Here is a 70,269-nt window from a genome sequence, read left to right on the forward strand (position 1 = left end):
TCCTCCTCTAATGTGCTTTCAGGTCTGGGTTCCCTGGACAGAATGAGATGACATTTGGTGATTTTAAGAAATGCTCACCTTTCTTACACTTTATATTGTCCATCTGCTCCACCACTGGGTATGAAGAGAAACACCATAGAAGTTAAATGAAACAAGAAAAAACGTGTTTCTTTTTAACCTGCGTAACCATCCCAATGGTGACATCTAGGACAGCGAAGTACTAGCTATAAAAGGTTTGCAGTTGTGTAAAACTATGTTCAGACAGCAGCACACACATCTGTGACCTGAGCCAACCAGTCTGAAATAACATGATGCTTCCAAGTGAAAAAGGGAGAATATTGGTCAAATGAAGGGTAAAAAGTACTAATGGTGTGAAATGGACAATGGAATGTCATTAATAAACTCCAGCATTTTGGTGTAATTGTTGTAGTCATAATCTGATAACAACGCCGCATAGTTGGCTTGCCGTAGCTATAACGTGGAAGATAAGTGTACTTTTCTGTCACATAAAGCTAGGCATTTCCATTCCTTGTTGTGGGGCATAGACTTAAAAGAGAGTTGGGAGGGGATGTGTCAAAAGAAATTCCATCCCTTTGGTGGGAACGTAGTATTTCTTTCTGCCCTCTTGCAGGTTGGTGGGATGGTGGCTGGGTGTTTGCCAGTTGTTGTTAGCCAGCTCCATTAATGCTTCAAAGATTGGCAGGGCAATTTTTGACAAGACTGAAGTGTGTAGGATGCGTAGCAATTTGTGATGGGTCGCCATGACTCCCTCCAGTGGAACTTCTAATTATCAGCCTCTCTCTTGAACAGTTCCAAAAACTGGCTGAAGTTATCGGCGGTAGTAGGAGGAGGAGGTATTATCACCTCATTGGGTGAGGAAGATGAAGCGTGTGCTGGAGGTGATGTATCTTGTTCGATGCTCTCCTCCCTTTCTTCAAGGGTTTCTGGTGTTGGTTCAGAAACTGTTGGAACAAATCCTATGGAGGCTTTGTGTTTGTCCTTGTAGGGGCTGGGATGTCTTCAGTGACTCCTAGTAACAGATGACCATGTATCCCAGCTGGGCCATTGCATGAGATAAGGCATGGTTAGTCAAAACCATCAAGGTCCATACCATGCCTGTGTGTGGCATCTGGTGTATGATCTATGTCTCGACGCCCCGGGATTGGTCTAGTAGAAGAGGAATGTTGTGAGGAGAATACACCTTCCTCTTCCTCTCCCTCATTATCATTTGAAAATGCAATTGGGGAGAAGTCCTTATCATGTGCGAAGTGCACTCGAGAGATATCTGTGCCAAACTGTGGGGACTGAGGTGAGGATGTTATAGTTATGGCTCCCTGTTGGCAGTGGTGGTGTTTTTCAGTGTGTTTAAGAAGCAGTGCCAATGTCGGTGTCTTAATTAGTGTAAGCACCGTAAGAGGAATCAGTGCTGGAGTGGAGGTGAGCTCCACCGTGAGTGTTGGTGCCACAGCCACCTTCAGTGCTGCAACTGCCGTCGGTGCCACAACCGAGGTCAGTGCCACTGTCAGTGTCACAATCACTGTCAGTGCCGTAACAGCCGTCGGGGCCGTAGTTGGTGCCGTAACCAAGGTCAGTATCATAGTTGGTGCTGTGACTGCCGCCAGTGCCGTAGTTGGTGCCGTGACCGCCATCAGTGCCGTAGTTGCAGAGATTGTTTTATCTCTGGACTCTGCACTGGGACGATGGGAGTCCTTTTGTGCCTTGATACAAATGGTATCAGAAGAACCAGGCACCTCATAAGTACTTAACCTTGGCACTGAAGATATCATTAGAAGAGCTGTTGTCAATGGGCTCTTCTTTGCCGGCTCTGGTAGGCAATGTTGAAGCTCTTTTACGGGAGGCCTTTTCAGTGGTTTTATCTGAATTGTCTAGGCCAGTGTCAGAGGAGGGTCTCAACGACTTTTCCCTCAGGATGAGTTTTAGTCAGAGATCCTTGTCTCTCCCAGCTCTGGCTTTGGAGATTTTCCAATGGGCACATTTTTGGGGTAGGTACCGCCCATCCAGACATCAAACAAATTGGGTGTGCCCATCTGATGGTGGGATGGAGTCTTTATAAGACGTGCATCTTTTGACTCCTGGTGAGCCAGATATAATGCAACAGTCCCTAAAGAGGACAAAAACATATTCTACTCTATGCGGGAAAGAAGAAAAAAAGATTTTTTTTTTAATAATAGGAAAGATAAGTAATATTAGCTACTGACTAAAATAATTATTATATGTACAGACTGTCTAACTATTAGGACAAAGTAAAGTGAGCACTGCTGAGGGCTCCGTCTCGGACCATGGATGGTTGAGAAAGAATAGAAGGGGGTCGGGTCACGCGCATGCCAAAAGAGGTGCCAATGGTACCAAGAGACGTCAGCTGCACATGCATGACCTGGATAAGCACTGCTGTCAAAATCTCCGCTCAAGGAAGCAAGGCTGCACCAGCACTTAGAATGGAGCAACCACAGGGACACCACTCGAAGAAGAATCCTTGTTTTGCTTAGAAATCATCTCCCTGATCCAAGTTCTCACTTCAGCACCCATGTGGGCTTTAACTGGGCAGGTGCTAGAGCAAGGCCCCTGCACCAATTCTGTTCACTCAGTCCACCAAAGAAGAGCTTAAGGAACGTATTTATTTTGTCTTGTCCTCTGCACTGGCTGATTTTCTCCCTTAGTGCTAATTCTGACCTGCTGCAAGAAAAACCATTCTCTCAAATCGCCCTTATTCCTCCACTGATGAAGTACTAACAATAATTCCACAGCTTCATGAATATGGCAACAAAAAAAATATTATGTAGTATGGATCTGGTGTTCAGAAGTAGATGGTTAAATCTTTGTTTGTTTGTACAGTGGCTAGCATGAGGGGAGCCTGTTCCATAACTGGGACCTGTTGAGACTACAGGGACACAAATTGATGATAAATAAAGAAATAAGATTATGTCTTTATTTATCTAATAATAATAAAGTAAGTAAGTGCAATGAGTGAAGCTGTATGAGCCACACGTGCTGTGATTCCTGCAGTTATTTCCTTTGACTAACTCAGCACTTGTGAAACAGACATGAGAGGGCAGGGCCAGGCCACGCCATGTTTAGTACTCAGGCACAGCCATAGTTCAACAGGCTTGTGTTGTGGAACAGCAAGGAAAATGCAGCTTCTAGTCCCTCTATCACGGTAATCAGCAATATAAAGTGCCCTGCTCTGCAGTGAGAAGAAACATCTGAGGGATCTCACTTTTCAATTCAGGAGGACCAGCTGCTTGACTTTCTCCTTGAGTAGAAAATAAGATAGTAAAGACTGATTAGAGACGCAGTGATTCCAGAGGGGTAGCTGTGTTAGTCTGTTTTCAACAAAACAACGAGAGTTCTGTGGCACCTTAATGACTAACAAATTCATTTCGGCATAAGCTTTCGTGGGCATAAACCCACTTCGTCAGTTGCAATGATCTGCATAGTAGATCAGAATGGAAGTTCAGATGTGATAGTAAACAACAGGGTTCACTGGTGAAACTGAGGTGAATTTGGCCCCTCTGTTGAAAAATATACAGCGAAGGGAAGCTATGGTGATTTGTGTACCTAGCTACTATAGAGATAGGTGTTTTAGAAATAGCTCTAATTAATGTGTTTAAAAATGAAGACCCTGTTATTTATGGGAGAACAAAGCTCTCTGCCAGTTGTTACTTTAACTTTTGAACTGGCTGGCCCCACCTTCCCTGGATTCCCTGAGCTCCCCGTTCTCCTACAAACACAGAAAACTCAGACTGAATATTTTTCAAGGTATCGTAAATACTGAGAATGAAACCCCACAACCTGGAAATAAAATAATCCACCTCTTCCTAAACCAAATAATGTATCTGCATCAACCTCCCTGACTCCATGATTTTATATCATGATCCACTAGCATGGACTCTTGCATGGAGGCCCTGTAGCTGGGAGGGGTGGTCCCCCTCTGAGAAAGACCCAGAGGGGGAGCCCGACCCCACCTGGCTGGTAAAGCCCTAAAGAAAAAGCTCTGACCAGAAGCAGGTGGGCGGGTCCAGGCCTTAAGAAGCCCCAGGGACACCACCTGACCGGAAGCAGGGGGTGGAGCCAGGCCTTTAAAATCCAGGCCTGTGAGCCCAGTCAAGAGAGGATGGCTGAGGGAGAAGGATGTGTCTCCTCCTGATCTCTCAGCTAAGGCTAGGCCAGTGACCCATGCTGACAGGGAGCAGCTGGTCTTATCTCTAGTCTGGGAACCAGCGGAGGGCTCACCAGAGGCAACTGCCACCTGGGAACCGGCAGAGGGCTGGCCGGAGCAGTACAGAGCCTGGGACCCGGAGAACCTACCGGTCCTGCCTGTAGCCTGGGGGCTGGAGGACCTGGATGAGCTGCTCTCTGTGGAGGAACCCATGGAGTTGCCAGAGCTGCCACCTGTGGATGAGGAGGGCCTTGTAGGATTACCGGGGGTTTCGGGGAGGAAGAAGCCCAGGGGCAGCCATTAGTTCGTGGCTGAGTCTGGGGTAACCCAGGTGGTGTATTGCGGCAGGAGCCCTGCCGACCCCATGGCAAACACCTTTTGCCACTGCAAGGGCCCTGGGCTGGGACGCAGTGGAGACGGGTGGGCCTGTATCCCCCTCCCCCCTTCCCTAACAGCCCCAAGAGAGCCTCACCCTCCATACCACTCCAGAGAGTGGGCCTGTTCCTTTGCCGGCCCTGCCTGAGGGCCTGGCCCTAGACTGCTCCTTGGCCGGCCCTGCCTGAGGGACAGATGAAAGATTGCTTGCCTGGGAAAGGGGCTTGAGAGCCTCACCCTCCATACCACTCCAGAGAGTGGGCCTGCTCCTTGGCCGGCGACGAAAGATTGCTTGCCTGGGAAAGGGGCTTGAGTCTGCTCCCAGCAGGAAATAGCTGGGAGGGGTGGTCCCCCTCTGAGAAGGACCCAGAGGGAGAACCCCGGATGCAGCCCTCTCTCACAGGGGCTTGTCCACAGGCCCATTGAAGTCAACAGGACTAGCAGAACTTGAAGCAGATTTTGGCCCTAAGGTGGGAAACAATCAGTTGATATGTGCTACCGTTAAAAATTGCATGACTCAGAATGATAATCATGGTTCAGGACTGGTTGAAAAATCCTATTCAAAACATTATCAATGATTCACTGTCAAATGGGAGGCCATAGATAGCAGGATCCTGCTGTGGGTTCTATCCTGGGTCTGGCATTGGTCAACATTTTCATGAATGACTTGGTTAATGGACAGCAAGCGTATAACATGTGTGGGTGACACCAACCTGTGAGGGATGCAAGAACGCTAGAGGACAGGATTAGAATTCAAAGGACTTTGTTGAATTGGAGAATTGCTCTGAAATAAACAAAATGGAATTCAAGAGTCAAGTGCAAAGTACTACACTTAGGAAGGAAAAATCAAACGCACAACTACCCAATGGGGGTTAAGGCTCGCTGGCTATGTGGTAGTTTTTATTGAAAAGGGCAGGTCTTCCTAGGGCTTCCAGCAGGCTGCTGCTATTGTTTGTGGCCTGCTGGACCCCCGAGGAAGAGACGTGCTCATTCCACTGCCCACATTTGAATTTGCCCAGGGAAGGGGGCCTCCAAAAGGCTGGCTCTGCCGGGACATGTGATGAGTTGGATGAGCAATGGCAGAGCTTCCATTTTGGTCGGACGCCCCCCTCCACACCTCCTGCTGCCTGGGCAAATTCAAATGTGGGCAGCAGGACCCGGCACCTGTTCTTGCTAGAGATTCTGACTCCTGCTCTGCTGGCAGCAGCAGCTGTGGTTTGTGGCTCTGACTCCTGCCGCAGCAGGTCAGGCTCTGGCGGGAGCAGTGGTGATGGCTTTAGCAGCAGCAGCAGCGGTGGTGCAGGGCCCAGACCGGAGGGAGCAGAAGGCCGGGTATGTGGAACTGAGTATGGGTGTTGGGAGACACGGAGGAGCAGAGCCGCGGGTGCAGAGGCAGGGATGCGTGGGGAGGGGGTGAGGGAAGTGAGCATGTGGGACATGTGATGGCATATCCTCTGTTTCTGGCTCGTGGGAAGGTGGGTCCTGGGGTTCAGTCAGCATTTGCTGACCTTGCTAGTAAATCTCCCACTAGGGATAATACCAGCATAAACCGGAGGTAACATGACCTGTTCTTCCCACCAGGCACGAGGAGGCAGAAGCTGGGCAGTGGGACTTTCTAGGGTAGGTGTAGCCTGAGATCGTCTCAGTGCTCCTCTATCTGCACCAACATATCCAGACATGATTTCTGGCACCACCACACTGCTGGTAGAGGTAGCTACCCTCTCACGTACTCCCAGGGTGGCCAGACAAATGCTGTCCCTTTCTGCCCTGGTGCACTCTACCCACCCACCCCTTTAATGTACACAATGCAGGGGCCAGGCACATTTGGGCTTTAATGCTATTGGGTTGTCGTGTGTGTAAAGACAAATCTGAGACATGGAAATCATTGAGCAGCCTTTGCTTTATTGACAGAGGTGAAGGTTCTCCAGAGGCAGATGCAGCAGCTGAGGGTAATGATTCACTAACAGCACGGGAAGAAGTGCATGACAATGCTAGGAGCTGCAGTGGTGCGTCTAGTCATAGAATCAAGCGACAGCAGAGCCATATGGGAGAGGAGACATGAGCTAGACAGAGCTGGTTGAAATTTTAAAAACTGTTTTTCTGTGGACAAACAGCCTTTTAAAAAAAGGAGAAATGTCATTAAATATCACTGAGATCCTTGTAATGTTTTGTTTGGAAGGGGAAAAAAAAATCACATGTTTAATTGAATTTTTTCAGCAATTATTCTGAAAATGTTCTCATGTTAACGACCAAATTTTTTTCTATATAGAAAACCAGGCTTTTGGTAAATGAAAAAAGAAAATAACATTTCTGATAATGGGAGAATAATTAAAAAAAAAAAAATAGCAAAAGTTTAAAAACACAAAAGCAAAAAGGGTTCATCTACAACTGTTTGAAATGAGAACTTAGAAATTCCATTTTTTTACCCCACAAAACTGTTTGTCTTTTTCTACCAGCTCTAATCCTAGCGCATTGCGCTGGGTAAGTGTTTGTGATGGTGTCTGACCACTACTGAATGGCACATAAAGGAAAGATCCTTAGTGACATCTCCAGATAAATATGTTCATTATGACAGGTCTATAATTGCTATGTAAGAGCTAAGTATTATTCTCATAACTGCCTCCATGATTGTCTACACGGGTCTGATTTTCATCTCCGCCGTCTTGTAGGAGTACTTGTGCCCTTTGCCTGTAGACCAGATAATTCCATCAGCATAGGTTTCGTGGTTTCCTGTCAAGTATAATCCATTCAGGTTGGACCAATGACAATCCTTGTACCACCAGGCCCCTTTAAAGTTTGTAGCACAGTTACTCAAAGACAGGTCATTGTCACGGTCTATGGTTGTAAACATCATGCCATTGTGTTCAGTTAAGGAATCCCCTGTGGAAACAATTCTGTTAATTTATTACATGATTTGACAGAGACAAGGTGGGAAAAATCTCTTATTGTTTTATGTTTATTTGTTATGGGTTTACAGTTCAGTTCCCACATCCCTCCCTGGAGGTTCTGCAGTGGGAGCTAAATTTCTCCTTTCATCATGCAGCAGAAATCTCCCTGGAGTCCAGGAGAGAGATTGCACTTCTACTTCTATTGAGGAATACTTTTCACCAGGCCATATTCTGATCTCAGTTACACCACTATAAATCCAGAATAAATCATTGCAGTCAATGTGCTCAATCCTTGGGTGTCCTGAAGTCAGTTTCCACCATTGTGATGGTATAATGTGAGCCCAACATGCTCCTGACACTTTAGGATCATAGAATCACAGCATCAGAAATGTAGGGCTGGAAAGGACCTAGAGAAGTCATCAGGTCCAACCCTCTGCTCTGAGACATCGCCAAGTGAATATAGACCATCCTACAGGTGTGTGCTCAACCTGTTCTTAAAAACTTCCAATGACGGGGATTTCACAACCTCTGCTGGAAGCGTATTTCGGAGCTTAGCTATCCTTATACTTAGACATTTTCTCTAATATCTAACCTAAATCTCCGTACTGCAGATTAAGCCCAACACTTCTTCTCCTACCTTCAGTGGACATGGAGGTCAAGTGATCACAGTCCTCTTTATAACAGCCCTGAACATATTTGAGGACTGGTACCAGGGTTTCCCCCTCCGTCTGCGTTTCTCAAGATTAGATCACACCAGTTTTTTTCAACTTTTCCTCACAGCTCAGGTTTTCTAAACCTTTTATCATTTTTGTTGCTCTCCTTTGAACTCTCTTCAGTTTGTCCACAATAGTAATGTTACTATTGTACTAATGCTTCCATTTCTACCTGTTTGTTCCCCATCCATCTTGCATTTATGCATAGGTATCTGAGATGTTCAGCAGATTCCCCCACTGATTTCCCTCTTCTTCCTCCTCCGACCCTACATGTACACCCCCAACGTCCAGCCCTCTGTTAAGATGGCCCTTTATAATGTTTAGCTGTGGACATTTTAGAGCATGCCTCTTTAGCTGGCGAATGGGTATGCCTAAGCAAACTATTTCTGTCTCTGGTATGTGGGAGTATGGATGCACAGTTTGCATGAAATGGGGCATAACCACCCACTCAGTGTCCCCTACCAATCCCGGTCTGCCTACTGACTTTAATTCAGATATTTCTATGGGGCATTAAGGTCTAATTTAGGAAAGCAACCAGCAGTAGCTATGCCTGCCTCTGCTCAGAATTCTGCTCTCAATCCTTCAATAGGCAGGATATCCATATTCTAATACATATTCTGTTGTCACTAGACTTTGTCTTCCTCCTATAATAGTTCAGCACCAGACTAACTGATGTTTCGTGAAAGAGATCACGTCCACAGATTGTTATGGCAGAAGCAAAAGGTGATGTATATTCTACATCTCTTTTGCTTTCCATTTTTCCACCTGCCACAAAAGGTAAAGGATGAGCTCAACCTACCTGCAGTGCCATTAAGAAAGGCGCCAACGAAAAGCATGTATTTCTCAGCCTCTCCCGCAATTTTGAATGATGTGTACTTGGCAAATTGAGGCATGCTTTCAAAATCTCTGAGGTCGACGCGCATCTCATTGGTTCCTTTAGAAAAGGATTTGAAAGCAAAATTTTCAACATTTTACATTTGTGTTTTTTACTATTATTGATAGTTTCTATTGCAGTAGCACCTGGAACCCCAAACACAAATCAGACCCCATTTTGTTGGGACTATTGCTTACATAACACATACCAAAGAATTTCACTCACTGATTCTTGCATCAAGTCAGTATCTTCATATTGACATTTATCGATTCAATTTCCATCCACCCACCTGTCCACTGTGACAAACAGCCGACTTCTCCTTAGTGGGTCCCACGCTTCCGCCCCTTGTAGTGGGCCAGGGAGTCACCAGTAACCCTGTCTCCCCAGGGAGGTACCTTGCTCCGGCTTCCCTCTGCAGGCTGGGGCCTAGGGTTTTCCCCTTCTCTGGCTGCAGAGAAGCACCGTCTCCTAGCCTGGGGGAAGTTTCTCCTCCAGCTGCTACAAGCCTTCTGGCAGCTTCCTTCTCCTGTGCTCTCCCCCTGCCCACCCCCCTTTAGGGAAGGCAGGGTTTAAGTACACCTGGACTAGCTCTTCATTTGGTCCAGGTGTCTCTAATTGCCCTGCAATAATCTTTCCCCTGCTTGCAGGAAAAAGGAGTTTTGGCCTTCTAGGGCTCACCCTCTGGCCCTGGTATGCCGTTTTGAGGCCCTCTGGCCTGACTTTATCACACCACCATATTAAAAAACTCTTCTACGTTCTGCTTCTCTAAAGTTGGGCAAAATCTATGACTTCATCCAGTCTGAAGCATCCTTCATTTCTGTACTGTGGGCGAACTACCAGGGGACAAACTCTGCTCCATGAATCATGACTGGAGCCAGCCCAGCTACCAGAGTGTTCTGGTTTGAATAGCTTTGTGTGGCAGAGCCGCACGGAAAAGCACGGGAAGTGATGTCTGCAGCAGCAGTGTCTCCTCTACTGAGGGTACAACTCTATATTCGGTAACTAAGGGAAGGGCATGGAAGCAAAACTTGGTGGAGAAGGTTCCTGTAAGGAAAACAATGCATCAGTGACGTCTTTACCAAGGGATGTTAACAGGTAGATATTGTCGTTCCCCAGCCAGAATTCTGACAGCCGGCAGCCGAAACCTTTTTTGTATGAATTCCAGTCACGTAAAAAATCCACCGAGCCATCCACCCGTCTCTGGAACACCTATAGGGAAACAGGAAGGTCTTAGCTGGGAAATCCCACCTTGTTTTCCATCCTATGTAGAGCAGAAGACAGGAAACTCAGACTATGTATCATTTGCTGAGATTTAAATTAGATCAATTTCAACCTCAGGAAATTATCACAATGGGAGACTTGTCCAAAAGTATCTTATTAAATCTTGGAAGCAGCATCTTATAGGTTTGCATGATTCAAAATCTACAGCACTGGACTGGCAATCAGAAGGTCTGTGTTCTATATCAAGTTCTGTCCTGTGGGCAAGTCACATCGCCTCTGGTTTCCCTCCTGCCCTTTGTCTGTCTTGTCTATTGAGACTGTGAGCTCTTAAGGACAGGGACAGTCTCTCATTATGTGTTTGTAGAACACCCAGCACAATGGGGACTGATCTTCATCAGATTCTCTTGGTATGACTGGAATATAAAAGATCATTATAAATTAAAAGGTTTAAATGTGATCTATATACAAAGTGAAAATCCTTTATCTCCTTGGCTCCCTAGAACGCTCTCTACACTCAGACACAGAGGCTACCGAAAAAACAGAGCAGCTGATGTACCAGGACTGGGGCAGAAGATGAAGGAAGAAGGAATTCAGGTTCCAGAGGCTGGGGCAGCTATTGAGCAGGCTGTGAGAGGAAGCCAGAGAATAGAGAAGGGAAACCTGGTTAACTGTGTCAGGCCAGTGACAAATGTCCCCTCATACAGGGGGTCTTTTTGACTCTAAAACTCCAGTTTCCCTCCATGAAACCCACTATGTTCCCAACCAAGGTATCCAGAGTCTTTGACAAGGAAGTTGGAGAATTAGAAGGGTTCAGCAAGTGTCTGTTTGTTTTTGTTTCCACTAACCATGGTGAGCAAACAGCTTCAGAGTTTCTGTCCTCATGCTTTTTTCCTAGATTCAACCCACTGGCTAAGGGCCACCTCCCATTCTTGGGACAGAAAAGTGTTTGCTGTTCAAGAGAAAATGTCCAATGAGCTTTATTATGCTCTGTTCTTACAATCCATCCTCCACCATCTGTTTCCATGTCACACAGCACGGTCATGGGGTTACAGTCATGGGGGTAGATGGTGTACCAGTCGGTCAAGATGTTTCCTCTAGTTAACAGCTCCTTGCAGTTCTTTGCTCCTGGACGAAAGAGGAATTGAAACATGTAAATTGGTTGTATCACTCTCCTTGGGGCAGGGATTTGTAGGCTGCTCTAAGTTGCACCGAGGGCCTGATCAATCGCACAATCAGGTAACCGGAAAATAATCTTTGAGCCCCCTTCTCCTCTCCTCCACACTGTAGTGTATGGGAGTTGGGTAGCCCATGAAGCAGTCTGTGATCCCTCCAGTGGTGTTCTGTGCGTTCTATCTTTAGAAACCTACCAGAGCAGCAGCGTATGTACCTAGCGAGAGGCTTTTCATGCTCTGTAGTTAGCAAACAATTACTTACACTCCACTGTGCCAGTGTGATTCATATTAAGTTTGTTTGAAAGAGGAAAAAATGCACCACCTGCCCAGCCCCATGAGTTGTGTGTGAAAACAGCTCAGCCTGAGCAGAGGATTGGCTCAAAGGGTCTTAAACTCATGGAAATTGAAATGTGCACATAAGTTTCTACTGGAAGTGCCTGTGCAGCTATATTAAAATCCTGAGTCAGAGGGGCTTCCAGTTATCATGTGACTTGGGTGAGCAATCCCCCCAAAGGAATATCAAATACTCGCAGGAATACTCACATGAAACAGTTTGCAAGAGAACCCATCAGCTGAAATGTATTTCCACAAAAGATTTCACTGGCCAATTGCTAACAGCAAACACATTCATTTTGAAAAATCAAAGTCTCTTTGCTGGTAATTTGAGAACAGGAAATGCGATAAATCAGATTTATTTTTTGCAATTTGTCTATCTCTAATGGGTTTTCATGTCTGGGTTCCCTGGATGGAATGATGACATAAGTGCTCATAAGAATCTCTCACCTGTCTTACACTGTATGTTATCCAGCTCATTCTTCCCTGGTCATGAAAAGAAACACAACAGAAAGTAAAATGGAACCAGAAAATGTTCTACTGTCTTTAAAACAGTGTAATGAGACAACAGTCACAGCTGGGATAGCAATGTACTAGTTACCTTGAAAATGCACTAGACAGGTTTTTAATTGTGAAAAACCAAGTGCTAATGGAATCACACATATCTGAGCTGAGCCTTCCAGCCTGAACTCTCGTATCTAACATGGAGCCAACACTGTTTTATAACCCTTTCATGAGCCTCCGACTTGCATGGCTAAGAATTGGTCCTTAATAGACTAAATCAATTGCTGGTCAGTGAGCGCAATGCCCATGAAGCCTGGGGAGTTACTTCTGCTTACACTAGCTGTGAATTTGACTCCATTTTCTTTTTAAATTCTAAGTGCAAATGGGAGAATCTCAGTTCAATGAAGTATCAATAGAAAATGGCCATTTCTTTAAATAGATATTTAAACAGGAATCTTGTGATTCACACTCCCCACTCCAAGTATATGGAAAATATAAAGAGGAGTAGGAGGGGAAAAAAATCTTCTCTAGGACATACTTCCAGATCTACAGATTTCATTTGCATTTCAACTTTTCTTTTTAATACCAAAGGTGATCAGCCTAGCATTATTGCAGATGTTACAACACTTGGATGGCCATCTGTTTTTGTAGGAAAGTCTATTTCTCTCTCTATACAGCCCAACTCTTACAGGAATATCGGTGAGCTTGATACTGTGGGCATGGTAATTATGCAAGAAGCAAGCTGCTTAAGCCACTTAACGTTTAGCTCTGCAGAAATGGAACTGAAATGATGTGCTCAGTATAAAAGAAAATGTGGAGGGTCTCACCACATATTCCAGGGGCTCCCAGTTCTCCTTTTTCTCCTGAAAAAAGAAATCAGAATAAAATCTTTGTTTTGCCTAAAGGTCACCTCCATAATTCAAGATCTCACTACAATAATCACTTGGGTTTAATTGTGTAGGGGATTCGTTCAAAGCCTATGCACCGCTTACACGCCACACAATCTGTTAAAATCAGCCTTTTGTGGAGCTTAACTGATGCATTTATAGTGTTGACAACTCTCATGACTTATTACCAGTTTCATGATAATTTGTTTTCTTTAAATCCCCAGCTCCTGGAGTCAAGTGGATGCATGATACTTTTTCTTTAAGAATGAATGCTGAAATTAAGTTTCTAGCCCTTTTGGCTGTGGAGAAAGCTTCAAATTGTGACCCCTGTGCACCCTAAGGGCTCAAAGCAGAAGGCAAATAAAAGGAACAGCAAATCTCTTATCTTTCTATAATCTCATGATTCTAAAGCCAATCATGATTTTTGGTGAGTCTGAATCATAATTTTTAAACATTTGGGGCTGACAGTACTGAGCTGATCTTATTTTGCCTTCTGCACTGGCTGAATTTCACCCTCAGGCTATGTCTACACTGCAATTGGGATCCTATTTCCTCTGACTGCATATGAGCTTGTGACATAGCGGACATGGAAACTGGGTGAAATTTTTCCCGCTAATATTTTAGCCACTGAAAAATGAAGTTATGTTTCTCAAACAGTTCATGAATTTGGACAACGTTTGTCAAATACTTTCAGCCACCAAGAAACTATTTCCCACATACTCAAACTTTGTTTCAACATTTTTAAAATGTTCCAACTCTTCATTTCAAAACAACCTTTTATTTAGTCCTTTGGCTATTAAACAAAAACAGAAAGACGTAAAAAAAAAAAAACCCCACTTGATACTTCTTTTTCAACCTGAACCAATCTTTTTTCATCTTAGGAAAAATTGCACAGTGAAACAGGGTGGGAAGATTGTGACTCCCACTTCCTCTATCACCATGAATAGCATCATAAACTGCCCTGCTCTTCAGTGAGAAGAATCACCTGAAGTCCCTCACCTTTCCGTCCAAGGGGGCCAGTAGCACCTCTCTCTCCTGATTGAACAAAAAATAAGACTGATCAGAGATACAGGATCGTGACAGTGGATCCAAACTACAGTTCTGTTGCAATAATAAACACTTTACTGTCCAATATAGAGTGAAGGGATGCTATGTTAGTTTTGGACACCTGGTATTATAGGAATTGGTGTTATATATAGCGCTAATTGATATTTGATTAAAAACTTATTTCCTCTTCTTAGCTCATCGAACAGAAAAACAATGTTTTCTACCCTGTTACTTTACCTTTTGGGCCAGCTGGTCCCACATTTCCAGGAAACCCCGGAGGTCCCCATTGTCCTGCAAACACAGAAAACTGACTGAATATTTTCCAAGGCATCATAAATACTGAGTATATAACCCCTCCCTCGACCCCCATCTGAAAATACAATAACCCACATGTCTCTACATTCAAATAATGTATCTGCATTGAGCTCCGCGAGTCCCTGATCTGGCATCAGGATCCCCAGCATGGACTCTTGCATGGAGGCCCAATGAGTCAAAGGGATGAGCACATCTGGCTGCAAGGTGGGGGCCAAATCTGGTAAACATCCATTTTCTACGTGCTACCATTCAAAATGTCATGGCTCATGATAAAAATCATGACTTGCTCTTCTCTAGCAGCACTCATCCAATGTTCTCAGAGCGCTTTCCACAGATCAATGAAATATTCCTCAGATAACCTCTGGGAGGTAAAGGACCATTATCATCATTTTACAGAGGGGGAAACCAAAGCTCAAAGGGAGTGGCTTGCCTAAAGAGACACAGTGAGCTGGTGACACAAATGGGGAAAGAACCAGTGGACTTGGCTGCCAATCTGATACCCCAAAGAGAATGGACAATATTTCAGAGCTTAGTTATTCTGAAGCTCCAGTCCCTCACCACAGGATATGAGCGATTTGCCATGTGAGTTGGGCAGAGTTTCCTCATGTCAGGGTTGTGGGGACTCTCCAAAGTCTGAGCACATTACAAAAGTAACTCCCATTTATGTCCGCACCTTCCATGGCTGATTCTCATTCAGGGCCTGGGAACATACCTGGTTTTCCTATAGGTCCTGGATCTCCTCTGGGTCCTGCAGCTCCTGGAACCCCCGGGCAGCCTTGGAGAATGGTGAGTTTATCAGTACTGTTGAGACCCACTACCTTCACCTCTGGGGAAAGAAATGAACCCATGAACAATGATTGATCTGAAACATTCTGCAGAAATCCAGAAGAATAACTCCAACAAACAAGAACCTAGATACTTCCTTTTCTTGTCTCTTTTAGTGATAAGAACATGATAAATACAAGATTGTCTTCGGTTTTATGAATTTGAGACAATGCCCTAATATTAAAAGTTAGGAATTATTACTGTTAATCTTTGTTTTTAAGTTGTAGGGAAAACAAAAGTTAAACAGAAGACTTATTAAATATTTGTATTTAAAAGGAACCAATACAGAGTTAATTTTGATGTTCTCATCCCTCTGTAGTATTGGCAACCCAACCATTGCAGAATTGTGCTAGTTCATGAAAACTTCTTAACGAATTAACTACAGTGAAACTTGAAAGCAGTACTGCTGTGAAATACATTAATTTATTAATAAGATGTCAAAGCGTGTATTCAATACTTTTTCAACAAAACACCAATTTTCTTCAAAGGGAGTTTTCCTGAGTGAATGCTGCACGAATTTGACTAAATCTTGCATAAGGACCAAGGATATCATGATAAACTAAAATAAATATTCATATGTTGCTGGATTCTCACCCCAAAGTGCAGAAATGAATGAGGACATGGAAAGAGGTCTATGATGGATTTGTGGTCATAGATACACAACAGTTGTGATTTTAGAAATGATAATCTTAATTTGGTAAACATGAATTTTAAAAAGCAGAGGAATCTGAAATTGTAGGATTCCTCTGAGCTTTAAAGATTGAGATTATATTAAGATTGTGGGTCAGCTGCCTGCAAGTCAGAGAGACACTCGATTTGAAATGCTTTGGCCCCAGTATATATAGGAGATGGGAGCTTTCGATAGAGATATTCCAACAGCAACATGGAGAGGTGAGAAGATAGTCACTGAGCATGAAGTAAAGGAGATCAAGTCAAATTTTGAAAAAGCTCATCAATGAAGATGAGACATTTTCACAAAATTATTTGCAAAAACCGTGTCCTATTTTTTGACCTTCTCTGGTCAATGTTGTGGACTTCTGAAATATGGATTAATTTTTACAAAGTAATTTTGTACAATGAAGCTGTTCTTTTTATTATTTATATAGCACCGTGAGCAGGCAAAGCACTTTATAGACAGGTAAGACAAGAAAGATTCCTGAAGATCTTACATGTTGAAGGCAGCTGAATGTAACAGTTCCCAGTTCTCCAGGGTCCTGGTTGGTAAGAACCATAGTATGAAATGCTGTTGGAAACAGGACGGTCTTTCACTCACCTGGGCACGTATCCTGAGCCTTACAAACCGTTACTGCTAGACAAAGTAAAGAGATGAGGGTTTTCTGGGCAGCTCTCTCCATGGTTGGTGCTGGTCTCTACTATGGCAGCTCCACTTGTCTTCTTGCCACCTTCTCTCCTACTTTAGTGTTTCAGTCACTGCGAGCCTTTTATATGCAACAACGATACAGCCTAAAGCCAGTAAAGATCTCTGCCTCTGGTGCCTTAGCGCCTCCTTCCCACGCTCCACATTCCAGTAGTTTCCACTGGTATTTTTATGCTGCAGAGGTCGCAACTATAGCTAATTAAATGATTGGATAGGACATGTTCAATATTGGACTCACAGCCATTGGTTCACCCACACAGCAAATGCAGTGGTGATTACTGAACCGAGCTCGTTTGAATCCTTTCTCACAAAGTTAATTCATGCGAATGTGTCTTCTGAAATATTCAAATAATGAGCCCAACCTCACTTTCTCCTTCGCTTTAAAGCCCCCTCTTGGTTTCAGTGGGAACCTTTGGGTGAACAAGGAGAGCAGGATTGGGTGCATTTACTAGCCAACTGCGCTATTGTTATTATTTGTCTGACACTAGCTGTAAGTGGTGTCATGTTAGACTGGACTCCGCTGTGCTGGGTGCTCTACAAACCCAGAGTGGGAGACAGTAATAGATTGATAGATTCCAAGACCAGAAACGATGGTTGTGATCATCTAGTCTGGCCTCTTGTTTTACACAGGCCATAAAACTTCCCAAAATAATTCTAAAGAAGATCTTTTAGAAACATGTCCAATCTTGATTTTAAAAATGGGCAGTGCTGGAGAATCTACCACGCTCCTTGGGAAATAGTTCCAGTGGTTAATTACATTCACGGTTAAATATTTACACCTCATTTCCAGTTTGAATTTCTCTAGCTTCAGCTTCCAGCCATCTCTGCCCCGAAGGCCTCAGAAGTTAAATAGCCAGGACAATTGAAGGATGGGAGAAAACAATTATTCCATTTTTGCAGTGTTATATGTGCCTGTGGCATACAAATAATAACTACGCATGTCCATGCCATGTTTGCTGAGTTACTCATTTTCCTATATGTACATGTGATTTTTTTCAGTGACTGCTGCATGGCAGATGCTTCAGATGGCAGATCAATGCTGTGGTTCATTTCTTTATGTACACGTGTGTTTGCAAGCAAGAATGCCTCTGCTGTTCTGCCTGTGTGCAAAGGATATTTAATCTCGTTACACTGGGGAAGCACGATAACTTTTCCCAGTGTGATAGTGTGGTTTGTAATTGGAATAAGAGATACAAAGCTGCAAAAAAGACTATTGGAAGATATGGATATCTCACTTTGGATAAAGCAGTAAGTCTGCGTTGGCAGCAGAAATCACTCAGAAGAATTAAAAATAATGAAAGGAAAACAGGACATTGCCACTCTGGATTGAGTGACAGGAGAGACAAAAAACTAGCAAGCAGTGAGTCATTACAGAACAAAACCCACAGAGAAGCATGAAAAAAATCAAAGCACAAGAATTTGCATGGCAAAGTTTCAAGGACTACGCAAGATGAGGACACAAACAGACCACTAAAATACCCAGCTTTTAGTAAGTGCTGCTACTACTTACAAATGTAAGTACAAATGTAAGTAATACAATCACTGTGACTACGTCTGAAACCAGGATAAGCAACTGCAGAAGAGGAAACAAAGTATACATGCTGATGCAGTAATCCAGGAAAAGAGCACAGACAACAGGAGTGCTGTCTAGGAGCTGTGTCTGAAGAAGAAGGAAAAGATGAATGGACATTTTCCTTACAGATTAATGGGACGTTTATAACCTACAGATTGGACACTGGTGCTCAGGTAAATGTTTCAGGCATAGGTGCTGGAAGTAGGGGTTCTGGGGGAGCTGCAACACCCTCTGGCTTGAAGTGGTTTCCAGTAGATATAGGGTTTACAGATTGGTTCAATGCTCTTAGTAACTCCACTATACAAATTGTTCCAGCACCTCTGGTTTCAGGTATTAGTATTAAAAGGTTGGTGGGAAAAAACCCACAACAGGGAACATGGTGAACAAACAGGTTAAACTGAAAGTTTATAATGGGGAACTGATTCCTTCCAGAGGTCCATGTGTACTAGCAGTGACCGTAAAAGATCAAATAGAATTGATAATCTTTGTGATAGTGAAAGGGAATAAAGCTCCTATGTTGGATATAAAAACATGCTGATACAAAGAGTGCACATGGGAGAGGAGGTAAGGGACACATTGTCCAGAACATTTGATCAAACTGTAGTCGAAATGGGGTGAAGTCACACAAAGTGCATGGCAGACCGGTAAAAAAGGAAAGGAAGTGGGAAGAAAGTGCTGAGTCAACAGCTAATGAGGAGACTTTTCAGAGGGTAATTAAGGCTATTACCACAGGGTGGCCAGGACATTACATACCATGTCCAGATTTACGGTTTACAGCAGAATGATCTGTTATTGATGGCTTGGTGTTTAGAGGAAATAGAATAGTAGTGCCTGAGATGTTACAAGCAGACACGTGCACAAGAAGACATGAAGGGCACGTGGATATGGAGAAGTGTAAATACAGAGCCAGAGAGACACTGTATTGGCCATGTCTGATAATGGTCCATAGACTGAGGGACATGAAGTTCAGTAATTGGCTAGAGGATGGGTTTTATTCTCATTATCCTGAGGTTGTTTTATTAGAAAATAACACATCAAAACATGTAATAATGCACATGATATCCATGTTTTCCAGGCCTGGAATACCTGATGTCATCACGTCTGATAGTGGTCCATGGATTGAGGGACATGAAGTTCAGTAATTGGCTAGAGGATGGGTTTAAGTCTATAACGTTGAGTCCCAGGTATCCTCAGTCCAACGGTTTTGTAGAGAATGGTGTGAACGTTGTTAAACGACTTTTGAAGACGGCCACTGCCACAGGCACAGACCCCTCTTCGGCCATGCTAAGCTATCGAGCAGCACCAGTGGATCCTGGACTGTCACCCGCAGAGCTGCTGGTTGGCAGGAAGCTGAGAACAAAACTCTCTAACTCAGTAGTGATCCCTAATGGCAATACTGACGTAGATGTGTGTAAGCGACATAAGTGTAAACAAAAGCTGTATTATGCCAGAGGATTCAGTCCGTGGGGGCCATTGAAGCCCAGAGATGCTGTGCAGGTTCATGATGGTACTTTCTGGCCACGGAGGGCAGGAATGACTCATGAGATCACCCCACAAGCTTATGATCTACAGACTCCCGAGGGACGTATGGTTTGGAGGAACAGGAGTCATCTGCAAATGCATCTTCCCGAAGAAGAGGGAGACAAGGAGGCAGATACTTCACTGACAGCTATAGGACAAACCACTGAGGAGCCTCAGACCAGCACACAGAGCAGTGTGCTGATTCAGCTAGCGCAAGGACTGACGTGATATCAGCCTCACAGATCTAGTAGGCTGCACAGGGCACCTGTAAGACTCATTGAGCACCACTAACCGAGTTGAGCATGTGACGCTATTTGTAGAGAAACGGTGCATAGGGCTAAACGGCTTGGGCTTGCTTTTGCTGGAAAAGGGAGATGTTAGGCGTAAAGACGATGCCTTTAAGAGCAGAGCTCATGTTAGAGGGAAGGGGGCTGGGCTAGGAAGAACCACTTGAAGCAGTCTGGAGTCAGTTCACCAGATGTACAGCGAGGAGCACATGGCGCTCCTGTGTCGGATGGAACGCTCTTTTAGCTCTATTAAAGCCTTACTCCTAAGAATCCAGACTGTGCCTCCTTCTTATGAATCCACAAGACAACACAAACAACGGCGTCTGTAGGCCACCCCCATCCTGCACTGGAGGACAGGGCTCAACAACAGCTTGATTCACCTGGGGACACTCGCCCGCCGCCTGGGAAGATGCCCACAGCACAGACAGTGATGCCAGCCTGCCCTCAAGCTCCAGCTTCGCTGCCCCAACCAGCCTGAAGGCCCTGTGGTTGTGGGTTTTATGTGCTGTCCTAACACAGGCTGGGGATCCATTTAGTCACCATTCCCAAGTTTTTCTCCTGTTCCCTTCCCCTTCCTTAGCTGCTCCTTTTCCTGTTCCAGGAAACAAACAATTGTTCTCCTGAGGAGGGTTTAATTTCTGTATTAGTTATTTATCCCAGAGGGCATGGGGTGTGAGCCATCTGCACATCTGGCCACTAAGTGCCATCACCAATCAACAGGGACCCAGGGCACATGAGTCCCAAGGGGGTGGGGTACAGAGTACTGGAGAAGGGAGGAACAAGAGCCTACACCCACATTACGGATCAGGGCTGCACTAGAAAAAGGAGACAGCAGAATAAATCCAGAGTAACTCACTGCAGTTAAAGAGGTCAATCCTTGGGTGCTCCACGGTCAGCTTGCACCATTGTGATTGTTATAGGAGCACAATGGACTCCCATTAGCTGATCAGTGAGCCTGCTATGACTTCACAATGTGCCTAAGCAACCCTCCAGCGCCATGCAAGAGACTCTGCATGCCAGAGAATATTTCTGCCTCTGGTGTGGGGGAGTTTGGATGTGTAGTTTGCGTAAAAGAGGGCCTGTCCACCCACTCAGGGCCATGTACCAATCCAGGTGTGCCTGCTTCGTATAATTCAGATGTTTCTCAAGGGCATTAAGGTCTAATTTAGGAAAACAATCAGCAGTGGCTGTGCCTATCTCTGCTGAGAACTATGCTTTCAGTCTCTTCACTTGACAGGATATCGGAACAACACTATATCTGAATCTCTGCTCCTGCCATAATAACCCAGCAGCAGAATAAATAATATTTCCTGAAAGAGAGAAATCATTTCCATGGATTATATCACCTTTCACTTATTCAATCAGTTTCCGCATTTTGAGGCAGAGGCAAAGAGCAATTATTCTACAGTGTCCCATTATGAGACTCCTGCTGTATGAAAGAGACAGTACTGAATAGAAATTTCATATTGTAATTGGTGTGGGATGTATTTGGCATCCACCGTAGACTATTCTACATCGCATTGCCTTGCCATGTTTTTCATCTGCCGCAATGAGTACAGGACATGCCCTGAGCCCACCTGCAGTGCCGGCAACAATGTCTTCAAGGATCATCTTGTAGTTCTCAGTCTGTCCTGCAACTTTGAATGAGGTGTACTTGGAAAATTGAGAGCTGTTGTCAAAAATCTGTGAAGTAGACGCAATGTTTGTTGGTTCCTTTTGAATATAATTGGAAGCTAAATATGAAGCACCTCCCATTAGCATTTATTACTCGTATGGATTGCTTGTATTACAGAAGCTCTTGGAGACCCCCATTAGGAATCACGCCCTATTATGCTGGATGCTGTCCTCACCTCTGTGACCCTAAGCACCCCATGGTCATCCCCTGCACACTATTGTGATAATCATTGTACAAAGTGTGATTTGAGTGGTGTCATTTAAAAACAAATAACTCGCTGGTCAGCAATAACATGGTAACATGTATGTAGCAACATTAAGTGTAAAGTTATTAATTCCCCCTGTGTGATGCTACTAGAACATAGTCAAGACCGGATGGCCTTTCCTAGGTAAAGGTGTTATATAGGTTTATCTTAAACAAAGGACTGTCGGTTGCCTCAATTTACATATAAGCAATAAATAGGACCCTCAAAGCAGCCGGGGAAGGAGACTGCAGGAAACAGAATCATTTGCCTTTTAGCACACACTAGAGGGGAGAGCAGAGATGGGGGAAACAGACATGGAACTTCCTTCACCACCAGCCTCCATATCACCTTCCTCACAGCTTGAATATCAGATGAAGCCATTTCAAAGAATTACTGATCTATAAAGACAGGAATCTTAAAGCTCAAATGATTAGCAATTGAACCAACCGCTTGATTGTATACAATGTTACTATATTATGTAATTGTATAGAATACAGTCTTCTCTGAAAGCTAATGGCACACTGGTGGTTAATATCGTTGTGCAATGTCTGTATTAACTCTATTTGAGGAAACATGGCTACTTAATGATATTGTGCTTTAAAATCTGTGGCCAAAGAGGAAGATACAGCTTCCCTCCCAGACAGGAGAGAAGGCAGCTATCTACAAGTCTCCAATGAAATGAAGTAAGGTGTGACCAAAAACAATGGAAGCCCCATTTACATAGGAATCAGCAAGGGATGGGAAGTCCACAGGAACTGAAGAACAGCATGAGGCCATCCTGCTTCTTGAAATAATGTCATTTTGCCATTGACCTCACAGGGAGCACGCTAGAGCCTGCCATGCCTTTGTGAACCCAGTGTCTGATTCTGCAGCCAAATCAGGAGTAACTCGACTGATGGTAATGCAGTAACATTAGGGTTATACCAACATGAGTGAATCTGGCTAATGAGGTCCTATTTCTACCCTCTGTTACACACATGGCTGCATTTCTCATTGGGCAGCAGAAATATAGAGCATAAAAGGCAAAGACAAGATGAAGGTATAAAAAACAGGAGTGACAGACATCTCCCGATAAATGTTCAATATGGCAGGCCTATAATGGCTGTATAAGAGCGAAATGTAATTACTATAACTGCCTCCCGGATTGACTACATGGGGCCTAAATTTCATCTCTGACACCTTGTAGGAATACTGCTGCCCGTTGCCTGCCTTCAGTTCACCCCATCAGTATAGTTATCATGAGCTCCTCTCAGATATAATCCGTTCAGGTTGGACCAGTGACATTCCTTGTACCACTGGGCCCCTTTAAAAGATGTGGCACAGTTATTTGAATACTGGTCATTGTAATGATGTTGGGTTGTAAAACGACATGTTGTTGTGGATGGTTAAGGTATCACCTGTGGGAACAAACGTATGTATTTAGTACGCGTTTTCACAGTTCTGTTCCCATAGCCCAGCCCAGTGGTTCTATGGTGGGGTTACTAATTTCTTCTTTAACCAGAAATCTCCCTGGGTTGCAGGAGACTTCACTTCTGCTTCCTGTGATCAGGCCAGATTCAGATCTCAGTTGCACCACCATAAATCCAGAGTAACTCATTGCAGTCAATGGGCTCAGTCCCAGGGTGCTCTGCTGGCCATTTGCACCTTGTTGGTGGTGTAATGTGAATGCAATAAGCTCCTAACAGCTTACCAGGGAGCCTTCTGAGGCCTCATGATGTGCCTAAGAAATCTAGCTGTAGCATGCGGCAGCCTGAATGCCAGAGAACATTTCTGCCTCCAAGGTTTGGAAGCGTAGTTTACATAAAAGGAGGCACCTCCATCCACTCCATGACATGCATCACACCTGGTGTGTCTATTTGGAGTAATTAACCTCCTTTCTCAGGGGTATGAAGGTCCTATTTAGAAAAGTAACTTGCAATGGCTGTGCCTAACTCTGCTCAGAAGTCTGCTTTCTGTCTCTACCCTAGGCAGAATCACACCATATCGTCGGTGTCTTTAGAACCTGTGCTCCTGCAACAATACCTTAGTGGCAGAATAACAAACTTCCTGAAAGAAAGAGAGAGGTCACTTCCATGGGTTATTTTACCTTTCACTTATTCAGTCTCCACCTCTAGAGGCAACGGCACAGAACAGTTGTTACTGTAGTATCCCACCGTGAGACATTGGCTGGATGAAAAGGACAGCACTTAATAGAAACCGCACCTTGTACTTGGTGTTGGATGTATCTGGCTTGTCACAGAATATTCTACATCTCTTTGGCTCGCCATGTTCTTCATCTGCCATGAAAAGCACAGGACAACAAAACACCTACCCGCAGTGCCGGCAACAATGTTTCCAAGGATCAGCTTGTACTTCTCAGTCTCTCCTACTATTATGAACGACACGTACGTGGCATATTGAGAGCTGGCATCAAATTCTCAAGATCAGCGCGGAGCTCGATGGTTCCTTTAGGAAAACCAATTGAAAGCAAAGTGTTCAGCATCTCCCATCAGCATTTAGTACTATTATTGATTGTATTGCACAGGCCTCTAGAGGTCCCAATCACGTGTGAGGCCCTATTATTCTGGGACCAGTGTGATCACCTGGTTTGACCTCCTGCATAACACACACTATAGAATTTTACCCTGATATTCTTGCATCAAGCAATATCTTCGTATTGATCTTTATTAACCCAAATTCCATCCACCAACCAGGTCTCCCCTATTAAATTGCTCCATATTGTGCTTTACTACAATAGATCAGAATCTATAACCTCATCCCACCTGCAGCTTCCCTCATTGCCACTCCATGCCACTCCAAACCACTAGAGGACGCATACTGCTCCATGAATCATGACTGCAGCCAGCACAGCTGCCACAGCGTTATCAGTTTCAATAGCTTTCCTGGGATCACTGTGCGGTAAGGAACAGGAAGTGGTGTCTGCAGCAGCAGTGTCACCTCTACCGATGGTACAACTCTATATCCAGTAACCAAGGGCAGGGCGTGGGAACAGAACTTGGTGGAGAAGGATGCTGTAAGGAAAAGAATGCACCAGTGATGTCTTCACCAAGAGGCATTAATAGATGGATATTGTCATATCCCAGCCTAGGACTAACGGGCCCCGATCCATGACTAGGGCCTGGAGGCACTACAGCAATACAAATTCACGATAAAGGAACAAGATTATTTCTTTATTTATCTAATAATAACAAGTAAGTAAAGAGTGAAGCTGTATGAGCCACATGTGATGTGATTCCTGCAGTTATTTCCTCTGACTGACTGGGCACTTGTGAAACAGACATAACATGCCTTGGCCTAGTCCTGCCCTCTCTAGTACCCAGTCACAGCCATACTTCAACAGGCTTGTGCTATGGAACAGGAAGGAAAATGCAGCTCCTAGTCCCTCTATCACCATGATCAGCATCATAAAGTGCCCTGCTCTGCAGTGAGAAGAAACATCTGAGGTATCTCACCTTTTCATCCAGGGAGACCAGCAGCATCTCTTCCTCCTTGAGTAAAAAATAAGATAGTAAAGACTAATTAGAGAGTCAGTGATCTTGATAGTGGATCAGAACTGAAATTCTGTTGTGATAATAAACAACAGGGTTGCACTGGTGAAACCAAGGAGAATTTGGCCCCTCTGTTGTCAAATATTCAGCAAAGGGAAGCTATGGTGGTTTAGGTGCCTAGACATTATAGAGACGGGTGCTTTACAAATAGCTCTAATTAATGTGTTTATAAAAAGTGAAGTTCCTGTTATTTATGGAGGAACAAAGTTCTCTGCCTGTTGTTACTTTACTTTTTGAGCTGGCTGGCCCCACCTTCCCAGGGATCCCCTCAGCTCCCCGTTCTTCTACAAACACAGAAAACTCAGACTGAATATTTTCCAAGGCATCATAAATACTGGGAATGAAACCCCACAAGCTGAAAATAAAATAACCCACCTCTTCCTAAACCAAATAATGTATCTGCATCAACCTCCCTGAGTCCATGATCTTATATTATGATCCACTAGCATGGACTCTTGCATGGAGGCCCATTGAAGTTAACAGGACTAGCAGATCTTGATGCAGAGTTGGGACCTAATTTGGCAAACAACCATTTTCTATGTGCTACCGCTAACAGTTGCATGGCTCAGAATGATAATCATGTTTGAATACTGGCGGAAAAACTACGTTCAAAGCATAGTTATCAATGGTGCACTGTTAAAGTGGCAGGACATAGTGAGTGAGATCCTGCCCGGATCTATCGTAGGTCTGGCATTGGTCAGCATTTTCATTAGTTCCAGAGGGGTAGCCGTGTTAGTCTGTATACAGCATATATGATTCTCGTTATTTTTATTAGTGACATGGTTAATGCAGTGGAGAGCAAGCGTATAACATTTGCAGGTAACACCAAGTTGTGAGGGTCGCAAGCACTCTGGGGGACAAGATTAGGATTCAAAGGTCTTTGGAGAATTGGTTTGAAATCAACAAAATGAAATTCAATAGTTTCAAGTGCAAAGTACTACACTTAGGAAGGAAAAATCAAATGCACAACTACAAAATGGGGGCTAGCTGGCTAGGTGATAGGTTACTGAAAAGAATCCGGGGGTTATAGTGGGTCACCAATTGAATATGAGCTAACACTGTGATGCAAATGCTGAAAAGGTCAATATCATTCTGGGATTTAACAGACGTGTCATATGTAAGACACTGGAGGTAACTGTCCCACTCCACTTGGCACCGGTGAGACCACAGGCAGAATATTGTGTCCAGTTCGGGACACCACACTAAGAAAGATGTGGACATATTGCAGTGTCCAGAAGAGACCAACAAAAATAATAAAAGGTTGAGAAAATCTGACCTATGAGGAAAGGTTTAAAAACTGGTCATGTTTAGTCTTGAGAAAAGCCGACAGAGGGAGGATCTGATAACAGTTTTCAAATCTCTTAAGGTCGGTTCTAAAGAGGACGGTGAGATTCTCTATGACCACTGACAGTAGCACAGGTAGAAATCAGGTTAATTGCAGCAAGGGAGATTTAGGTTAGATATCAGGAAATACTTTGTAACTATAAGGATAGTTAAGTACTGGAATAAGCTTCCAAGGGAAGACACTGGAATCCCCGTCATTGGAGGTTTTTATGAGCAGATTAGACAAATACCTGTCAGGATAGTCCCGGTATATTTAATCCTGCCTCAGTGCTGGAGGGTAGTCTAGATGACTTCTCAAGGTCCCTTCCAGCCTTACATTTCTATGATTCTATGATCATTTCCCCTTTGGTAGTATCTCTCAGCCTAAGATCTCGGAGCTGTTCACAGATACCAATGAAATAAACATCCCAACACCCTTATAAGGTAGGGAGTCATTATCACTATTATACACAGGGTGAAACTAAGGCTCAGCGAGCTAGTACCCATGGTCACACAGCAAGTAGGTGACAGCAATGGGGGTAGAACCAGAGGAATGATTGCCAATCTGATGCTCCAAAGGGAATGGAAAATAGTTCAGAACTGGGTTATGATGATACCAGCCACAGGATGAGAGAGCTTTGCCATATGACCTGGGTATCAGGGTTTTGTGGGGAATCACCAGAGTCTGAATGTATTACATAAGTAATTCACATTTATACCAGCATTATCCCAACCTGATTCTTGTTTTGCTCCAGGGACTGTACCTCTCATTCCTGCATCTCCTGGATCTCCTTTGTGTCATGGACACCAGCAATCCCAGGACAGCCTTGGAGAACAGCCAGTTTATCAGAACCACTGAGACCCACCAGCCTCACTTTTGGGAAAAGAAATGAATCCATTAACAATGTTTGTAAGTTTCTCAGGATCTGAAACGTTCTGCAAAAATCTGGAGGGATAAATCCAGCAAATCAGAGTCCAGACATTTCTTTTATTTTGGGATCTGAATTAGCGATAAATACAACTATCATTTTCTTCACTTTCATTCATTTGAGAGACCTTGTCACATATCTGAAACCTAAAATTTATATTTTTTAAATTATTATTATTAATTTGCTTTAAGCTTTTGCAAAATCAAAACTTTAAACACAAGGAGGTATTAAATATTTTTTAAAATCAGTTAAAAGATTGTATTTGTTGTAAGCTTCCCTCTGCAGTGTTTGTAACCCAAGCATTCCAGCAAACTGCTAGTTAGTGCAGGAGAACCTGCGAATGAAATTGACTATAGAGAAACAAAAGTGAAACTGGCTTGTCTGTTCTCATTGTCCAAGAAGAGTGAAATGCAGAAGAAGAACAAATAGCTGCATTTGATGAAGAAAAATGTAAAAAAGTCCATTTAAAAAATAGTTGCTCTTACTGTAAGTTTTAATATTAATTAATTTTAAGATTTTATATTAATAGTGACATCAGTGGGAAAAAAAAAAAAGGAACACACCTTACAACTCCATTTAATTCTATTAAAGCAAAAATTTTAGAGAAGAACAGAATGAGAAAATGGTTAATATTTGGCTGTGATATAGGAATATTGCCTCCTAATTTGAGGTATTTGTCATAAATTGTATGGCACCTAAAATGATCATGAAGATAAGGAAATTAATTTAGAAAGAAATACTGCTCTGAAATAATACATTAATTTATCCATAAAAAAGTTAATCCTGAACTCTGTCCTTATTCAAGAAAAGACTCATTTGCTTCAAAGGAATGTTCCTGAAATAAGTCTGAGTAAAATTGATTTGAGCAATGGGTTAGACTAGATGAACTCCTGAGGTCCCTTCCAACGCTAATCTTCTAGATTCTATTACTAAATCCTGTACACAACTTTAGGATTTCTTGCTGAATTAAAAAAGAAAACCCTACATATGATGCTAGATTCTTAGTCCAAAGTGCAACAATGAGAGAGCGTGAACCCTGAAAGAGCTCCATAATGGATCTATGTTGTAAATACAATAGCAAACATGAGTTTTAAAAAGCTGAGTAATCTGTTAATCAGATTCCTCCGAGTTTGAAAGATTGAGATTAGATTTTCCAGAATGTGTTAATAACTGGACATTACAAGACCTGTGCAGATGAGAAATGCTTTAGTGCCAATATGTGAGAGAGATGGGAGTTCTAGACAAAGATTCCAGCAGTCACCTGGAGAGGTAAGCAGATGGGAATTAATGGATAGCAGGTCAAAACACTTCTACGTTTTCAAAATTTTCAACAACAAAATGAAAAAGTTTGCACAAAATTGGTGGCAAAAACAATGTCCTATTTTTTTACTCATTTGTGTTGTCCATTTCTGCCATATAGGTTAAGTTTTACAAAGTAATTTTGCGCAAAGCAGCTGTTATTTTTGTTACTTACATAGTACTATTAGCAGACAAAGCCCTTTATAGACACATAGAATAACCAGGCCCTCAGGAGCTTACATGTTGAAGGCAGCTGAATGGAAAAGTTCCCAGTTCTGCAGGCGCCAGGTTGGCAAAAACCAGAGTATGAAATACTGTTGCTAACATATTTGTCTCTCACTCACCTGGGCAGGTGTCTTTAGCAGCACAAACCCCTGCAGTGATGCAGAGTAAAGCAATGAGGGTTTGCTGGACAGCTCTCCATATGGTGCCCGTCTCTGAAATGGCAGCTCCACTCATCTTATTGCCACCCTCTGCTTCAGCATGTCCACCTCCACAAGCCTTTTATATCCAATAGACATAGAGCACCAATCTCCTCCTCTGATAGCTCAGTGCCTCTTTCCTATTCTCCACATTTCAGCAGTTTCCGCTGAGATTTTTATGTTGCAGACTTCACAGCTGTAGTTGATTAAATGGTCTGATAGGAAATATTCAAATACTAGCTTAACAGCCATTGCTTCTTCCACAGGGCAAATGCACTGTCATGCAATAATTATTGAACAGAGCCAATCATAACCCTTCCTCCCCAAGTTAATTCATGTGAACATGTTTGCTGGAACATTAAAACAGGGTCCCAAATAATGAGCCCAACTTCTTCATCGCTCCAAGTCCCCTGTTGGCATCTGTGGGAACCTTTGAGTGAACAAGGAGAACAGGACTGGGTGAATTTAATGAGAGACCATGAGAACAGCCATACAGTGTCAGACCAAAGGTCACAGCATCCTGTCTTCCACCAGTGGCCAGAGCCATCTACTTCAGAGGGAGTGAACAGAACAGGGCAGTTACTGAGTGATCCATCCCTTCTTGCCCAGCCCCAGTTTCTAGTACTGAAATGGTGCAGTGTTATTTGTATGACAGTAGTCCTTGGAGACCTCATCTCAGATTGGAGCCCTATGGTGTTAGCTGCTGTACATACCCATAGTAGGAGACAGTCCCTGCCCCAAAGATATTACAATGGAAATAGACAAGTCAAGTGAAGGGTGGGAGAAAGGAAATATTATTAGCCGCAGTGTTGCATACAATAGGTCCCTGAATCTTGGTTAGGGCCTCTTAGTATTCCTGTCATACCAATAAGTCACAATGAAATCTTTCTCGCATGTCTTTTTCTCTTGAGTTAGACAAGTTGCCCACCACATGCAAATGGAGGCCACTTACAGCCCCTTGTGAGTTTTGAAAGAATATGGCCTTTTCGCAATAGGCAAAGGTAAATGGTGCCAGTTGGTTGCTTTGGTCTCATCTGTTCCTGGAGAGCAGTGTGTGTTTATAAGGCAATTTTCATAGCTTCCCCGGTCAGGTGAAAAAAACAAAGTGCAACCTCTTTGTATGTAGCCAGTGTTTTATTCTACCACCACATATATATTCAAAATGCCACACAGCCAGCATACCCGGGTTTCCCAGTGTTGTGAAACACAGTGTGACAGCTCTAATTGCATCTCATCAACTTAAGGAAAGTTATGTTTCATAAGGGGAAATCCCTAATGACTTTCAGTGGGCAGTGATGTACAGGACAGCAGGGCTACGCTAGGCACACAACACTCCTCAAATGCTTAGACAGAACCAAAGCCATCAAGTTGCGCAGCTGAATTGTTAATTGTTGAGTTATCCAGGAACAAAGCCTAGCCCCGTACTTGCAGTCTAAAAGGCTTTTATTTTAGGTGAAGGGAAAATAATAGGAGAAGAAAGAACAAAAGTCAAGTCTCCATGAGACAGAGCACAGTGTGTGCCTCTGTTCCTTAACAGCCCACACCTGAACTAACCACAAAATGATACTCTTGCAAGACTGCAGACACCTAGATATTTAAAGGTGCATTACACAGAAAACAAACTCCTAATTGCTCCTTTGCTGTGTACACATTAATTGCATTAAGAGGAAGCTGCTCTCCAAGCAGAAAACATTTGTTTTTTCTCCCAGTAGGGAAATCACAGCTAGAGATGGACAAAAACCAGGATCACAGAATTGAACATCTCTGAAATTTGGAGAAGAGTTCAGATCCAAGTCTAGATTTGGAAGCTCGGGTCCATCTCTCGTCTTAACCACATTAATATTAATTGTCCCTAAAAATAAGAAAGCACGTGTGAGAGGAAAACAACAATCAACTTTTAAAAAACAGATTCAACCAGGAGAGCAGAAGCTCGTTACATCACATGTTCCCTCGATCAAGGGATGGCAGCATCCACATCAGCAAGGGCAGCAGTGGAGGACACTGCCATACAGCACACAAGCCTGGCTTTTAGAGCATTTTAGGGATTCCCATTCCCTGAGTATCTGGAGATTGATTTGATTGCAGAAGTGACAAGCTCTGTGTCTCAGGAAGAGGAGGGAGCCAGCCAGCACTCTCTCCACAACTCTGATCTCTCTCCTGCATCTGTGTACCAGTCGGTGCAGGAAGCAGCTCACTTAGCTGAAGAGGTGCTGTGCTATCAGCGGTGGCAGCAGGTGGAAATGGTCAAGTAAAAAATTGTGGCTGCAAAAAGACGTGGGTATCTCCCACCCTCAGGCAGGGGAGACCCTGCCCACAAAAACACAGAACGTACATTAAAAAAAAATAAACATATGGAGAAAAACCATCTATGGGCTTGCGTACGTGAACATTTAGTTTGCAGGAAGCTGGGGTGTGAATCTACCTCTCACAAGGCCTGCCACGCACTTAGACCTTGTCTACACGGCAAAGATAAGTCTATGTTAGGTTGACTTACAGCCACCGTATTAACTCCTGCAGTGGCTGATGTCCACATTACCTTCCTTGGCTCAGTGGTGCGCGTCCTCACCAGGAGCGCTTCCACTAACCGAAGAAGCAGTGTGGGGAGCTGAGAACCTGGTCTCTCAGCTCCGCTGGCAGCTCTCTGCCAGGAGCCCGGCTGCCCCACAGGCTCCCAGTGGGCTGCCCCCCACTCCCTGTTCCCCATCAGAAGCAGGGGGAAGCCACCTGGGTTTCTCTCCTCCCTGTTCCCCACCAGGGGCGGCATCCAGCCGCCCAGGGCTTTTTGTTCCACTCCCAGCCGCTCAGCTGTTCGGCGGAGCAGGAGGCAGCTGGGCTCTAGCTGCCCAGCTTGGAGCTGTGACGTTGACAAGAATGACAGGCAACAGCCGATGTAAGGAACACCGTATCTTCACCGACACTGCATTGCCCTAACTGCACCGACATAAGCCCTACACTTCTCATGATGTCGGCATAGCAGGGGAGTTACATCAGTGGGAGGAGCATTTCAGTGTGTACACCTCCACTGTGTTGTCGACAAAAGTCTGTAGTGTAGACCAGCCTTAACTGTCCGTGTATCCCCTGCTGATGGACACACACAGTTCATTGCTGTGCTTCAACCTACCCCTGTTTCAAAGCAGCATAGATCAAAGTGCACTAACAAACTGTTAGTGTGTGTCAGGAGCATCCACACAGTTAGTGCCTGGCAGGCTAGCAAGTGGTAGGTTCACACCCTGGCTTGCTGTGAACTAAATCGTCATGTAGACAAAAAGTCCTTTGTGGCCTGATCAGAGCAGAATGCTCTCTTCAATGGGAGCAGCCTGCAGCTGTCCTCCAATGGGGCTAAACTGGCCTAAATTTCATTTCAGAGAACTTGTAGGAATAACCATGACCTTTCCCTGCCAACCAGTTTATGCCAGTAGCATGCTTCTCTTGTCTCCTCTGCCAGTAAAATCCATTCAGGTTGGAGTGATGACATCCTTTGTACCACCAAGCCCCCTTGAAGGCTGTAGCACAGTTCTCTGTGCTCTGATCATTGTCACGGTCCTTGGTTGAAAAGGCCATGCCCTTGTGAACCGATAGAGAATCACCTGGAGAAAAACACAAATGCCGTTGTTTCCATGCATTGCAGGCTAGTGTTGTACTTTGGTTCTCCATATGCTGGGCCTGACCCTTTTCCGTTCTTTTTCGTAGAATCGTTTTCTACATGAGGCCAGATTTTCCAAAGACCTCAGGGTCAAATATCCAGGGTGCTCAGCAGCCACAACTGGTGCCAGATTTTCAAGACCTCTCCTCCCATTTGAGCACCAAAATAAGGGCCAAGGTTTCATAAGTGCTCAGCACCCAATGTGCTGATCTCTCCTGGAGACTGAGCCACTTATTTAGATGCCTAAATGGGATCTAAAGTCTTCAGCAAACCTGGCCCATAATATCAACCCCTATTAATTGTTTTTGCACATTTTTAATATTTGCATTCTGCACACACTCTAGGTTTATGCTAACTACATTATACAAACTGATTATATGAACAAATTATCACTGTGGGTACTGACTGTACAGTTATCTCACTGTGAAATGTAGGCACGGATGTAAAAGTTCAGAAAAAATAATGCTTTTCTTAAAGACATACATTCACCCTATGTTCCCTAGTATATCTGTATGTACAGTACTTTAATTATCATTTTTTTCCAGGAAAAAAGCTGTTTGATAAAAACAATTAACCTACGTGCTTTGGGAAAAAATCCCATAACTTTGGTCAGGGAAGTATTTGGGGTTTTATCCTCCTAAAATGTAGAGTTATCAACCTCCTCATGTAGTGTCAATGGAACTAATGATCTCTGAATGAGGTTACTGTACTTAAAAATCACCATCATTTTCAATATTGCTCTGGAAATTGGTGGGAGGGTGGGGGAAAGGATGGTTTACATTGAAGGCATTAGCCAAGATCAGGTAGGTGTGACTGTGGCAAACCAGCTCAAACTTCTGCTCCCAAGAAGAAACAGCGCTTAATGGGACCTTCATAGAATTTCAGATCAATGATAAAATTATCAGGTTCAGAATTCCTAAAAATAATATTTAGTTGCCTCTACAAATGCACAGCTCTAGAAGACCTGAGAGCAAATATTACAAAGTATGATGTGTGACCAGAAATCCCTTAAAAATGCACTGGCTAGGTCTAGAGTTACCAGACCTATGCTATGATTCAAGGGCACTTATTCCCGAAAGAAGCTTTGCCAATGGGAAGTAATTTATTTTGCTTCTGGCAGAAGATAGCATCCATCTTTCTTCACTTTGCAGGATTTCCAGCTGCTATGAACACTAGAAAACAAAGGCAGAGCCTACCTGCAGTGCCACCGAGAAAGTCTCCAAGGATCAGCTTGTATTTCTCACTCTCCCCTAATATTTTGAATGACTTGTACTTGGCAAACACATGGTTGTCTTCAAAATCCCTGAGATCAATGCGCAGTTCATTGGTTCCTGTTACAAAACAATTTAATAATAAAATGAGCAGCAGATTCCATTAAGGTTTCTGCACAGACTTTAGAGTGCTTTCCTGGTGGATCTTGGCCATGGGAGATTTAGGTGCATGTGTTCCATACACAGCTGCTTTCTAACTGTTTCAATCTGCTAGTCCCATTTCTTATTGGAGCTGGCAGAATGATCTATTTATGATAGCTTTCCCGGCAGGGCTGTAAATAGACAGTTGTCTTTGACAGCACTTTCACCCCTGCTTGCTACTCTGTGAGTGTGGGGAAGGACTCGGTGGAAAATAACACGTAGCATTTTTCTAGGGGCTGATCCAAAGACCTCTGAAGTCAAGTAAAGACTCCCAGAGGCTGTGGATCAAAATCCCCATTATATTTCATCTCTGGGTGTCAGCATGCTTTGCAAAGGATGGTCAGCATCATTATCCCTACTTACAAATGGGATAACTGTTTCGCAGAGCATTCAGTTGCAGAGGCAAGCTTACAACCAGGAGTCCTGGCTACCCACCCACAGCCCATAAGCCATCTCTACCAGCAGGTACCACTCTACCCTCTTTAGCTAAGGGAGAGGTGGAAGAAGGCTTCCTGGAAAGAACTGTAAGAAAAAATGCATCAGTGATTTATTCACCAAGGGACGTCAGCAGGTGGATATTGTCATTCCCCAGCCAGAATTCTGACAGCTGACTGCCGAATCCTCTCTTGTACGAATTCCAGTCACGGAAAAAATCCACCAAACCATTCACCCGTTTCTGGAAAACCTGCAGGTAAACGAAAGGGACTTAAGCTGTCAAATTTCCCTTTTTTTTTTTTTCCCCCCTTTTCTTAGGACAGACTCCAATTTACACTGGCCAAATCCACTTTAGTCTTGTGTGACTAACCGCACAGCTCTGCTGTTGCCAGAATCGTGTGTTTTTAATACTTTCCCTAGGCCAAAGAACAAAGGGATACAAAGTGAAAACCGTCCAGCAGTTAGAGGTACATTCAGCATGGCCACTGTTTCCACAAGCACAGGCGAGATCTGGCTGCAGCACTACACCCAAGTAAGAGAAAAGATTATGGTGGCTGGGATTTTTAAGAGGGCTCAGTGTCAAACTAATTCATTCTCACCGATGTCATGGTGAAATTCACTTTGACTGCAGGGGGAGCAGATTTGGTCCACTGCTGAATACTTTTGAAAACCCAGCTCTGCAGTGCCAGAAATTGGTTTGAACACTAACGCCCCAATCCTCAAAGGTATTTAGGCACCAACTTCCACTGAAATTAATGGGAGTTAGGCACCTAAATCCCTTTGAAGATCGGGGCCTAAGTGCACAGAAATACTTATACTCCTTTCCTCCCTTCCTGGACAGATACATTACTCCTGACGACTGCAGTCTTATCAAACACTTGCAGGAAGCCACACCATCATGTAATATATACGATGATTTCCAGAATAGAAGTGGAAGGGGCTAAAACAAAATCTTTTCAGTGTAATTCAAATCTGCAGGCTAAATCCAAACCAGGCTCTGTGCCAGCTTCTGCATGCATTGACTCTGACAGAGGGCCGTGGAGTAGAAAGTCTAGCAGCCAGAGGAAACCAAGGAAAAAAGAAACAGCAGCCTCTCCTTCAGCGAGGGACTTGTAATGGTCAATGCAGCCCCAAAAGTGGCCGCCCTGGCCCAGGAAATGTGGTGTGAGGGTAACCCAAGCAGCACAGCCTTGCTACCATCCATGCTGGCTTGGATCCTGTGGAGCAATGAAATTTCCTGAAGGAGGGCAACCCAGGGTACATTTCGACAAGGTTCCAGGGGTTTAAATTAGGCAGAGAGATGATCTTTACATCATCCTGCACCAGCGTGAGGGAATCTGGCCTGACATAAGTAAAACCTGCGGAAGCAAAATGCAGTATCTAAGTGGCTGCGATGGGGCAAAGAGTAACAACTGTGCTTTATTCTGACTTACAATCCATCCCCCGCCATCAGTGTCCATGTCACACAGCACAGTCACGGCAACACAGTCCTGGGTAAAAATGGTGTACCAGCCACTCAGAGTAATCCCTTTGCTTAAAAGCTGCTTGCAGTTCCGTGCTCCTGTGAAGAAGGGGAATTTAAAAGCAAATGTCTTTCCTGGAGTAAAAGGAATTGTTTTCTGATAACTTTTGATAGATTTTCCTATTCTGCAGAGTTGAGCTTCTTATATATTTATACACATACATTCACATTTTGCAAAACTATTGAGAAATTCACACACACAGCCAGATTCTGCTCAGTTCCCCTGTACAACTCCATTTACTTCAATGGGGTTTCACTAGTGTAAATGAGAGCAGAATTTGACCAAGAGTATTTAGGGAAGTCTGGGGTGGGGGTTCAAAGGACTGTCAGACAATTGTACTTCATAAGGAAGTGATTTTTCTGAATCAAATCAAATCTGAATATAAATCAGTTTAATCAACTGGAGCCCTGCCACCTTTGGTAATTAGCCCAAGTTACATGGGGAAACCTGCAGTCTCTTAATTTCATTGGGATCAGGTCTAGTGTAACTGCATGACCCATCCACATGACCCACCTTTGAAGGTACAATGTGTGGGCTGCTCTGAATAGGCTGAGACTCTTGGAAACACTCACCTTTCCTGCACTGTACATCATCCAGCTGCTTCTCACCTGTGCAGGAAAAGAAACACAGCAGAAGTGGACTGAAAGCAGAAAAAAGGAGTCCCCCTCCCCCCAGCAGCTATTTAATCATACGTTCAAAGACTTGTATATATTTTATTTGCTCCACAACAGACTTAGCTAGGAAAAGGATCAAGCCCAAAATAGGAAAATGGTTGGGATAGTGCTATCAATTTCCCTTAAATGCTTGTGAGAGGCCCACTGGTGACCAATTTAACACAAAGTTTCTTGCTGTTTCTTTTTTGACATTTCTTTCCTTCTTCAAAATGTTAACCTACAGCTCTAGTCTGAGACCACTGTCTTTCAGGCTGACCCCTATTGGCTTCTTGTTTCCTTGGGGTTCACTGTCTGTCTGTATCCCCCCATTGTCTCTGGTCAAACTCAGATCGTAAGTTCCTTGGGGAAAAGAGCCACCCTTTCTGTTCTGAGTTTCTCTACCCCCAACACACTGGAGTCCTGGTCCTTGATTAGGACTCCTAGATACCACCGTAGTACAAATACCAGCAAGAATATAGGCACCCATCCAGTGATGCGGTTGCTTATCCCAGAAGTTAAAAATCCCAACGTAAACATAGACAAAGGACTGCCCATAAATCTCCACCCACACCCTCCTTAAGAAAGAGGAGGGTGAAAGATGGGTTTTGCAGAATGCCTGGAAAGTTAAATCTGGGCTCTGGAGGACCAAGTGCAGAGCAAGTTCCAAAACTGAAGTCCCCTCCCAGAGAACAGGCCTCTCCTTTATATTGCGGGAGCTGCAGTTTGAGCACCTGTACTGATCTCAGCTGCAGCAGGAAATCACGGGGAGAGAGGTAGCCTGCTGCTTCTCCTGCCCTGCTGCTGGAGTCCCAGCATGGCTTCCTGCTTTGCAAACTGCCTGCTGAGATGAGTCAGGGGGTGGAAACAGAGGCAATGTGTGCAACTCCAGCAGCAGGGAAGTAGAAGCAACAGGCTGTAGCTGTAGAGGTGTGGGGAGGAGGAACTCAGCTGGCAGCCAGCCACCCTGCTGCTTCCTCCCTTCCCAGGCTGCAAGGACACACAGAGATTTGGGGGGCTGGGGCGTACCTCTGCATGCACACCCCTGCATGGGGTTGCATGTACCAGAGTATAGGAAATGTAACAACTTTCCACAGTACCTGCTTCAAAAATTCAAGTAATAGCCATAGCTACAAGTCCTGATGCTCCAAATGGATTTGCTGTTGGAAAAAGGGACCAGTGACAGGCCCATGGAGATGTCAGCATGGGAAGCAGTGACTTGCTACATCTATTGTTTGTGCATTTCCTTATGAATTATTATTATTAAATAGTACCCATCGGCCCCACTGCGATCAGGCCCTGGTGTGCTGGATGTCAGGAACCATAGGGCAGAGTTCCCTCAGCTGAGTTTGCGGCTAGCAGGTCAGCCTTCAGGCGGGTTAATGAGCCCAGACGGGCTGAAGCAGAATCACCTGATTGGCCAGCCCACCTGAGCACATTCAATAGCTGCCCATTTAAGCTCAACAGCAGGTTGCTGGCTCCTCAATGCTTATACAGGCAGCTGATTGCTCCTGCTCCAGTCCACCCCAGCCCTGCTCCTTTGCTCACTTTCTGACTCCAGCTGTGACCCTGGACTTGTTTCCTGACTCCTGTCCCCGGCTCTAACCACTAGCTCAGAGTGCCCATGTCCCAGTCCTGACACTAAATGTTGTACATGCATGTGTAAGAGATGGGCATTGCCACAAAGAGGTTACGATTAGGACTGGCCTAAAATTTTCCGTGAAAACATTTTTCAACAGAAAATTGAGTTTTCAACTACATGAAAATTTTCCTGGGAAGCATCTGCTTTCATCAAAAGTTTTCAATTTTTCATTGGAAAACGAATATTTGTTTTTCATTGTTTTTGACAAAATGTTGACATTTTGCGCTACTTTCCCCCAAAAACACTTTACTTAGAATATCTGTGTTGGGGAAAAAAAGGCTCAAGATTCTTCGTGTTATATTTCCAATCATTGTCTGCTTGGGTTTTTTTCTTTGTAACCTGGCTAAACCCATTCCCCCACTTAAATAATTACTTTCCTAAACAAAAGAAACAAACAAGGAACAAGACAAGGCAAGAGATGCTATACAAGTGATGTCTCAATATGTTGAAAAGCAGAGTAGATCAGCCGCATACAGCATGAAACATCCATAATAGGAACAAAGCTAAGAAAGAAAAACGTATTTAAATGGCCACAGAAAAAACAGCCTCCTTGTTATCTGAGTTCACAACCCTCATACATGGGGACTTGTAAGGAATTTACAACCTTGGTCTTTTGGCAATTATTGCAAGACTTGGATGGCCACACACTAACATGGTTATTATGCTCTTCATTTATTCTATTATTTGGACAAGGGTTAGTGAGCTCCTTCCTGCACACAGAGGAATTGCAGTTAGAAGGTTTCCTCATCATTCAAGTGCTAAACTAATGCTTTATAAATTACACTTAATAGTTATTTGAAAAGGAACAGAAAAGAGATTTTTGCCTTTTTTCACTTTTTTGTGATATCTAAGGAAGCCTAAACTGTTTCTTTAGCTGTTGGGGTTCTCTTCTGTCACCTTTTGTCCTTAGAAATAGCATGTCATGCCTTGTCTTCCGTTTTGATGGCTGTCTCCCACGGCAACCCAGATATGGACTGGGAGAAAGTAACCATTTTTTCCAGTTCAGCCTCTGAATCAAAACATTCAAGCTGACCCAGAACAAAAGGCAAAACAAAAAAAGGTGATTTTTTTTGGCAAACTGAAAAAGGAATATTAATTTCACGTCAAATGAAATATTTGGTTTCCTTTTGTTTTCATATTTTTTTACCTTTAAAAAACACATTAAAATTGAGGGAATTCGAAACAAAAACTCATTTTGAACTGAAAATTCAAAATATTTTTGTTTCAAAAATGTCCAGACAAAATGTTTTGACTTTTCCCCAGTTTTTGTGAAGGGGAAGGGGTTCAAAATGGAACAATTCGGCGAATCCTGAATTCGCAAAACGTTTTGGTGGACCCGAATCTGTAGTTTTTGGTGAAAAAGAATTTTTGTTTGAAAAAATCTCCCCCAGCTTTAGCTGTGAGCTCTCTCAACTCTTAACTTAAGTTACAATAAATCTGTACAGAGATAAGACCTGGATTTCTCATATGTACAACATACGGGGAAGCAGGAAATAGCAAACAGAGAAAGGATGGTCTAGTGTAGTGGTTCCCAACCTTTTTGGCTTGAGGGCCATAAATATCATTTTTACAACCCTGAAGAGCCACCAGTCAAACAACAAATAACAAATGTATTGAGGCACACACCATGAAGGACGACAAATCACTACATATTTACAGTAAACTTTTTGATGCTACTGTGCTCATTTTTACATTCACTATTTTACACCTACAATTACTCACAGTGTGTCGCACACTCGCAGACAAAGCACTAGTGTAGATGAGTGACTGTCACTACACACTGAAGCACATGGCCCGGCAGCTAAGTCACAGTGAGTGGCCTGCTAAATGCAGGCCAAACCAGAAGGCACTGATAATTAGAGTCCTGCCCCTCCTCAAGCATGGTAAATCCTGGCTGTTCTGCAACCAGCCTTCTCCCCCCCACATGCAGCCAGATGGAAGGAGTTCAGCTAGGAGGCTGCCTCCTTGCTGATCGCCTGTCCCCCTGGCTGCAGCAGGGAAACTGTACATGTCCTATATCCCCATGCGCTCCATCTGGGTCCATAGGCAGTGGCTCCCTTCTGCAGCCAGGGGGACGGTATATCACTGCTTCCCGCCCTCTGGCTCCAGCAGGACCCCAGCACCTGTGGACCTAGGCAGAGCACTTTGCCATGCTCCCTGCTACAGCCAGGGGTGGGGAGCACTGATCTCCCGTCCCCTTGGGTGCAGCAAGGAGCCTGCACTGGTTTTGTAGCCCAGCGGCACCGCGCTCTGCCTGGGTCCTTAGTCAGCAGCTCCCTTCTGCAGCAGCCACGTTGAAAAAACCCGTGGGCCACTTTTGGCCCCCGGGCCATGGGTTGGGAACCAGGTTAGACAGCTAGTCTAAAACTTGGGAGAGCTGAATTTAAGTCCCTGCTCTCCTATCAAGTGTCTGCGTGACCCTGGGCCCATCTGTACAACGCGGATAACAGCACTGTTCTGCTTCACAGGGGAGTGGTGGGGATACGTCCATTTTACAGATCGTGACGTGCTGTAGTTGGGAACTACACAAGTATCTATGACAGAAAGGAGAAGGGAAGCAAACCCTTCGCTTACCACCATTGTTCTGAGAACAGAGATTCTTACCCACTGTTGCTGGGGATCCAGGGGCTCCTTTATCTCCTAAAGAAAGATCACATGGTAAGATCCTCGAGTTATTCAGGGCGTGTCTACACTACAAAATTAAGTTGACCTAAGTTACATCGACATAAAGTCACCGCAGTAATTGAATCGGTTTTACTTGTTCACACTACACTCCTCGTCTCACCAGGAGAGCTTGCACTGATTGAATTGCCAGTCAGGAGCATTGTGGGTCAGTTTCTGAAAGGCAGCAACACAGTGTCTACATTGACACTGGGTCAACCTAACTACATCAACTTAAACGCTATGCCTCTGGCGGAGGTGCAGGTAGTAAGTCGATTTAGTGAGAGACTTACATCAGTAGTCACGCTACATTCTAGGGTAGATGATTACATAGTTAGGTCAATATAAACTGCCTTACATCAACCTAACTCTGTAGTGCAGACCAGAGGAAACCCCCTGACCAGTGTCCTCACACTGAGCCTCCACTTGGTTCTGCTCGTTAGGTCATTCATAATGAAGTTCTTCTAGATTGCTCAGTCTATACAGAAATGTTGCGGGGCTGGAGCTGTGACATGCCCTGTCCTGGCTAACAGGAGCTGTATTTGTAACACACATTTTTTCATGACGTTTTTGTGACATTTTTTATTAATTGAAAACATCCAAAACAGTCTCAAGAACATTGACTTGTTTTTGTTTACCAAATACCCTGTTTTTCAGTAAACAAAAACAACCGCCATTTCGATAACAGTTTCGATTACTTCTTTAATTAACAATATTAAAAGAAAAAGAAAGACGAAGCAAGTCTTTAGAACCCCATGAAATGCCAACGGAGGAGAAGAGGGAGATCTACATTTCCCAATTGTTCACAACATTTTTATTTTTTAGCCTATTCTACACAGTGGTGAGGCCAGAGGTAGCCCGGCCCTGGCTAGTTCAGGGAGCTCATAATCTGAGTTTGGAACTAACATGTAATCTTGTTGAGCTGAAATTCCGCTCTCGTTATGTGGCATTGAGATTTTTCAGTTACATGCTAAGTAGGGAAAAAAAAAACTTACTGCTTTAAACTTTGCACCCAAAGTGCAAAGTGGGGAGTTAAAGGCAAAATCCCACTGCCCTGCTCTGTGAGCATATTAGCCAAGCTGGGATGATCCATGAATCTGTGACAGAGTTCTGTCTGGGACGGTATGAAGTATCTTGATACTCCAAATTTTACTGTTATGGACACATTCTCTCTGTTGCCATGAATGGTACAATAACGGCTAGTGTACAGATCATCAGTGACAAGATGTATTTGAGTTCTCTCACCTTTCAGTCCAGCGCGGCCAGCATCTCCCTTTTCTCCTGATGAATAGAGAGAAAGATTTAGCAAGAATGCACCTATAATTGATGGATATTTCATTCTCTCAGTGATCTCAATCAACAATAGACTGGATTTACAATGAGACACTCAAATCCTGGGTCCAAATGCCCCTAAACCTTGTGGAGCGAAAGGAATGAAAGTTAGATCCAGATTCACATTTTGCAAATGGCCCAAATATCAACCTGGATCCAATCCACTCCCAATGGAGTGTTTAAAATCTAATCCTAGATTTGAATTTTGCAGTTTGAGTCCATCTCTGATTTTGGCAAACATGCCGTGAAGTGAAGATATGAATGTCTGAAAAGTTCTACTGTATTTTAAATCACATACTGTACCATACAGAGAGAGAGAAAAAATTAACTCGCTGTTTATTACTTTACCTTTCATCCCAGATGGTCCCACTTTTCCAGGGATCCCCTGAGCTCCCCGTTCTCCTAAAAACATATTTTTTTTAAAAAAAATCCCACAGATTAAACATTTGACAGCTACAATTAGAGAATCTGTTTTAAGGACTCACTCTGAAAATCCCCACATAGCCTAGGTTCCATCCAAACCCAAAATGTAGATATTAGTGTTAAACCAAAAGAAAAATCATTCCAGTGCATGGCAAACTGCCATCTTCAGTCCACCCATACAGTCTTAACTCAGGCAAAATTCCCACTGAGCTCACGGGGCTCACATATTCCAAGCTGGCTGTCAAAAAAACTTGAAAGTAAAATGATTTTGTCTGGCCTTTGAGTGTCCCTTGCCCAGACCAAAATGAAAGATTGATTTGAATGCTTGCTATTTCCATCAGTGGGTATCTTCTTGAACACCACCCTTTTCAAAGTGATATGTAAATGTTTATGTTTAGGCTTGTGAAGGGTAGATTTTTATTGGTAAATGTCACTAAATGTCCATTTCACTGTGCACACAGAAACTGACAAAAATATTTCCATTGATAATAAGCAAAATTTAAAGATCAACAACATAAGAAAAATGCTGCTTGAAAACTTAAGAGTTTGAGTTGAAGATATTTACTTTGTATATTTTTACATGTGATGTTGCCAGTTTGTGTTTTAATGGTTGTAAAGTTTTAACTTTTTGAATCTCGGTATCTACTGTCATTAAATAATTATTGTCTGAGCCTCCAACTGTTTGATCCTCCATAATTTCCTGCAACTGTAAAAATATAAATTGATAAAAATAGAAAAATGCTTTAAAATAAACAATAGTATCCCTCCCAAAAGTTTTTTTTTTAAAATTGGATTCTGCCAAACAAAAAGAATGTAGACCTTGAGTGGAGCATCATGACACAGTTCTCTCTATCCTGACAGTGAACAATGGAAAGAAAACAGATTTTCAGAGCCGAGTTATACATCTGCAGTCCCATAGCAGAGGTGTCACGTGACCAATGAGTTTCAGGCAGCTTTTCCTTAGATGGAATCTTGCATGGATCTCCAAAGGCTGAACATTTTTTACATAAGTAATTCAATATTTCTACCTTCCCACCAGAAAGGTGATTCTCATTCAGCAATTGGGAACATACCTTTCATTCCTGCAGCTCCAGGTTCTCCTTTGGGACCTGCAGCTCCAGGAATCCCAGGGCATCCTTGGAGAATGGCAAGTTTCTCGGAACCACTGAGACCCACTACTTTTACATCTAGAAAAAGAAATAAAGCAGTAAATGACACTTGAAAGAGTAACAGGAGCTGTAATAGTCCACAAATTTCAGACAAGAATCAAACTCTGAATCACAATCAACAGATTTGTTGGCTGTAAACATACACAGAGTCACCCTCCATCTTAGGAATTAAGAGAATGCTATTTAAAACAATCACGAAGATGATATAGGAACCTAATTCATTTGACAGACCACCTTAAGAATTTGGCTAGAGATAATCCAGATGTTGCTTGATCTGCTAGGAAGCTACATCCTTTTGAAATTGCCATGATGAGGATTTGTGTTTTAAACTCACTAATTTCTAGGTACAGGTATAATCAAATATTTTGGTTCCTTTTAATTTATATTTGTGGCAGGGTTTTTATGAGGTTGATGCAATATTTTGAGGATTTTTTTTTATTAGCTACTATCTATTTGGTTACTGGTCAGGGATGCTTTTAGAAATAATTTTCTTTAGATCTGTATGTGGTAGGCTCTGTGGATCCAAACACCTTATAAACAAACGTTTTTAATTCGGATTATTATTAACTGCAAAGCAGGAGTGACCCTGAATGGCACCGGTGCAGCAGGGCACAATAGGGCAAACTAGGAAATGGAGATTCTACATTGAAAACAACAACAATGAAAATATTCAGACCTTTACTGGGATTTAAATGTAACACTGTAGTAGTTGTAGTAGTTGTAGAGTGTGTGTGTGTGTGTGTGTGAACACGCACTTGTGAATTTTGACACAAACAGAATTCTGCCAGCACTCAACTCCATATGCATTCCAGTGTTCCCAGCAGTCTTTGAGAAACTGGCTCCCAATGCAAAGCATTGCTGTGTTGGAGAGCATGTGGAGTGGCTTGACAGGGACGAATACATGGCATCAACATGCTTTTATATGGATTATCCAAAGCAAAAATGTGTGCTAAAGGAGTAAATCTGGGAGGATACTGAAAATGACTTCAGCAAAGAATACCAGTTTTTTCTAAAGCACTCCTGTAATGTGACAGTTCCAGAGTTCTGCCTTATCCCCTCCACCCTCCCAAGTCTGGTCATACAAGAGACCAGCAGCAACAGAGGGAAGTTGGAAGCTTTAAAATAAATTTGCAAAATGCTTTTTTCCTCCATGTGTATTTACTCTTGACAAAATAATTGTAAGGAAAGGACAGAGCTAGTTACTGAGGATGAATCTAAGGGTTGCTACGTTTGCATGGTATCACTTAATTAGAACCATTGTTAATTATTATTGATCATTGCTTCTACAATGATGCCTACAGACCTCAATCAAGGTCAAGACCCTACTGCACTGTACAGACACAAAGTAAGGATCAGTTCCTACCCCCAAAAAGATTAGAATCTGTATAGGCAAGAGACACATAGAGTGGGAGAAAGGGAGTGTTATAACATCTGTAAGAAATGCTAGCAAGGTTTGTTTCGCACTCACCTGGGCAGGTATCTTTAGTGGCACAAACCGCTGCAGTTACACACAGTAAAGCGATGAGGGTTTGCAGGGCAGCTCTCCCCATGGCTGGTGCGGGTCTCTGCAATGGCAGCTCCACTCCGCTTCCCCTTCTCTTCTTTAGAATGTCATCACTTGGGGCTCTGTATAAGCAATAAAGCACACATGCAATCTCCACCTCGTAATGCTCAATTTCTCAATTGTGTGGCTAGTTTCTCCATTGTGGCTCTTCGCAAGTTCTGCTGAGAGATTTTCACAGTATCAAATCCATAGTAACGCCTCCGTTTAATACGCCTGAATCTCCTTCAGGAGACAGTGTTATAGATTGTTCTTGCACAGCAAAGTTTCTCCGGGTGCTGACCCATTTTTGCACAACATGATGTAAAATGACTAAACCTGGTGGATGGAGTGTTAAAAAACCCTCAAAGTTACAAATCCACTGTGACAGGGTCCCCAGTGTGCAACCTGGAACTGGGTTATCACTGTGTCCCCTTAACTCTCCAGCCTGGGCTGTCTCTCACAATGCTTTACTAGTGACAAGCAGCAAACCTTTCCAGGCGCTGTTATCACGCAGCATGACAACACGTGGAGCCCCACAGCCAGGTAGATTGCGTGAATGCTCCCTGAGCCATTCCTAAATCACACAGGAAAAGGTCCCAGCCAATTCCCCCAACTCCCAGCCTTACACCCCAGAACTGTCCTGTCCTGGTCAGAAATCTGACCAGTGTAAGTTTATCACCCAGTCCGCCCTTCCCCTGATGTGGAGAGGACACACACAAGCCTTTGTAACTGAGCTGAGATTTCCCAAGAACTTCAGCCAAAACACGTTATTTTACATCAAATCTAAAACAAGTTTATTACCTACTGAAAGATAGATTTTAAGTGATTATAAGTGATAGGAATAAGAGATCAGAGATAATTACTAAAGAAAATAAAAGATAAATGCACAAGCTAAATCTTAAACCTTGTAACACTAGGCAGGATTTAGATCAAGTAGTTTTCTCACCCCACAAGATGTTACAGTTCTCCATACACAAGCTTCTCCCTAAAACTTGGGGCCAGTCTCCTGTTGAGGTCTTTATCTTCCAGGGTTCTTGTTGCTTCCAGCATAGGTGAAAGGAGGAGAAAGGTCAAAGCATGATACCACTGTCCCCTATTTTATATCTTTAGTTCATGTGCCTGGAAGACACTAGGCCAGACATGTCCTGGTGGGCTTTGCTGAGTCACAGAGTTGAGCAATCCTCCTGGTGTGGTCATGTGCAACTGAGTCCTGGAGTTGAGCAATCCCATTGTGTGGTGCTTGTGCAACTATCATTAAATTGCAAATCTCCTGGTTACAAATCTCCTGCTGCATAATCATCACTTAACACCCACCTGGGCGGGGACCACCACCCTTGTAGAGAAGACTCAAATTTATAACGTATTTCACTAATGACCATAAAGCAAAATCTCCTAACTTGATACGTACTAATGATATACATATTTGGACAGCACAATAGGTTTCAGCAAATCATGACTTTTCCATGGCACGCTTTGTATGAAATATATCCAAATTATATAGGAATGATGCATATGGGAGTCACAGTGTGCCACATCCACCTTTTATACTGTTTCTATTCCGGAGTCCCAAGAGACAAACTGGCTTTAACTCAATGAAGCTCTTGGTATCACTTCACTATCTTTCATCAGTTGCACCAGAGCTCAGAAAGAAGCAGTTGTAGATTTACTCTAGTCTGACTAAGTGGCTCTTAAACATTTTAGGTCCAAGATACTATTAATCAAGGGACCCCAACTTTAGAAACAAAACAAATCAGAAAATACAAAGTTTGATTCTAATACAGGCAGAGACCTAGGGTTGCAGCTCCAAACCCCCCAAATTCTAGGTATTCTTAATCTGGACTCAGACCTGAATTTTGCAACCTGATCCCCTCTCTGAGTGTTTATTAACCGACTACTGTTCTATACTTTTCCCCCAGATTAGCAGGGAGTTCTTTGTTTTCCTCTGCAGCATGGGCCACGGGTCATTTACAAGGCTCATCTGGGCACATCTCAGTTAATCAATTTTCAGCCATTGCAGGGACCTCAGATATTGATGCACCTTGGACCCTCCTGTTCTTTGTTTGTTGTACACAATAATCTCCTGAGAGCTGTAATACTTTAGTCTAATTCTGGTAGCTGGGCTTGGTGTGGGGGTGATTGGGTGGCATTTGGTGGATCAGATAATCTGGTGGCCCCTTCTGGCCTTAAACTCCGTGATTGGAGCTAATCAGTGTGATGAACACACTCCACCCAGTATGAACTCTGCCCACTCTGGACAGAAGTGTAGCACTAGAAAAACAAACAGTCTTCTCCCTTTTGAAGTGAGAGACAAATCACATTTTCTGTGCTGTTGGCAAACTCCAGCATTCTCCATATGCTCTCCACAAAGAGAAAGGATGGTCCTGTGGTTAGGGCGGTAGCCTGAGACTCAGGAAACCTGTGGAAAATGGCCTGCTCCACCACAGCTTTCCTGTGTGACTGTGAGCAAATCATTTAGTTTCTCTGTGCCTCGGTTCCCCACCTGTAAAATGGGGATAATAGCAAGGCCCTTCCTTGCTGAGGTGTGTGAGGACAAGCAAAGTAAAGATGGGCAGATGCTCCAATACTAGGGTGATGAGGGCCATAAAAGTACCTAATATGGATAGCTGCAGAGCAAATACCCACAATAACAAACCAACCCCTTGCTAGCCCACACGCGGAAGAGGGGTGCACGCTCTAAATTTTCATTGTGACACATTTGAGAAAAATGAAAGAATTTTGTCCACATTTCGCAAAAGAAACCACAAAGGCAAATGCCGGAGAATGCCGGCCAATGTCTCTATCCCCTCCCTACACCCCATGCATACTGCATGACATCCTACTGCTCCAACTCCTGTTCCCACATGATCAGCAACTGCATGTCCTGAGTATCCACCCATGCTTGTCTGCTGTATTTGCAAAGCCCCCCGACTTAGGGTATCATAGTGAGGAGAGACATGGAAAGCTGAGTGAGACACTGGCGCTCTTTCTCCAGCTATGAATAAGAAATCCCACTCAGACAAGGGTCTCCAAAAAGCAAATACATTTATTTCAGCAGAAGCCTCCAAAGGCAGCTCCTCTGCAAAACTGCACCTGGGAGGTGAGGTGCACAGCCGCCACCCTCAAACTATGAAACAGGCTGGAATTTCATTTCAGAGCGCTTGCGGGAAAATACCCTTCTTCCAGAGCACACCATGACCAGGGCAATCACGGGCTCCTCACAAATCCCCCCACCCCCCACTCCAGGCGGGAGTCATGGCAGCTATTGAATTGCCAACACGACTACGCGGATGTAGATCATTATGGTCTGGGGTTGAAAACTCCCTATTCTTCCAATAGGTTAATGATTCCCCTGCAATAAACATAAAGGCAGGGTTTAAACTCGAGCTGTAGTTTCCTTCCCCTGAATGCTGGACCATCCATGTCCCAGGTCACTGGGCCCATGATGTCCTAGTGGTGCAGGAGAGAGGTTGCCATCATGCTCTGGGTTTGCCTGTGAGAAGGGGGTGAAGCTACGGTTTGGGTTTCTCGGGTTTGGGGTGGGAAGACCAGGAGGGAAAGACAAGAAGGAAAGGGTGTGAGACGAGGCAATTGTTCCTATTCGTCTGGCTGGAGAGGGCGAGGAGACTGAAGTGGGGACAAGTGAGCCAGCTCTACTGGGTGTCCCCAGCCTGAGGAAGTGGAGCTGGGAGACATGCACCAGGCTCTCCAGCTTCAGGATGGGGCAGTGGAGGCAAGACACCTGCCATCTTCTCCATGCTCAAGTCACAGCCACTGATCCTGGAATTGCACCACCCAGAGAGGGAGACAGTGCATCTCCTCCGACCCAAAGGTGACCCACTGCACCGAGAGGAGCCGGGAAGACAGGGGAAACACACGATCACCTCCTGCTTCGCTGGCCTTAGCGTGAGCACCTGTTGGCTCGTGCCAGAACCTTGGCAGGGCATTTAGGGAGGGAAGAGACAAGGTCGAGGACCTTCATGCACTTCTTTTGGTCAGGCCAAGAGCCTGTCCTGCCCCTCAAGACCTGAGTCGCCTGCTGCTTGGAGTGAGAAGGTTTTCACTTGGTAGAAACACAGGGTGAGTATTTAAATAGGAACAGGAAATGATCCGGAGGGTCTCAGCTGCCAGGAGGAAGCACTTTCCCCCCTGCCAGTTCCTTCCAGTTCCATAATCCTGGAGTTTTAAAGGGACAGTGTTATAAGATGAAGTCAGAGCCTTAAAGAGGCTGTTATAATTTAATTAGGGTCATTTTTTTTTTGTGCTTTATTTTATAATCTTGATGCTGCAGTCCTGAGCCAGCCTTGGACAGCCTGGGTGGGATTTGTTTGGTTTCTGCTGCAGGATGTCCTATGTCTCCGTTGGATGTCCATGTAGCTAGCACCTACCTGCATCTCCTGCCACCATGTCCCCTAGAATCGGTTTGTATTGTTCCGATTCTCCCAAAGCGTCGAGTGACTCGTACTTAGCAAAACAGGTCTTGTTGCCAATGTCTCTGAGGTTGATGCACAGCTCATTATTTCCTGGTGAACACAGGAGCAATGTGAAATATTCATTAGATACCATTAACACTTTGCACAATGCTGGATTTATTTGTGGGGGACCCTTACCCACCTGGGCTTGAGTAGCCAGCCTGTCACCCCCGTGCTGACTCTGGAAATGCCTTAACTATCCCACTTTTCATCCCCCTCACATCTTTTCACTGACAAAGAGAACCCACATCTAACACCTTCCCTCAAGCAGATCAGGATCTCTAGCATCCATCCCTCTATGGCCACCACCAGCCCCAATCCAGCAGCAAGCCAGCAAGACACACATGCAATTTCTTTCCTGCCTCCGTTGGTTCAAATGAGACTCCCTGCCACAGTGATTAGGACAGAATGATGGATCTCCAGGTCAAACGGGAGACAGGAGAGAACCATCAGGAACAAGGGGAAGGGCCGGGAGAGGGAATGTGACTTGAGACAGAGCTGAGCAGATCTGCAAAGTCTGGATGCCCTGATGCAGGGTCTATGTCATTTAATGCAGCTGCCAGACCACACAGTAATGCTGTTAGCACACTGGTTTAATAAGTTCTCATTTTACTACCCAACCTAATGCTTTTAATCAGTCCATAATTTCATCAGTTTCTGTGCAGTCCAGGCACATCTCCCTTTCCCTTCATCTCGATGGAGCCATCAGCACTGTTCAAGCTTCCTAGGTACACAAGATTCTACCTTGCTCTACGACTTCAGCGCTGCTATATTTCAACACGATCTATGATCCCTTTTCCAAGATGCAGCCACTTTTTCTTCTTGGCTACACCAATTTTCCAAGGTAACTAAGAGGATCGTCATTACTTCAGATATGTCTGCCCATCGCACAATGTCATCTACAGATCTGAAGGAGCTTAGCTCTACATCGTCCAGTGTCATGGCCTCCCATTCAGCTAACGTTCTTTATGTTCAGTTTAAGATCTAGATGAAACGTGATGGTGATTCCCTACCCCTTCAGTTTACACCAAACTTTGGCTTGAACCGTTTGCTTATTTTTCCACCAATTCTTACTGCACTGCAGGAGTTTTCACACACAGCTGTTATCATTGCATTATCTTATCTGGAATGTTATATGATTTTGCTCCTTTCCTTTATGCTTCCCTCCAAACCAAATCAAATGCGTTTTAGAAGTTGATGAAAACAGCAAATCTTTTTAATCCCCATCCGTGCTGCTAATCTGATGTCGGAACATGTTGCATCAGTCATTTAATGAGCCATGGTTGGGAAATCTGCAACATGAGACTCTCAGAGGAAACTCCTGGAATGCAGAGCAGAAAGGTGGTGTTGAGATGCCAGAGGCAGAGAATTGTTCTGTAGGTTCATTGCATATAGAAGACTTGCAGAGCATAAAACATTAATGCAGAGGAGAGGGCGGTGAGAAGTCAAGGGGGAGCTGCCATTGCAGAGACCAGCACGAGCCACAGGGAGAGCTGCACAGCCAACCCTCATTGCTTTACTCTGTCTAGCAGCAGCAGTTTGAGGCTGAGGGCACCTGCCAGCAACAGTGTTTCATACTTTGCAAAACTGAGACTGATTAATTCACCATCACTGCATTAGCTACCTAGAGCAGGAACCTTGTTCCCTATATTTCTGTAAAGTGCTTCGCTTACGGTTGCTATTATATAAATGATCATAGAATACTAGGGGTGGAAGGGGCCTCAGGAGGTCAACTGGTCCAACCCCCTGCTCAAAGCAGGACCAACTCCAAATAAATTATCCCAGCCAGGGCTTTGTCAAGCCGCACCTTAAAAACTCTAAGAATAAAGATTCCACCACCTCCTTAGGTAACCCATTCCAGTGCTTCACCACCCTGTAAGTAAAAAAGTTTTCCCCTAATATCCAATATAGACCTTCCCCACTGCAATTTGAGACCATTGCTCCTTGTTCTGCAATCTGCTACCATTGAGAACAGCCTAGCTCCATCCTCCCTGGAACCCCCTTTCAGGTAGTTAAAGGCTGGTATCAAATCCCCCCTTAATTCTTCTCTTCTGCAGACTAAACAAGCCCAGTTCACTCAGCCTCTCCTCATAAGTCCTGTGCTCCAGCCCCCTCATCATTTTTGTTGCCCTCCGTTGGACTCTTTCCAATTTGTCCTCAAGAGCATAATAATCTGGGCTGCATAATAATCTGGGCTGCAATAATAGTGCCAATAGGTGGCCATCTGAATATTGCAACATCTGCAGGGAGATTTCCCCTAACTCAAATGGCTACATTTGGAACGTAAGCGACATCAACGGGTTTAGGTATGTTGTCTTAACTGGAACATTCCCCTGCCTCTTTGTAGCTTCCAAAGTTTAGCTAATGAATCCAGGGCAAATGATCCTGTTTGAGATGAATCCTGCTAGTGAAATATTGATTAAAAAGCACATTTCAGGTGACTGATTTCTCTTCCTTACTCATGTTTTAATACACCAGGTCAAATTCAGAGCTAGTGTAAGCAGGTGCAACTCCACTGACTTCAAAGGCACTGCAGCCACTTACACCATCTCTAGCCCACTAGAGACAAAAATCTTAGCCTTACAGACAGTTGCCACAGAGGGGCAGCAGGACAGTGCTGTCTAGGATGCAGGTGGAAGTCACAATAGCTGTCTGCTTGTACATTTAGGGTGGCTCAGGCCAGACAAGAAGGAGGAGAAGAACACTTGCACATGCTTCAGTCAATGCATGCTAGGAAATGGAGGACTATCCATACTCCCAGGTAGCCCACAATGCCTCTTCCTTCAGGGTGGGAGTCGGGAAATTTTTCTTCATCCTCTTCCCCCTTCCCACACCCAGTACTTCCACACAGCCGGATTCGGCTCCAGCCAACACAATGGAGAGATTAAAAGAATGTGCTGCAGTTTTAGAATGGAAGGAATACGGTGCCTTTGAGAATTTAGGCTAGTGTCATCCCTCGTGCAAATGCATGCAAGTCAGGGGGTTTGAATTTAGGCCCTCTCTGCCTGATATTCTCAGTCAATACCTGCAAGATATTGCCCTTTGGGGGGAGAAGTTACTGTGAGACAACACCCCTGGTGTCATGCAGTATAACAACAACCTCACTAAGTTCTCTCTCTCAGTGGTAATGCTACAGCCACAGCATTCCAAACCAATTGGAATCTATCATTTTTAAGCCAGGTCGCTTTGCTGGCAGCTGTCTTGTTGACAGTTGTCAGTGTCAGCCTGGGAAACATGTTAGAAAGAAACAGCATCTTCTGGCTCCATTTCACTTCCACTGTGGTTTGTTCCAGGCCCAGGAACCAAGTGCTTTGATCTCTGATGGATCCTGGTCGAAAAAAGCTGGGTGAGAAACGGTCTTTAACAAACACTGTGTCTTGCTAGAATAAGTTTGACTTTTAGATGCATGTTCTCATTTTCAGATGTTCATAACCATTTCTACCTTTATCCCTGCGGCCTGGTATCAATTAACCTATGTCCTTTTGTTAGGAAGTTTGTTCTGTTCCGACTATAAGCCAACTCAGTGCTGTGCTTGAAGGGAAGGGTGCATTTACCCTGCTTAAGTTAAGAAGCTGTAATGTACACTTTAAAAGAACAGCAAACTTAAGGTCATCTGTGAAAGAACGAGACATTGCAGAGAAACATCTGAGGAGCCCAGGGGCTGCAGCTCACTGTTTGTTGTCTGCTAGGCAAGGTTTGGGCCAGGAGAGCTTTGAGGAGTTTGCTGGTGAGGAAAACACACTGGTATGGCAGGGAGCTGACGAGCACAACCTCCAGCAAAGCTCACTCTTGCTGCAGAAGAGGGGCTCTGGGTGCCTCTAGCAGCAATGCTCCATTGGTGAAGTCAAAAAGGATTAATGCGCAGCTTGCTCTTTTAACGGAGGCTAACACTTCAAGCACTGCTAAGATAGCCTGACGTGATTCTTAAGGGCAGAGGCTAGGAAAAGTTAAAGAAAGATTACAGTTATTTCCTGTTTTACTTCAGGCGAGGAAACAGAACACAGGAAATGTAAAAGTGAGTGGACATGCTGAAGGCAATGCGGGCAAAGACATAGCCCTCGATGAGGCAGCCACCCAACGCCAACTGGCTCCGACAGAGTTACAGAAGTTGGAATGGTAGAATGGGCCCAAAGGATGGAAATGTCCGATATAGAAATGGACTGCGACCACCAAAAATAGGAAGTAGACCAGCAAGCCAGAGAAGCTGACCTGAGAGCCAAGGAAAGGGAGGCAGAAAACCAGCAGCATGTTGCGGTGCTGGTTTCTTAGGCCTTGTCTACACAAGTGCTTGTGCCGGCAAAATTTATGTTGCATAGGGGCGGGGGAGGGAGGAGACAAAAGTGCTAGTGAAGACAAGGCCCTTGAGTTACCACCACCATCACCTCAGTACAGGCTGCCTTGATCTTGGATGTGGACACTGCTCCTCTACTTCCCCACTCGTCCCAAAGCAGGTGGGAAGGGTGCATAGAGCCATGGCCACAGTGACTAGCACAGCTGAGCTGATGCGAAGGGTATTGTAACTTGCTGCTAGTACAGATGATGAAAATTGGACCAGTAGAAGGAAAGAGAATGATCAGGCTGAGAGATCAACCTAAGTTAACCAAAAGGGAGCCCAAAGATTGTGATGAATTTTTCATTTCCAAATAATCGGACAGGAAATCATGAGCTACACATCCGTCTCGGAGTTCTGACAGCCCATCGTTTGCCAAGTACAAACAATGCAGAATTTCAGCAGAGTAAGAAATACAAGCTGATTTCTGGAGATTCTGCTAATGGTGAGTTAGGTATGTTCTGGGCACGTTCCGATCCTTTCACAACACAGGGGAAAGCCACAAAGCCAATAGTGATGCAAGACATCCTGTTAAGGAAAAACAGTTCCTCCCTGTTTGCAAGAACTGTGAATCGTTTAGAAAAAAAAGTGAGCAACTAAGCAACTGGATTAAGTTTCTGTCCAGCGTCTGGAAACGCTGTCCCAGCCCATGACCCGGGCAAAGAACAATCTCAAGCTTGGGGTTAAACATCAAGAATTTTCTACAATGAGGCAAATTTTGGCCCTCTATGCCTGGTGCAATCCCATTCACTTCACTGGGGGGTTATGGAAGAAATTAGCCCTTTCTTGATTTGCGCTACAGTGATGCAGCTGTGCCGCTATAGCGCTTCTAGTGTAGACTAGCCCTGAGCCTCTGGCCTGCAGTACTCCTATTTCACACCATGAGCTTTGCCTAAAGAGTCCAACTGAGACAGGGCAAAAAGCTTCTGAACAGGAGCCTGTCCAGGGATCAACGCACCCCAGCAGTATTTGCAGTGACCCCAGGCAGCCTTTCAAAACAGAGCAGGGTTTATTAGTTACCTGAACTCCAGCACTGGGAAGTCTTTAGGTTAGCACAGAGAAACAAAGGTGAAGACAGTTCAGACTGGCCAACATCAGGGCTCTATCCAACCAAATTGCTGTAGAATCCATTTTGGCTTCGTCTCCCTCTGGGTCTCTGTCTCAGTGCCAGGTTTCTGTGTCTCTCCAAAGGACAACTCTTAACAAAGTTACCTGACACCTTTTGGTCCATTGTCCTCCTTTGGCAGAACCTGTCTGGGTTTACATGTTCCACCTGCTGGAGCTCCCTGTGGTTAGGTGTTATTTGTTCAGTTCTGGAAGGTCTCAGTCTTTCCATATCAATGGAGGATATGGGTCAGTTTCAGCCAGTCCTTAATCCATTAGACCTCTATGTGAACATCCTCATTCAGAATTAAAGTGGCCTTATTTAGGTTTAGTGTACTTCACTTCCAAAGTGAATTAAGGTAAATCAAATGAAGGCCACTTTAATTCTCAGTAACAGCATCTACACAGAGATTTAGTGTTGTTTAAATTAATCCACTTCAAATTCATACCTTTAGTTAATTCAGATTAAGTTATGTGGATGCCCCTGTGTAGACAAGCCCTAACTGATAGTTCTTTCTTTTTAACCTCAAAAGATCATGAAGAAGGTGAGTTGTTTGAAGCAGAGACTTGAGATTGATATTTCAGGTATTTTCTTAAAACCCAGTTTAAGTGTAGCATGTCACTTGAGAACCAGACAAGCCACTGGGAAATCTCCGAATTTACTGAAACGCTCCTATAAAGCACACCCAAAGCCAGATTACAAGAGCATACATGGGACTGAATTTTAGAATTATATCATCACCATGGCTATTGCGTGACTACATCTGTGTAATTTTCCCCTGCAGCAATCTCATGGGAAACAGTTGGAATGTGGAGAAGGTGTGGAACTGGGAGGTGGAGTTTGCTATTTTATGTATTGCCTATATAAGGCCTGTGTTGCCCTGAAATGCTGAAGCAGAGACTGGGACAAGGAGACTGGAATTGCCATTGCAGAGGAAGCACCTGCCATGGGGACATCTACCCAGCAAACCCTCATCACTTTACTCTCCGTGGCAGCAGTGGTTGCCAGGGTGGAAGACACCTGCCCAGGTGAGTGAGAGACAAATCTGCTACTTTTAAAAATATGGTTCTTCCTACTTCTTCCTTGCACTATTGAGAGCAGAGTGGATTTGAATGGGCTCTTTATAGATTCATTTTATACGCTGATTCTTAATAACTCTCCATTGTGGCTAGCTTCTTCGGATATGAGGGAGACCCCAGAGTACGTAGCATTATCATTTTTTCTAGAGAAAAAATTCTGAAGAGAAGATAGTTTGCAATTGTAATATAATCACAGCATTGTTGTCTAACCATTTCTAATCAACAGCAGTGCTGTTCAAAGCATGTTCCTGGCATGCTGTACTAGATAACAGATCCATGGGACTCCATACACCGGCATTTTCTGTGGATAGTGTGTTCCAGAAAGACTTCAAGAGTGCTGGAATTTATATAAGTTTAGTCTCTCAATAGTATTAAAGATTGCACAAACCCGTCCATTTAAATCCCATGACAATATTTGGATTGCTACAATAGAGAAATAAAGAAGGAAATTCCATCCTTCATGAACTCTCTTGTGCCTCAAGATTACAACACTTGAGATAAGCAAGTTAGGAAAGGTCAACATGGTTTTGGATAAATAAGCCAACCCAAACTTCCTCTCCGGTCCTCCCTCCCCCAACCAAATCTAGCTTTTCTGAGGTTTGAAGAATTCACTTGACTGATTTTGTGTCAATTTCCTGGTTTCACTCAAGACCAGAAGTCATGTTAATGAGACACCACAAGAAAAATCTATTTCAAGTGAGATTTGGACATGACCAAAATGAGTGGGTACAAGAAATCTCAGAAGCTCTTGCTTAATTTCAGGACCTAGAAGATTCTGATAAATTTTGAAACATTCCAAAGAACCATCCGTACAGCTGTGGTTCTCCCACTGTTAGCTTAGGATCAGCCTAACTTTGAAGCTGAACCAGTTTAATAAATACGTTTAGATATAATAGTGATAGATCTTTACAAACTTAGTGCTTTCACCATCAGCTTCACAGCAATTTAGATGGTAGATCGTGTATTTAATTTCTGAAAGTGGGATGATTATTTTTGCATTTATAGCTAAGAAAGGAGACCTGTAGGTTCTGATCGGGATTTGATCAGGAGGACGGCTGGTGTTGGGGTCTGGTCACTAACCTAGGAGGTAGGAGACTATGGTTAAGTCCCTGCCATGCCACAGACTTTTTGTGACTTTAGGCAAGTGTGGGCGTGGGGATAAAGGATGTCAGCGCTGGGCCACATTCCTGGGGGGCTGGGAGTTGGGCCCAGGCTTTGGACACAAATTGTCCTCCGCGGGACCCGTGACTTGGGCTAAAAGGGCCATATACTACACAAGCAATAATCATGTGCAAACCACAGCAATTTTCTAGCCTTGAAGTTGAGGGGGGAGGAGGGAAAGCAAACCACAGTAACTTTCTAGCCTTGAAGTTACGGACAAACAGAGCAAATCAGGGCAACTTTCTAGCAGTGTCTGGAGCTGGGCAGACCTACCCAAAGTGGCCATAGGGTCATACAAGTACCCAGTGTCTGCCGAGTTTCCCTCCTCCCCCAACCACCCTTTGAAGATTCTTACAGGAGTCATTTCTTATTTGATTTACTCCAGAGGTGAGGATAGTGGGTCTCAGCAGTTCCGATAAACTTGCCGTTCTCCAAGGATGCCCTGGCCTAGCTGGTGCCGTAGGTCCCAAAGGTGACCCAGGTGCTGCAGGAATGAAAGGTACGTTCCCAGGCGCTGAATGAGGACCTGATCTGAGTGATGATGATGATGATGTTAGAAGTGTGAATGATTTCTCGATTTGTTCTCATTTTAACAGCCTGTTGGCATGAACCAGCAAAAAAGGCCGGTCTCAATTGTTTGTGTTCACTTAGTTTGGGATCTCTATGATTTAGTGTTTGGGTTTACTTAGGGATCTATTATATATCACGTCGTCTCTTGGCCAGCATTTAGCAACATTATCTGTAGCTCAGCTCTGTTCTGGACAGGGTTTTGTTTTAAAGAGTAGTTGTACTAGGACTTTTACAGCAGAAGTAATCAAGCTCTGTAGAAAATAGACATACCAAAGCGACTCCCACATCTTGACCTTCCTAAAACCTCAACTAACCCTGAACAAACAAACAAACTACAGTCAATAACCTGGTCGGATGAGTTCAGCAGCACACTGTGAAGCTTACCAACCTCAAGATCTAACAGACTGTTAGGAGGACTGGTTTCCAAAGGCAGGAGCCATTTACACAGGGTTTGTCTAGACTAGACTGCGGTCCTGTTTTAACTAGAGTTAACTGGTTAATATCAGTTAATTGGCAATGAGCACAACTTAGGCACTAGTCTAAATGCTCCACACGTGTTTGTTCCGGCAAATGTGTGTGGTTCAGCCCAGGGGAATGACAAATATTTGTGTCCAGTAAACGGGTGATCATAACCAGCTTCCTCAGTGCCTCCTCCTCCTCCCTGAAGAGTGACTTAATTGAACACCATCAAAGACGAGCCATGGTCATCTCCTGCTCTGACACTGATTCTGGAACATGTGTCCAAATACTCTTGCTATGGCTGATTTCCATAGGTGGAAAAGTCTTCGCTCTGGAAGAAGCCATATACTGTCCCAGAAGGAAAGCATTCTGGCTGAGGTCTCCTAGATGCTGGAGTAGAGGAGAAGTTGTGTCTCTCTTTGCCCTTAGTGCTAGACCCACACTGCAGCTAATGGACTGGGATATGGAGACTTTTGTATTTCTTTAGTTTCCACCAAAGCAGTAGCAGCACTCTTATCACCTCCACTTCTGTTACATCCATCACAAGCCCCATAGTGACCTGTAAGGACCTCTGGGCAAGAATCTGTCAGTGACTGGGCAACAGAGCAATTATCATTCCACACTAAGCCATTGGCAGAGTAGACCTGTAGATGAATAACATGGAGACACACTCGGGCCATCAACTTTTGATATCAGGCCATGCGCAGAGGTACACCAGCACAAATGCATGGGAGTCATCCTCTCAACCCCCCTCCACCAACACCACACTGGAGGTGTGATAATTGTGACCCAAATAATGGCATCATCCCCGTTTCCAATACTATCCTAAAGATAGCATCCAGAGCATGCCTGTAAAGATGAGTTTAGCCCCCAAACCATCTGCTGCAGTAATATGTCATGGAGCCAACACACTAGTTAGCATGGATCACCAAGGACAATAATAAATGTTCAGTGCTTGGAGAGGCCCCCATCATAGGAATAATTGCCTTAAATATCCTGATTACAGTGTAAGACTCACTCCGCCACAACAGACATGAGCTTAAAAATAACTCTGCTCTCTTACAGCGTCCATTTCCCCCAACGGGCAGTGCACAATGGAAACACAAGGGGTGCCATCTATGGAGAAATTAGCTGTTAGTTTCTAGGTCCCACATGCTGGTGACAATACAATATACGTGAATTTTAGTTGATGTCAGCAAGAAGCACTATAGGCAACAGATATTGAAATATTTGAGATATTCACTGGGTCAAATTCACAGAAGAACTCACGAAGGTACTGAGCTAAGTGGCAGGGGGAGGGGAAGGGACAGAGTTGTGAAGCCCAGCATAGCGGGTGTGAGCTATTTTGAAATTTTAACCCATCAAGATTAGGCCTTTGGGGTTACTCAAATTTCCCACTTTGATTTCACAGCAACACCCCCTACACAAATTTTGCTGCCAGAGCATTATTTTCAGGCAGTCACTTGCATGGCCTTTTGACAAAAAAACCTTAGCATTTCAATTCATTTCCAGTTATGCATTTCTTTAAGGCACCCATCACCATGGTGTCTGGTTACAGTTTGCATGGCTTAACTAGGTCATTAATGTTTCCAGTAAGAGCAACTGCTCCCTACAGCCTCTGGCTGTAAGGCAGAGGACAAAGAAGGATGTTACATTTGTGCGAGATATTTCGTCCCTTTCTGTGTTGTATAGGTGAACGGGGAATCCAGGGAATCCCTGGGAAGGCAGGACCAGAGGGGCCAAAAGGTAAAGTAATAAGAGGAAAACCTTGTGCTCTTGGTATGGGATGGAGATAACAGCCTCTGTTTTAAAAGCATGTGTATCTTCTCTCCAAGGAGCATTTGATCCTTTGAATAAACAAGGTGGCTATATCCCAGCCTCTCTCCTGTAGTCGTGAAGGGCCATGCTCACACAAGAACTGGTGCAATTTTCTGCCCAGGGAGCAGGGATAGGATACCAAAAATCCACACAGGGCTACAAATGCCCTGTGCCTCATGGAATCCTGCTCTGGAGGATCTCCTGCCATGGAGAGAGAGATGGGACAGGGCAGGATGGATGTGGGCGAGGGCAAGACGGAGGGTAGGTCTCGCAGATCAGGGCAGTGGCAGAATCACTGGCCATTTTCCCAGGCAGGGAGAAGGAGCAGCAGCAGGATTGGGGGCTGCTGGTGGGCTGAGGTTGCTGTAGCGATCGGAGAGCACTCCATGGCCCGGGGAGGATGCGGTGAGCTGCTAAGTCAAACCTTGGCAGTAGGTCTTGGTGCGGGACCAGGACTTGCCTTCAGATGTTTATCCTAAAAGAAATTCAGCTCTGAGCCCACAACGCTGAGGTGACTGCAGCTCTGCTAATCCTGTCCATTCTCTTATCAGGGGACAGAGGTGTTGCTGGACACGCTGGTCCAAAAGGTGAGAGCTCGGATCATTCATCTTGCCTGATTTCATGAAGCCACGTTGTTTATGGGGATGGGCTCTGACAGCTAACAGAGTCCAGTGTGAGACCAATTTTCTGATGTGCCAGGCCTTAGCAGGACTTCCAAGTCCTGCCTTTGGACACTGAAATCAAACACCTAGGCACATGGAAGAGGCACTCTGAAATCCTTCTTGGCTGACATTCAACAAGATTCATCCGCAGGATTCTGATTTAGCAACTCCATTCATAGCACATCCATGTTTTACACTGGGGCCACGTTTTCAAGGTTGGATGCTTTAAAGCTAGGCATTGCGTAAGCTCAACACAGATCAGAGCGTGATACCAGATAGCACAAGGATTTGACCCTGTGTTCTTTCTTTAGGTGATAAAGGATCTCCTGGAGCACCTGGAACAACAGGTGAGAACCTCTGCCCTCTTTCATACCAAAATCCTTTGGAGGTTCATCTTTAAAGTGCAGCTCAGTGCTAAAAAGGAAGTCCTTGGAAGTATCACAGTGGGGTCTCATCTTTCAAGGGTCCTATTGAAAATTTGTTTAGTTTACATGTAAGAGATTTCTTTTCCCTAGTTACCAGCCTTGCAAATTCAACCTGAGATCTGAGAGTCATGCTGGGTTCTTCCCTTTTTGTTCATCACCGCAAGTAACAAGTGCCTTCATTCCTGTGAAACACCACAGTGTTCAAATCGTGCCCTTAATAAAGTCTATGCAATCCTATTGATTTCAATGGGTTTACACAATTATAAGTGATCAGTTTTAGTAAACAGTGCTGTTGATGCTGCAGCAGATGAAGACTCTGACACCACCTACCACAGAGGTGGAAACATGAATAAACGGCAATTTGAAGAAGTCTGTGTGTTCAGAATAATATCTATTAAACTGGTGACAGTGTCAAAGGGCCATTTGTTTATCGTCACTTTTCAGAATAGAACTGCATTTAAAAGCACAGGACATGGACCACAAAGAAACTGACTTCCCCTCTCTCCCTCTGCCTCCTTCCCCCCCAGTTATGAATGTTAGAAATGTAGAGAAATACTGTGAAGTGAAGCCTGTAGATACAGGTCAACGTGTGGTCATCCAAGTGTTGCAACAGCTCCCCTAATTACACACAGATGGCATTTTGGCCAATGCCAGAACTCATAACAGGAAAATTTCTTGATTAAGATGACCCAGTTGCCCCATAATTCCCTCTCCATGTGAATCCTGGGAGAAAGGCCAGTTTTCCGCTTAAATAAAGATGTATCCTTCCACGAGAGGTTACGACTAATCACAACCCTTTCCTCTCCAGTAGCTCCTTTCCTCCAAGGATTTCAAAGAGCAATTTATAGATCTAAATTAAGTCTTACAATAGCCTGCCCACACTCCCTAGTGTGCTGGGGCGAGGCTACATTCTGAGAGTGCCAGATGGAGAAGGGATAGTGCAACCTGCTTCCCGATTCAGGGTTGGCTTGCTCCAGGGCCCAGCAGAACCAACAAACAAGAAGCTAGTTGCACCCTCAAGGTACTCCACTGCGTGTGTAGGATTCCCACAAGTGCACAGACTAAAATTGACCCTGGCTCGTGCCTAGGACATCTGTCTCATCTAAGGAGGGAAGGTGTCTTGCAGCCTCCTCTCCTTTGGTGGGAATGCATCATCCAGTTGACAATGAAAGAAACACCTAGGAATAATGGCTCATGAAAATACAAACCCAGCCAACTTAACACTGAACTTACAGCACTCTTTGTGCATCTCCAACCCAGAGGAATGTATGTGCAATCTACAGCATTTTTATTATAGTCACCATGAGCAATTCACAGAGAGTCACTCCTTTTTTATTGCTTTTTCCTGCACAGGAGGGAAAGAACTGGACAGCATACAATGCAAGAAAGGTGAGTAATTACTGGTCAGTCAGTTCATTCTGCTCCGGAAGACACAGAACCTCACTTCAGAATGCAGAAGCACATTTGATTCCTCCCAACTTTTGTGATGGTTGTGGTGTTTGTCACCTTATTCTTGGTCATCACAAACACATACACAATAGTGAAGCTCATTTTAAACGGATCTCCTCTTTAAAGAACCTGACTCAATTTCAGAACTGAAACCACAGAGTGGAGTTTTCAGTTCTTGCCTTCACCCAAACCAACAGAAGATTAACAAAGCAGGTGCCAGTAAGATGGCTACAATACTCAAATATCATGCTGGTCAATGGGATGGTTGCATAGATTGATGCAGTGGTATTCAGGCAGTTAAGAGTTGAGAATTTTTCTGCTGTTTGACAAACTCCCTGACGGAGGACAGCTGGCTTTGTTGTTAAGGCGATAGACTGGCACTTGGATGATCCAAGATCACTACCTGGTTCTGTCACAGATGTTCAGTTTTAGTAAAGTGGGGTTGGTGAGGTCTCTTCCTCCTTGTTATTGTTCTAGACAGTTTGCAATAATGTTTTATTTTAATCATCATTTTAAATTCTGGTTCTGGCCAGGAGCAAAAAACTGCAAGGAGCTGTTAGCCAGAGGGAACGTCCTGAGTGGCTGGTACACGATCTACCCCCAGGACTGTAACGCCATGAGCGTGCTGTGCGACATGGACACAGATGGTGGGGGATGGATTGTAAGTGAGAATGGCATGCACACAAATATCAGACGCCCTCATGCAGAACAAGCTCCTGTCCCAGGATGTGAGAAACTGGAACCTTTGCAACCTTGCAATAGCCCATGGCACTGCATTACAGCCCTCTGGATTTGGCTGATGTTCGTTTAAATTCTTTTGAAGAGACGAGTTCAATTCACCCTTTTTCGGTAAAAGCTGATGCAAAGGACTTTAAAGCTATTGAATGCTGCCCCTAAGCTCTTCCCTGGGGTGTCACAATGGCCTGACCACCAGAGGGGGTGGAAGCCAGAGAAAACACACTAGCTATTCTTAAAAAGGAGGTGTATCAGTATTTAGTTTGTCATCATCTACACCAAAAGTCTTTAGTCCTGTTTCCCCAGAAATTCTCCTGCCTCTCAGGCAAGTCCAAAGTTTCTTAGGGAGGCAACCCTGCAGCCTGTATCCAGCTCTGCCCAGCCTTAGTACCTTTACCCCAAAGGTAATTGCACTGCTGAGGCTGTTTTCCTTGTAGCACTGCTCCGGCATGCCCAGTTCTCTTGCACACTATCGCTCCTCCTCTGCCATTAGCTGGATCTGAGTTTTATAGGCCCAGATCCCTCCCACTCCCAGCAGCCTCTGAGGGGACTGGTTAATTAGAACTAGCCCCATGGGACAGTACACTCTATCACAGATACATTATCAGTGCTCTCCACAGGGGATTTAAATGCACCATTCTCATGACTGTTGCCACATTGAACATTTACCCCAGAGGGGCTGAGCTCTTATTCATATGAGACTGAAACGAATTGGAGCCATTTAAACTTGAGAACCTGATGTACATTTGGAGACTGGGAGAAGGTCTTTTTTTTTTTTTTTTTTTTTTTTTTTTAATTCCGTTCCCCAGCTCTTATTAAGGGCAGACTCTGCTCTTCAGTTTCCTACCTGAGCCCCTCTCATTTCCTTATAGGTTTTCCAGAAACGGGTGGATGGATCAGAGGATTTTTTCCGTGACTGGGCTTCATACAAGAGAGGGTTTGGCAACCGGCTGTCAGAATTCTGGCTGGGGAATGACAATATCCACCTGTTAACATCGCTGGGTAAGAAATCACCACTGCAGTTTTTCAGTCTAATCCCTCCGCATTACAGGGAACAATGGGACACACTAGCAATGGTGAAAATAACAACCAGGGCACTGAGCTTGTTTTTCACAACCCTTCTGGGAAAAGCCACTGAAGCAGAGAACGCTGTAGCTCTAATGTAGAGGATGGATCATTTAAAACATTGAAAGGTCTTCAAACAGGCTCTGTCAGCCATATGATGGCTGAACTATGTACTGACACTGATGAACTTCAGGGTAGGAGATGACTCTGGATACTCTGGGGCCAGATTCTTCTTTGCTCTGCAATGCAAAATGACTGTAAAATGCTCCCATTCTGACTTGCAGTGGTGTAAATGGTTACAGAAGGAGCAAAGCAATGGAAAATCAGGCTGTCTCTTCTCAACTGTGGGTCGGCTGCTTTGGCACTGTTTGCTAATAGTCCATTGTAGGATAGAAATCAGATTGGTAATGCCAGCCCTGCAGCAAACATCAGGCTGACTTAGGTGCAAAAAGGACCCCAAATGTAGTGCCAAAACAGAATGTGCTCAATGTTTCATGCTCACTTTGTTTTTAATAGGAAACTCTGAACTCCGCATTGACCTCAAAGACTTTGAAAACAACAAGCAGTTTGCCAAGTACAAGTCATTCAAGATTGCAGGAGAGACGGAGAAATACAAACTGGTTCTTGGAGACTTTCTTGGCGGCACTGCAGGTAGGTTCTGGTTCTGGGCAAGTCTTAAACCTTTGACAGCTCAAAGAAAACAGGCCCAACCAGCAGAGAGAGATGACACCTTCTGGCAAAAGCAAAATAAATTCCTCCCTAATCATCACAACTGTTTAAATGCTTAGGGGGAAAAATGTGCATCTTAGACACAGGATCAAATTTATTTACAGCATCTGGAAACTCAGTTCCAGGCAGTGCAGTTGGCAAGGAAACACTGACAGAGGGAATGGAGAACAGGAATCTTCCCTATCTGCATTGGAGCAGATGCTGTATTGATTAACACTGTGCAATCGGTGGGGATGCACAAGCCGTAAATCAGCTCAGAATGTGGCCCGTTGTTTTTGTATTTAGCCTCCAAATCTCTACGTTGATTTCACTAGCGACAACTGAAATTTTAGGAATTCTGAACCCAGTTGAACGCCGCGGATTTGAAACTCCATCAGGGCTCTATGAACCACTTGTCTGGTTAGAGATGGTTGTCCTTAACAGAGCACCCTAAGGCCGTGAGGTGGGAGGCCAGCGAGGTCTCTGCTCTAAGCTACAGCGTTCATGCGCCCCCACTACAACCACCGACACATTGAAGAGATGCAACATAATAGCACTCCCAAAGCACTGAGTTTCTCTAGTGACTTAGTAACCTCATTGCCAAAGCACTTCTTGTAACAGTGTGAAATCCTGGGACAATGTGGTCATGCTGCCATGTTAGAAGACCCAGCTTTCACCCCATTGAGATGAGTAGGGTATATTTTTAAGAGTTGTTGAGTGAGTAGCACTAAAAGTATGTTTATATGTGCTGCCTCCTCCTAATTCCTCCACCACAAGGGTTTCCTGGTGCCTGGTAGTGAAATAAGCCACCCCGTGGCAGAACTGACTGGCTGAGGTTTGGGGAATTAAAGAGGTGATCACATATGACAGTGCAGCACTCAGCTACTATCATGCTGAGTGCTGGGGCCTTAACCAAGGTCCAATGACGTCCCTAGAAAGACCCTCATCCACTTCAATGGGCTTGAGATCAGGCCCTAGACCAGTGGTTCTCAATCCATGGCCCAATCAGCACACAGCTGCAGCGCATGTGACATCCGCAGGGCCCTACAGGCAGTATATATATATTGTGTAGCTGCGGCCTACATAGAGAGTTGCATATGCAACCCACAATGGTAAACAGGTTGAGACCCACTACCCTAGAAAGACAGAAACTGTAACAGCTCTTTAATGAAGTAACACAATTCTTTTCCACAGGTGATTCACTAACTCAGCAAAAGGACATGCCGTTTTCAACCAGAGACCGTGACAACGACCTGGCTTCAAGTGCTAGAAACTGTGCTGAAGTCTTCAAAGGGGCCTGGTGGTACAAGGACTGCCACTGGTCTAACCTGAATGGGATGTACTTGGCTGGTACCCATGCCAGCTTTGCCGATGGGGTGAACTGGAAGACGGGCAAAGGATATAACTATTCCTACAAATGGTCAGAAATGAAATTTAGGCCTGTCTAACTCAGCCAGCAGGCACACAATGAGAGAGAACTGCTCTCTGTTTCTTGCCTGTAACACGTTTCTGCCCTCTGTATTTTTGCTGGCAGTGCCTTCTCCTTTCTCCCTCCCACACCTGGGTCCTGAGTGTGGGGAATGCCCTGATCTTCATTTTGGTACCAGTGATTTCACTCGTTTCCTCCTGCTTCCACCTGTGACTGTGCCTTAGCTGCCCAACTAAGAGAGCTGCTCCATGTGCTATAGGGTTCATGGCAGCGGATACGAGTGAAAGAGTGGCACCCCCTTTCTAGACAGTAAGTAGCAATAAACGTAATCTCCATTGAGCCAGGCTTAGAAGCCTGTGCGTATGGTTAAGGTAGTGGGTTGGGACTCCAGAGATGGGGCTTCAGGTGTTGCTGCTGCACTCCATTTCCTGTGTCATCCTTGGCAAGTAACGTAGGATCTGACCACACCACAGCTGGGAGGTGTAATTCCCACCTTGGGTAGACGTACATGCACTAGCTCTGATCGGCAGCACTTTGGCCACGACACCTTGGGCTGGCCACCTGAGTGCACGCCAAGGACCGTGGACAGGATGGTGTAAGCTCGAGAGCTTCCCTCTCTCACCAACAGAAGTTGGCCCAATAAAAGATATTCCCTCACCCACAGTGTCTCTCTAGGATTGTAGACAGGCAGCTTACCTGAGCCTCTGCTCGCATCACCACAACCACACAACTAGGTTTAGTGCACTTGCTCGACCAGAGCTACAGCGTGCACATCTCCCCGAGCTGGGAAATGCACCTCCAGTTCCAGTGCAGACCTGCCTTTAATCTCTCCGTGCCCATCTGTAACATAGGGACTGTCCTACTTCCATTCACCCACCCTTTGTCTACGTAGACTGCAAGCTCTTTGGGGCAGGAACTCTTTAATATTGTTTGTACTGGACTTAGTGCGAGAAGGGGCCCCATTCCACGTCCCACTGTAATGCAGATACTAATGGGAGTCCTTAGACTTCTCTCAGAGCCAGACCCATACCTTCCTCTGCCTTTGCCTGCTCCCCCTAACATTGGTGAGACATGGCCCTCAGATGCTGGCTCATCACAGGTGAAACTTCCATTCTCTTCTCAATAAGCATTTGCCGAGTGCATGTCTGGGGTGTAGAGTCTTCTTTGCAGGAGAAAAGAGTCTGAAAAAGAATTATTGTTCTATCTAGTTATGGAGCATCCCATCACCATAGTAGCTAAGCATTTCCAGCTACCCCAGGTTTAATATGGTGAATATTTTCTAGCATTAATCTTCTCACGTATCACAGCTGAGTTGAGTCTCCATGAGGGAGCAGCTCTCTGAGTCCCTTGCTGGTGTTTCAGGCTCCTGCTGAGGTTGGCTCTGGTTCCACGCCGACCCCTCTGGAATGTGGCATGGTTTGTGTAGACTTGCTCACCTGGAGATCGCTGCCCGACTGAGTGACAACCGTGCTTTAGGGCTGCTTCAGTCCCAGGGATGTGTCTTCATGTTAATCCAAAGCCACAGAAGCCATCGTGGGCAACGGAGCTGTGACCACAGGGAGTGAGAACAAAGGAAAAATCCTACCCCCCATCCACCCCACGTGGCTGAGTGCTTTCAACACTAAATAAAACACTGTGCTGTATAGCCAAGTCTCCTTTTCACTGTGTTCCTAGCTAAATGGAGAGCGCCCTGACTCCTCGAGTCTCACCCTGTGTGTCCTAGAAAGGAACAGTTCATTGAGTGGCTCTAGCCAACACCAAAGCGCACACTCTGCAGCAAAGAGACTGGTCCGACCTTGGGATATACACTGCTGCACGTCTGCAACACCACAGAAATGATAACTATTGAGACTCAAGGGCTGCACACTTTATTGCTTCTGTCCCCCGAGTGCATTGCACACGCCAGGGATTCTGCAGCCTTCCAGCCCCATCACAAGCTACTTGTATGCCACCCTGGCATCCCCCATTGTTTCAGAGACTCGCTGCAACCCTCCATCCCTATCTCAGGGGCTGTGTGTGTCCCCTACACCCAGACCATTGTCCCCATTCTCCCCCCATGCCAGGAGGTTTATGTGCCCCCATGCCTCTCTTTTCCACATGCCCCTATTCTCCCCACCCCCACAGTTGTTCCATGTGCCTCCCCTGCCAGTGTCCCCCATTCTCTCCTCCACGCCAGGGGCTCAGTGTGCACTTCCATGCACCCTTCCTCCACCTACTCCCCCGGTCCCTTCCCCGCTATTCTTACATCTTTTCTTTCTGCCTGGACTCGAAGTCATTCAGAGTATCAACATCCTGGAAGAGCCGAGATAGGGGGGATTAGGATATGGTGTTAATGGCTAGCAGCAGCTAGCTTTTCGATCCTTAGACAGTTGCAGAGGTGGTTGAAGCTGGCCAGGGGCTCTCTGTGCCCCATAGTGCCTCCCTTCTGGTTTTCCCATTTTTCACCAAAAATCAGTAGGGTTCTTTTTGTGTCCTGCCTAGCTTGTTGCCGTAGCAACAGAGCTAGACTATTATGGGATAACTCAGCCAGTTCTGGCTGGTCTTACAGTAGTTGAATAAATCCCTGCCTGTGTGTGTTGCCATCTCGCTCCTGGTTTCTGTCTGAGTGCAAGTAACTTCCAAATACCAAACATAACAGTTCTGCCTCCCCGGAAATGTTGTTATTGATTGGCTGCAGCATTCAAAAGTTCCTGCATTACAGCCAAAAAGAAAAAAAGTCACTGAGCCATCACTTTGCTTGGCTAAATAGTAATGCTGTCGATGCTCATGTATGCCAGGGCCCCTACTACAGACATGCTCAGTCCCGAATGAATCAAACTGCCATTTTTCTTCCCTTCTCTCC

The 70,269-nt window shown here is 44.5% G+C and overlaps 3 protein-coding genes across 3 annotated transcripts; 1 reads left to right on the top strand and 2 right to left on the bottom strand.

Moving 5' to 3' along the window:
* Nucleotides 1–7,105: 7,105 nt before the first annotated feature.
* Nucleotides 7,106–16,686, bottom strand: LOC137161933 (ficolin-1-like). Its single transcript, XM_067561424.1, has 10 exons — nucleotides 16,605–16,686; nucleotides 15,219–15,332; nucleotides 14,429–14,482; nucleotides 14,144–14,179; nucleotides 13,085–13,120; nucleotides 12,204–12,239; nucleotides 11,246–11,373; nucleotides 10,107–10,236; nucleotides 8,953–9,087; nucleotides 7,106–7,432 (listed from the first exon to the last, which is right to left on the bottom strand). The coding sequence occupies exons 1-10, from the start codon at nucleotides 16,684–16,686 to the stop codon at nucleotides 7,185–7,187; spliced, it is 999 nt and encodes a 332-aa protein (XP_067417525.1). The 3' UTR covers nucleotides 7,106–7,184.
* Nucleotides 16,687–31,916: 15,230 nt separating this feature from the next.
* LOC137161934 (ficolin-2-like) lies at nucleotides 31,917–45,970 on the bottom strand. The gene is made up of 10 exons (XM_067561425.1): nucleotides 45,889–45,970; nucleotides 44,325–44,438; nucleotides 43,177–43,230; nucleotides 42,742–42,777; nucleotides 41,440–41,475; nucleotides 37,116–37,151; nucleotides 36,454–36,581; nucleotides 35,141–35,270; nucleotides 34,370–34,504; nucleotides 31,917–33,117 (listed from the first exon to the last, which is right to left on the bottom strand). The coding sequence occupies exons 1-10, from the start codon at nucleotides 45,968–45,970 to the stop codon at nucleotides 32,870–32,872; spliced, it is 999 nt and encodes a 332-aa protein (XP_067417526.1). The 3' UTR covers nucleotides 31,917–32,869.
* A 10,818-nt stretch (nucleotides 45,971–56,788) lies between these two features.
* Nucleotides 56,789–67,446, top strand: LOC137161935 (ficolin-1-like). Its single transcript, XM_067561426.1, has 10 exons — nucleotides 56,789–56,895; nucleotides 58,493–58,606; nucleotides 60,829–60,882; nucleotides 61,506–61,541; nucleotides 61,928–61,963; nucleotides 63,395–63,430; nucleotides 64,024–64,151; nucleotides 65,098–65,227; nucleotides 65,807–65,941; nucleotides 67,193–67,446. The coding sequence occupies exons 1-10, from the start codon at nucleotides 56,814–56,816 to the stop codon at nucleotides 67,444–67,446; spliced, it is 1,005 nt and encodes a 334-aa protein (XP_067417527.1). The 5' UTR covers nucleotides 56,789–56,813.
* Nucleotides 67,447–70,269: the final 2,823 nt, after the last annotated feature.

The sequence above is a fragment of the Emydura macquarii genome, unplaced genomic scaffold, assembly GCF_026122565.2.
Source record: "Emydura macquarii macquarii isolate MOO-44397 ecotype Brisbane River unplaced genomic scaffold, CSIRO-AGI_Emac_v2 contig_2417, whole genome shotgun sequence".
Lineage (NCBI taxonomy): Eukaryota > Metazoa > Chordata > Testudines > Chelidae > Emydura > Emydura macquarii.

What these genes read in the sequence shown, in the direction of transcription:
- LOC137161934 (XM_067561425.1), bottom strand. Translation starts at nt 45,970, where the DNA reads ATGGGGAGAGCTGCCCTGCAAACCCTCATCGCTTTACTGTGTGTAACT. An exon ending in TGGAGCTGCAGGAATGAAAG is followed by an intron (nt 43,231 to 44,324) that starts GTATGTTCCCAA and finishes ATATGTTTTTAG; the next exon opens with GAGAACGGGGAGCTCAGGGG. An exon ending in TGGCCGCGCTGGACTGAAAG is followed by an intron (nt 41,476 to 42,741) that starts GTGAGAGAACTC and finishes ATCTTTCTTTAG; the next exon opens with GAGATAAAGGAGCCCCTGGA.
- LOC137161935 (XM_067561426.1), top strand. Translation starts at nt 56,814, where the DNA reads ATGGGGACATCTACCCAGCAAACCCTCATCACTTTACTCTCCGTGGCA. An exon ending in TGGACACGCTGGTCCAAAAG is followed by an intron (nt 61,542 to 61,927) that starts GTGAGAGCTCGG and finishes TTCTTTCTTTAG; the next exon opens with GTGATAAAGGATCTCCTGGA. An exon ending in CAGCATACAATGCAAGAAAG is followed by an intron (nt 63,431 to 64,023) that starts GTGAGTAATTAC and finishes GGTTCTGGCCAG; the next exon opens with GAGCAAAAAACTGCAAGGAG.
- LOC137161933 (XM_067561424.1), bottom strand. Translation starts at nt 16,686, where the DNA reads ATGGAGAGAGCTGCCCAGAAAACCCTCATCTCTTTACTTTGTCTAGCA. An exon ending in GGCTCAGGATACGTGCCCAG is followed by an intron (nt 15,333 to 16,604) that starts GTGAGTGAAAGA and finishes TTCTTTCCCCAG; the next exon opens with AGGTGAAGGTAGTGGGTCTC. An exon ending in GGGACCAGCTGGCCCAAAAG is followed by an intron (nt 14,180 to 14,428) that starts GTAAAGTAACAG and finishes TTGTTCAATCAG; the next exon opens with GAGAGAGAGGTGCTACTGGC.